General features: G+C 52.9%; 1 protein-coding gene and 2 long non-coding RNA genes across 3 annotated transcripts; 2 read left to right on the top strand and 1 right to left on the bottom strand.

Moving 5' to 3' along the window:
* Positions 1-5,533: 5,533 nt before the first annotated feature.
* NXT1 (nuclear transport factor 2 like export factor 1) lies at positions 5,534-8,467 on the bottom strand. Its single transcript, XM_002710938.5, has 2 exons — positions 8,334-8,467; positions 5,534-6,290 (listed from the first exon to the last, which is right to left on the bottom strand). The coding sequence occupies exon 2, from the start codon at positions 6,227-6,229 to the stop codon at positions 5,807-5,809; it is 423 nt and encodes a 140-aa protein (XP_002710984.1). The 5' UTR covers positions 6,230-6,290; positions 8,334-8,467; the 3' UTR covers positions 5,534-5,806.
* Positions 8,468-8,652: 185 nt separating this feature from the next.
* Positions 8,653-10,209, top strand: LOC138844339 (uncharacterized). Its single transcript, XR_011380024.1, has 2 exons — positions 8,653-8,785; positions 9,026-10,209. It is a non-coding gene; the product is annotated as an uncharacterized lncRNA (long non-coding RNA).
* A 25,860-nt stretch (positions 10,210-36,069) lies between these two features.
* Positions 36,070-36,557, top strand: LOC127490980 (uncharacterized). The gene is made up of 2 exons (XR_007919391.2): positions 36,070-36,193; positions 36,306-36,557. It is a non-coding gene; the product is annotated as an uncharacterized lncRNA (long non-coding RNA).
* Positions 36,558-63,410: the final 26,853 nt, after the last annotated feature.

The raw sequence follows: 63,410 nt of genomic DNA, 5'->3' as shown, positions 1-63,410 counted from the left end.
TGTTTTGGTTACTGTGAATCATGCTGCTTTGACTACTGGTGTACAAGTAACACAGTTCCTGCTCTGAATTCTTCTGGGTGGGTTCCTGGACGTGGAACTGCTGGATCGTGTGCTGATTTATGTTTAACTGTTTGAGGACCCACCAAATCGCCTTCCACAGCAGATGTACCATTGTACCTTCTCATCGGTGTTGCAGAACAGTTCCCATTGCTCTACATCCTCCAAGGGGACCGAAACACGGTAGAGCAAGAGATTCTCTCTCACACACACACACACACACACACACACACAGGGTGTTTAGCATGGTATTGTATTTATCAAAACTCTTGTGCTTTTTTCTTTTAGTTTTTAGAGATTTATTTATTTCATTTGAAAGGCAGAGTTACAGAGAGGCAGAGGGAAAGGAAAAGAGAGAGAGTCTTCCATCCGCTGGCTCACTCCCCAGATGGCTGCAACGGCCCGAGCTGTGCCAATCCGAAACCAGGAACCAGGAGCTTCTTCCAGGTCTCCCAAGCAGGGGGCAGGGGCACAAGGACTTGGGCCATCTTCTACTGCTTTCCCAGGCCATAACAGAGAGCTGGATTAGAAGTGGAGCAGCCGGGACTCGAACCGGTGCCCATATGGGATGCTGGCACTGCAGGCAGCAGCTTTACCTGCTATGTCACAGCGCTGGACCCCAGGATGTATTTAACCGGGCCACAAATGCTTTCACATCCATGCTTGCTGTCAGAATCAGTGAATCATTTTTTATAGAAGAGTTTCAAATAAAAAACGTGTTGCCCCAATGCTGTGGTCCCTGCTCGATCACTGTCAAGGATCACATCTGAGTATCTGAAAATGCACGTGGCATAGTTAGAAGCTGTTGGAAGCCTGAGGAGACATGAAGGCGAGACACCAGGACAGGGCAGGTTGGGGTCAGTGTTGCGCCTGTGTGCGCATGGGGACTTGCATCACTGGTGTCCTCACAGCTCTAATGCTTTGCCAACAGAAGATGTGGCATGTGATTCTCCCAAGTTCTATATTCTGTTTCATTTAGAAATGCTTCAGGGGGGCTGGCGCTGTGGCGTAGCGGGTAAAGCCACTGCCTGCAGTGCTGGCATCCCATATGGGCACCGGTTTGAGTCTCAGCTGCTCCACTTCCAGTCCAGCTCTCTGCTATGGCCTGGGAAAGCAGTAGAAGTTGGCCCAGGTCCTTGGGCTCCTGCACCTGCGTGGGAGACCTGAAGAAGCTCCTGGCTTTGGATTGGCGCAGCTCCGGCCATTGTGACCAACTGGGGAGTAAACCAGCGGATGGAAGACCCCGCTCTCTCTCTCTCTGTGTAACTCTGACTTTAAAATAAATAAATGTTTTAAAAAACATGCTTCAGGGATTGGCACACAAGGCCAGGTTCCAAGGTGGTAATTCCTTCAGGCTTGTTCAAAGAACCTCTGGGAAATCAGTGAGGACGAAAACATCGCATGCGCAATACAAAATCTGCAAAGGATGCCAACAGTCAGTTCACCGTGGGAGGCGACACCAGTGGTGGAATTCTGGCGTGACAATAAACCACATGTCCACGCCTCACTGACAAAAAGTTACACCTGAGGTTTGATGCTGCAGAACTTTGTGGGAGAAATGCAGGCTCAGGGGCGATTTCGTGAAAATACGTAAAATAATGTGACCATGTCTCCTGTAGACGCTACAAGAGGTTAAAGCCACCTCCTGCAATGCCAGCATCTCATAGGAGAGCCGGTTCCAGTCCTAATTGCTCCGCTGCTAATGCACCTGGGAAAGCAGTGGGAGATGCCCCGGATACTTGGGTCCCTGCGCCCACATGGGAGACCTGGATGGATTCCCAGGCTCCTGGCTTCTGCCTGGCCTAGCCCTGGACTTTGTGGCCATTTTGGGAATAACAATGGAAGATCTCTCTCTCCTCATCTCTTAACTCAGCCTTTCAAATAAGTCAACCTTTTAAAATAAAATAATAAATAAATAAATGAGAGCAGCCCCTACTACTCTTCCTCCTAGCCTGATAGAACAACTCATCTTCACATAATTACTGGGGAACTAGTAGGATTCTCCATTGCATTTCCCTGTTAAGGGTCCATTGTGCAGTCAGCTGCCACAAGGCAACCTTTCCCGTCTTGCCTCTGAGGAATGTTCTAGGCATCTGTAGGGGCTGCCCAAGTGCTTGGGCCCCTGCATGCCTATGGGAGACCCGAAGGAAACGCCTGGCTTCAGCCTGGCACGACCCTTGCTGCTGGGGTCACCTTGGGGGGTGAACCAGAAGATGGAAGACCTTTCTCTGTAACTCTGAATTTCAAATAAATAAATAGATCCTTTAAAAAAACAGAGAAATGAGCCAATCCCTCGAAAGATGGGGTGAGGGGCGGTTCCTCGGGATGGAGATCAACTGTGGGTGCTGGATTCCTCTACTCCACTCACAGCCCTGGCAGTCACGGGGTGGGGGTGGGGGGGCTGGCCGGGGCTAAGCATATCCTGTGGCCATGCCGATCCCCGTTTAACCCTCACCACCTTCGGCCCTATTTTGTAAGTTGGGCCAGAGAAGGCAGCAGCAGGGCCAATGCCTCGTGGCTTTGCGCTGGCTCGCGCGCTCGCTCTCTCCATCATCAGCTGCTTTCCCAGGCCTGCGTCGCAGGCGGCGGCTTTACGGCTATGGCAGGACTTCACCTCTGTCTGACCACGCTGCGATCTCAGGAGAACCCCCTCCCTCCCTGACTCCAGCTGGCCTCCCTGGACAGCGCAGGAGCGTCCCAGAACTGCAGGAGCGGGCCGAGCCGCCCCCCACCCGCCTCCCGCGACCCGGGATGCGTCCCCTGCTGGAGCGTCTTCCACACCGGTGGGGCTGTGCGCCCTTGTGCCGCCCTCTGCGCAGCGGGGCCTTATCGCCTACACCCGGTCCCAACCCGCACCAGGGACCACGCGGCCGCCGCCGCAGACCCCTACCCTCCGCCCTCGCCGCGAGAGGCTCGGGTTCTGCTGGGACCCACTGCCCAGCTTTGCGGGCCCACCTGGGCGCTCCCGCCCATATCTGAGTGCCTGGTTCCAGTGCCTGTTCTGCTTCGGATTCCGGCCTCTTGCTAACGTGCAGGCTGGGAGGCAGCAGGTGACCCAAGCACTGGGGTCCCTGCCACCCACGTGGAACACTCCACGGAGTCCTGGGCGCCTAGCTGTGCCCTGGTCCCAGCCCTGGCTGTTGCAGGTACTTGGGGGAATAAGCCAAGGAATGAAAAGCTCTCTCTCTGCCTCTTAAAGGGAGAGCATCCGCCTTCCTGTTTCCAATTTTCATGTTCCTCCCTGAGGTCTCTGAGCACCGTGCTCCACCCAGAGTACTGCTGGGTTTGGGTTTGGTGGAGTGTGTTGAGGGGGCGTCTGGGAGAGGCAGCAGCTGGGGCCCACGAGGGGAGGAGGTGGAGTGACGTGGAGGAGTCTCACAGCAGAGATGAACAGTGAGCAATGCAGAGGGCCCTTGTCAACGTCACCCTGACATTCCCGGAACGCCAGGCAGGCGGTCAGCTCCAAGCTCAGCCTGTGCACACCTGCTCTGGCAGATGTGCATGCCGGGGGTTGGGGGAGGTTCAGGAGGCCCCCTGCCCACAGCTTCTCTGGCTAATGTGGTTCTAAGACCCCCAGGAGTTCCTGTCACGCTCCAGGCGGCAGGTGAGGGAGGTGGCGTCCCTGGGCCGGGGTGTGGAGCCCGGCAGCAGCCTGTCCCCACCCTCTGCCCCTGCGTCTTCCTGTAGACAGACGATGTGTCCGAGGATCCTGACTGTGGAAACTCACATGTACGGCCATGCGCGATTTTTATGCTCAAAGCAGCTTTGAATTCTGTTTCCCAGTTTTGGAAGTGCTCTGCTTTGTGCTAGCGTCTCCGCCGAGCTGCCTGGCCTAGCTGGTCGGGCAGGAGTCGGACCTGCCTGGCCAGTGTTTTGCTGTGGCTCTGAAAGCACGTTGTCCGGACAGGATAATGACATTGTCCTGACAGGTGCCTCGGCAGGTGACTGTCACCGTGCGAGCATCCCACAGCATCCTCACACACATGAGATGGCTCCACTACCACTGGGGGAGACTTTTTAGGATTTATTTACTTATTTGAAAGGCAGAATTAGAGAGGAGGAGAGCGAGATCTTCCATCTGTTGGTTCCCTCCCCCAAGTGGTTGCAACAGCTGATCAGACCAGTCTGAAGCCAAGAGCCAGGAGCTTCTTCTGGGTCTCCTACATGAGTGCAGGGGCCCAAGGACTCGGGCCATCTTCCACTACTTTTCCAGGTGCATTAACAGGGAGCTGGCTCAGAAGTAGGGCAGCCTGGTGTCAAGCTGGCACTCATATGGGAACCTGCTGCATGTAGGGCCAGCCCAGGTGAGACCATCTTAGGGGGCCACTGTGTATGTTGTGATGTTGACCCATAGTCATGCAGGGCCTGACTGTACTCACCTCGCCATCTCAGCCTTGTCTCCTGGTAGGATTAGGAGACCCTGGAGTGCCAGGGACACACCTGAGCCTACTGTTTCCCAGTGTGCCGCGGTGGAGCCCCGGGTAATGTAAGCCCACTGTCTGCCCCCGCTGCACACCCTTGTCCTCGGGGTTCTTTACACCTGCCCCAGGCAGATGATGGCACAGATGGGGTTGACTCATAAACCTGCCTGCAAACCGATCTGGGGAGTCAACACGCCCCGGGGCGGGGGGCCACAGGAGGAGACCACCATCTGGGACACTGCTCCATCACCACGCAGTTCCTTCCCACACTCTCCCATTCCAACATCCCAACTCCCACCCCCATGCCAAACCTCACACTCTCTTCCCAAGGAAAATGGAACTGGGAGAGCTGCACAGTCACAAGCTCTCGTCTACTGTCAGAGAAAGCCGGGGCCTGCTACAAGGGGACTTCAGAACGTTAACAGGAAAATGGAATCAGAAGCTAAGTTTTTCTCAGTGTAAAAATACTGAAGCCCACGCACACCACACCGTGGTTTCTCATGACTCCCATTTTCCAGGAGCTTTCTGAAGTGCACTCGTTCAGGGCTTCTCTTCCTCTACACGGGAGAAACGATCAGGGCTGGCTTCAGGGCCAGTCACGCGGCCTCTGATCCTCAAGTCCCCCGTACTCAGGAGTCTTCCTCTTACACACACACTTGGTCATCTCCTCTGTGTGCCATCCAATTGCTGCTCCCCTGAAGTGAGCGGCTGAGCCTTTAGTCTTTCCCCTGCTGGCACCACTCACCCCGCAGTAAGGTGCTCTGCAAGCCCAGGCACCTGTCTGGGATCCCGGGGCCCTGCGCCCTGCACTAGCACAAGGAGGGCCTTTGACAAGCGCCGTTGCTCGGCTCTGCCCTCAAAGACCTGGCTGCTCGGCTCTGCCCTCAAAGACCTGGCTGCAGTGGGCCTGGCGTGTGGCAGGGCTGGGTGATGCTGCGTGAGCTGCAGCCTGGGGTCACTGTGTGCACCCCCCGTGCCAGGGCCAGGAACTCAGGCCTCTGCCCACATCTAACCCTCCTCTCCTCCCCCTCCCCTTGAAACTCAAACACATCAGGTAAAAGGAAAAGCAGCGATGTTTATATTATGCTGTCAGAACTTCCAGATCTGGTTTCTCTACTAAGCAGGTAGAAAAATAGAAAAGTCTGCTAGGTTGAAAAGGCGACAAGGACAAGTGAGTCCCTGTCAGGAGAGTGGCTCCTGGGACTCGCGCATGGTTCAGCCTCAGCGCAGGGCGCTCTGTGGAGTCTCTGCAGCCGCAGAGGAGAACCTGGGGTCCCCGCCTCCTGAGATCCGTGCCTGGCGTCTCTCCCCACACAGCAGGGGCGCCCCTAGTTGGCCCAGTCCTGGAAGCGGAAGCAGTCACTGGCGATCTTCCACACGGTGTTGCTGGGTGAGGCCTGCGCGGTGAGGATGAAGTTCTGGTTGAAGTCCCGCTGTTTGTTGCCCTCGAACTTCACCGTCCCACAGATGACCACGAGCACCGTGGTCTGGCTCGGCGTGGCTTCGTCGTGCACAGGCTGGCAGTCCACCACGCTGATCTGGAACTCACTGGAAGGCAGCATCTCAAAAAACTCGCTCAGGGACTCGTGTCCTGAGACGGCGTTTCCATTCCACACGAGGGTGGCGGTGCCCATGTACAGGCGCGAGAGCAGTCGCCGCCGCTTGTCCATGGTGGTGTAGTAGACGTTGACGAACTCCTCGGCCGCCCGGCACGCCTGGTCCACGTAGGTCTTGAAGTCCACAGACGCCATCCTCGCTGCTGTGGGTGTGGGGTCCCGCCGGGGCGTCGTCTCGGACCGGAGAAGCCCAGGGCTGCGGGGCAGGGAGGGTGAAGAGAACACGCGTTAGTGCCCAAGTGCGTCCTGCTGACATCCCAGGGGCAAACCCGAGACGCGGAGCAGAGGCAGCCACAGCCTCAGTGTGTCCACGGCGGGACGGGACCGTCACTGCTGTGGCATCAGATCAGCCGGGTACATCGGGGCTTAGTTGACAAATCCCATTTTACAGGGTGCAGCGTGTCTGATGAGGGAAGCGCCGGGGCACAGGTGTGGGTGCCCCTACAGAGAGTGGCAGCGCCCTTCCTGGGCGTGGTCAGCAGCTGCAGGTGCACACAGCATTCCTGGCTCAACCAAGGCCAAGCACACAGGCAGGGTGAACTTGCAGCCGCTGAGTTTGAAAGGCCTTTTAAAGTGCCCCGCACCCCACCCCCCAGGAAGCAGAAGCCAGATTCTCACACTTGATCTCAGCCAAAAGGCCGAGAAGGGATGCCCGATTCTCAATAGGTTAAGACAACAAATGTCCAGAGGACACGACCCAAATGGCAGCCACAATCCCCCCAGGGCGAGGGGAGCTTAAGGGGCGCAGAGCCGACTTCTGCAGGGCTGACACCCACCAGGGGATACCCATGGGGCCGCAGGGCCACGACAGATGGGCTCTGCAAAGCTACATCTCTTTAAAAGAAAAATCCAAAAGCATAAATAACATTTGCTATTTCCAGGGAACAATCACAATTGTTATATTTTTCATATGATTAAAAAAGTTTCACTTAAAACCCAACAGAGAACAATATTATTAAAATAGTGGATTTCTTTTCTTTTTTTATATTTATGTATTTGAAAGGCAGAGTTAGAGAGAGAGAGAGAGAGAGAGAGACTTTTCCAACCGCTGGTTCACTCCCCAGATGGCCGCAGCTGTTAGGGCTAGGCCAAAGCCAGGAGCCTGGAGCTTCACCCGGGTCTTCCACGTGGGTCCAAGGGCCCAGTGCTGTCTTCCGCTGCTTTCCCAGGCCATAGCAGAGAGCTGGACCGGAACCACAGCAGTTGGGTCTCAAGCAGGCTGTCCTAAGGGCTGCCAGGGTCCCAGGTGCTGGGCCCCTCGATCGCCCGCCCCTCCCCCCCATTTCAAAGACCTTGCCTTAGGAACAAAAACAAAAACAAAATTCGGCTTTTTAAAAAGTCTATGTATTTACTTGCTTGACAGGCAGAGTGACGCAAGAGGTGGAGGAAGAGATCTTCCCCCAAATGTCACCAACACAGCCAGGGCTGGGCCAGGCCAAAGCCAGGAGGAGCCAAGAGCTCCACCCGGCTCTCCCACGTGGGTGGCAGGGGCCCGTGGACTAACCCCAGGACTCCAACATGGGCTGCGGGCGTCCCAAGCTGCGGTTTAATTCGAGGTGCCACAGTGCCGGCCTCAGCCCCCTTGAAAAAACACTCGGCTTCTGACATGGATGGAAGATTCCATCCAGGGTTGGGGGCTGACAAACGCGGTGGTCTGGCCCCCGGGAGACCCCTGCCGGCTGCCCGATCCTGGAGCCAGCCACTGCCCTCCCTGGGTGTCTCCACTCCCCCCATGGACTTCAGGGTTGAGCCCCGCCAAGCCCGCACTCGGCCAACGCCGGCACCCTGGCGCGGGGGCTTCCTGGAGGCCGCCGGGCTGCACCTGCCGCCCCGCGCGCACCGCAACCCTCCCCGCCCGGCTCCCCCGGCTCAGCCTGTCTGTCACGCCCCCACTTCTGTTCCAAGCCATCTCAGGCGCAAGCTACCACCCTCCCCCGCGCAGCTACCAAATCCGAGGGCGAGGGAGCGCGAGCGCGCTGCCCACTCGGACCGGCCGGCCCCTGGCCTGGGACCTGCCGCTCCCCTCCCTGGACATCGGGTTCGCCGTCGCGCGTCCCGCACAGGCCACAGCCCGCAGCTCACCCGCATCGAAACCACGTGCGCAAATTTCCAACCCCGCGTCTTACTCTTGACCACGGGGGGGGGGGGAGTCGGCGAGGGCACGCACGTGGGCAGGGGTCTCGGGGTACCCCGCGCAGGCTGTGGGGCCCTCGGACTACCACGCAGGGCAGGCACCCACCTGTGAGGGCAGCGCCAGCCGCGGCGAGTCCGGTCCGGGAGTCCCCCGCGCGGTCGCGGCCTCGCGAAGGGAACCAGCCCCGGAAGGCCGAGCGGCGTACGCCGCTCACTTCGGGAAGAGCCGTTCCTTCTCCTTTCTTTTTTCTTCTGAGAAGCTCCGCCCGCGTCGCCGGAGCCCCAGAGCCCATGGACGTTAGGACGCCGTCCGCCGGTTCCCGCTCGAGGTCCGCGGTGTTCCGCGCAGGCGTGAGCGCCTCGGTCCCGCCCACTCCCGCCTCCCCTTGACAGGCTTCTAGATCCATCTGTAAGACGGCGAGCCTGAAGGCTGGCTCCGCCCAGGTGTGGCTCAAAGGAGCGGCGATTTCCGGGAAAGGCGCCTTCCCAGAAGACCACGGCAAGTTCGCGCTCGAATTTTCATTGGTCTAACCAAGTCCCAGACTCCGGCCCCCGCTGGTGAGATGCGACCTCTGATTGGGTTAAACCTCCAAGATCCCGCCTCTCCACTTGCTCTCCATTGGTTGCGGCGAGAGGCGGGTCGGGAAAGATAGGGGAAGGGCGGTGGGCGGTGGGGAGATGCGTTCCTTCCACGTTCACCTGTGTGGCGCGATCCCATGTAAAAGACCCGGGAAATGTCACGACTGGATGCGCTCTCGGGAAGCAGCAGCCGCTGACGTAGCCGATGCTGTCGATCAGACGCAGAGTGTCCGTGGGGACGCCGATGGAAGTCTACCTGGTGCAACCAACACCTGAGCGGATCTATCCCGCCAGAGCTGACACCCTAACGCACGCGCAGAGGGAGACCGGCTTCCGCCAAACGGAGACGATTCGAGGGTGGGGACGGAGGTGTGGCTGGGGAGGGAAGGTGGCAGTTGCGCCCAAGCGACGCCGTGGCACGGCGGCCTCCTGTGTCTGCGAACCGAGGGGCCCTGGGGAAGCCGCTGCCCCCAGCTCCGGCCGCCGCGAGCTTCGTGGGTGCGGCAGTTCAGTTCTGCGGCGTGGGAACCACGGCCCGGCTAACCCGGGGACCTGGGAAACTGGAACATGCAAATAAAAAAGCCCTCAGCTGCCTCCTCCCGTTCTGAGAGGCTCTTTCCTTGCAAAGCCGGGCAGAGCCCTTAGCCCGTGGCTTGGCTGCGGCGCGTGGAGTTTAATCTGCTCTTTGCTTGTGTTCCTGAGACAACCCTTGCTGTCACATTTCAGGACTTGTTCTCATTTTGAGAGATAGAGAGAGGAGAGCTTGTGCGCCCATCCTCTGGTTCACTCCCCAGATGCCCACAACATCTGGAGCAGGCTCTCCAGCAAGTGCATGGCTGCAGGAAATGGGGTGAGGTATGTCCCCAGAGGAGCCTGGGACTCCACCCGGGTCTCCCACGTCGGTGCCAGGGGCCCAGTAACTTCGGCCATCGTTTCTGCCTTGCAGGGTGTATGTTAGCAGGAAGCTGGAGGCTGGAGCCAGGGTGTGGATCCAGGCAGTTAACTGCTAGGCTAAAGGTCCATCGCTCCTGGGCTATTTCTTGCAGGCCACCTCTCGCTTCATACAGTGGGTGAAAATGTGGGTTATTGAAAATAATTTGGAGGCAGAGTAGAGAGGGTGAGTGAGCCTCCTCGGAGTAGTGGTCCTTTTAAATCGAGTTTTTAGGGGATGGCATTGTGGCTCACGGGTTAAGCTGTCGACTGCAGCGCTGGCTCACCCCCGCTCCCCCATAGGCGATAAAGCAGCATAAACGGTCCAACCCACGGTGGCAGGCCTGGAAGAAGCTCCTGGCTCCAGGACTCAGCCTGGCTGTTGCAGCCATCTGGGGAGTGAACCAGAGGATGGAAAATCTCTCTGTAACTTTGACTTTCAAATAAATCTTATAATAAAAAATAAAAGTTGGCACAAAGTTACTTGCACATTAACTAACGTGGCTTAGACGACTGTGGCAAGTGCGTTAGCCTCTCTAGAATGAGGCCATGCTAATATCCATGGGCTCAGGCTGATGTGAAGAGGGAGGGGAAATGGTGCCAAGAGCTTTGCACGAGGCCCAGCACAGAGCAGAATGGTGGGGTGACATTTGACATCAATAGCAGCTTCAGTGTTTGCCAGCAATCCCACCCCTCCTCGTGATGGGCTTACAACCTGCGACAGGCACATTGACAAATTGGTAGGATTTGTCACCAGCCCACATGGGCAACGTTCTGAAGATGAGCCTGGCTTACGTGACCAGGGAGCCTGTGGACCCCTGTGCCCCGTGGAACCCGTCCAGGGAGGAAAAGGCACATCTGTCGTGTGTACGGAGTCCCTGGCAGCGCTGCACACAGGCCTGACTTAAGAACCGTTAAGTCTGTAAACACACATTGCTCTTCCCCAGCCCCTGCCCCCAGCACTGTCAGTGTTGCTCTCTGGGGCAGGCTGATGGCAGCGTTTGGTTGCTGTATGAGGCTGTGTGCGTGACTTGGAGCCATTGATGTGCAGTAGCAGCTGAGCAGCCCTGCCTCTGATGTGCTGCCACCAAGAACCTGTCTTGTCCTGTCTCTGCCTTAGCAGGCTTATCTGTGCTCCTGCGGCTGCACTGGGGCGAGCTGAGGCTGCATTGGGGTGAGCTGAGGCTGTTTTGGGGAGGGGTGTCAGTCGGAGGCCTGCCTTTCGGAGACACCCTGGAAGCCATGGAGAAAGTCATTCTATTGGGTCCAAAGGGGGTTTTATGGGCACTTGCAGAGTTGCCAGCAGGTGCAGGAAAGGTGGCTCCTTGGGTCTAGGAATAAGAACTCGGCAGCAGGTGCTTCTGAGGCTGTGGTGGGTGAGGTTTGCAGCCGTGGGATTTTCTGCAGAAGGCAGAGTCCCAGGAGAGAGAGTGGGATTGGCCTGGTTCCAGTTGGAGCCATGCACCTGCTGGAGAGCCTGCCAGACAGTTCTACTAAGACCATGTTTCCCAAAGGAATGGGGTGAGGGCTGTCCCCAGAGGAAGGGGGGATGGATTCTGGGAAGGCGGGAGAAATCAAGGCCCACGAGCTTAGGAACTGAGATGTGGCCATGAGCACAGACAGAACAGCATGAAGCAGGGTAGGGCTGGGCCTACGTCACCACGGGCCACAGCTGGGAGGAGGACTGGAGTAAGACATATGTGCACACACACATACGTGCACACTCAGATGTATATCATACAGTCATGTGCACACTCATATGCATGTGCACATCAATATGTGTACACTCATGTATATACACTCATGCACACACATGCTTACATAAGCACACACACGCACATATATACACAAATGCACACACACATGCACTCATGCACACAATGCTCACAATGACTCATGCACATATGCATTCAAGCACACACATGCTTACACATATATGCACACATGCACATGCTTACGTGTGCTCATGCTTACACATACATGCACTCATGCACACACGTACACACTCATGCACAGCACACATATATACATATGCACACATACACTCATGCATATGCTCACACGTGCACACTCGTGCTCAGTCCTGCATCCTGGCACACGTACACTTACACTTCTGAGCTGTGGCGTGTGGCTGCCTTGAATTCCAGTGGTTTGCTGTTTCCTGCTATGACCGATTCTGTTTTCCAGAAAGGAACTCTGAATAGTTCTGCTGAGGGACTGGCACTGTGGCGTAGTGGGTTAACACCCTGGCCTGAAGCTCCAGCATCCCATATGGGTGCTGGTTTGAGACTCGGCTGCTCCACTTCCAATCCAGCTCTCTGCTGTGGCCTGGGAAAGCAGAAGATGGTCCAAGTCCTTGGGCCCTGGCACTATGTGGGAGACCCAGAAGAAGCTCCTGGCTTTGGATTGGCGCAGCTCTGGCCACTGGGGCCATCTGGGGAGTGAGCCATCGGATGGAAGACCCCCCCCCCACCTCTCTTCTGTGTAACTCTGACTTTCAAATAAATAAATACATCTTTAAAAAAAACTAGTTCTGCTGAAGCTTGCCTTTCTACCCCCCCCCCCATCAGGAGGGGGTGTTGAGGCCCCTCCCCTTGGAGCAGGCAGGCCTAGTTGACTGCAAACAGAGTTCAGAGGCCCAGGTGCTGGCGTCCCAGCTAGGGTCGGGCCCTGAAAGGGGAGGCAGCCTGTGCTGCCCTGTTGCTCTGTGTGTCCCTGAAACAGCACCATGCTGTGAGTAGACCCCTGGACAGGCCTGGATGTACGTGGGTGGAATGGAGGCCCCCAGCCCTTCCCCCCAGCTGAGCCATGCCCGGGTCGGCCTGTGCCCAGTGCCCACGTGGAGTGAGTGAGCCACTGTGAAAATGGACCCTCCAGCCCCAGCTGGCAGACTGGAGGCTACCCTGCCGGACCCAGCCCAGGCTGCGGATTTGTGAGCAAAACAACGAAGTTGCTATTCCAAGAGAACGCCACATGAGGGAGCGCTCGCCTTTGCAGAGAGAGCTGCTCTGTTGGCATCACAGACAGGATCTCAGCAGGCAGCCTCTCTGGCCAAGAGCCCGGGTGCTCCAGCCCTAGACCAAGTGTCTGAAGACTGGCAACCTACGGACACGCGCGTTAGTACCACTGTTATGGGCTGGGTTTGGGTCTAAGCTAATTTTCCAAGTTCTTGCCTTTTACTTAGAGAAGATTTCCAAATACAGGCCCAAACACGGCATGCAGTAGGACAACCTTTACTTACAAATTCTTTCTCCCTTTCCGTAGAGTCCTGCACCTGTCTCATTCTCTTTTCATTTTTGTGAGACACAAATATTTAAGACATGGAACTAACTACCCAGGAGCTGGGACAGTGTGGGCTGCTGTGAATTTTTATCACACTTGGTGTATCAGAGTCCCCAGGGAGGCAGAGCCAATAGTATGTTGGACACACACACCCCTATATATGACAGAATACTTCAAAAAGAAATTCCAAAAATTTCTTGGAGGGCCCGGTGCTGTGGCACAGCAGGTTAAAGCCCCAGCCTGCAGCACTGGCATCCCATATGGGTGCCAGTTAGAGTCCAGGCTGTTCCACTTTTTTTTTTTTAACTTTTATTTAATGAATATAAATTTCCAAAGTACAGCTTATGGATTACAATGGCTTCCCCCCCATAACGTCCCTCCCACCCGCAACCCTCCCCTCTCCCACTCCCTCTCCCTTTCCATTCACATCAAGATTCATTTTCGATTCTCTTTATCTACAGAAGATCAGTTTAGCATACATTAAGTAAAGATTTCAACAGTTTGCTCCCACACAGAAACATAAAGTGAAAAATAATAGATGATTTTTTAAATGATGATGAAATCAGATCAGACCTATTGTCATGTTTAATCCCAGTGAGAGTCAAGTTGGGAATTGACAATTTCTTCTTCTTCTTCTTCTTTTTTTTTTTTTTTTTACAGAAGATCAGTTTAGTATACATTAAGTAAAGCTTTCAACAGTTTGCACACCCATAGAAACACAAAGTGAAATATACTGTTTGAGTACTCGTTATAGCATTAAGTCTTAATGTACAGCACGCTAAGGACAGAGATCCTACATGAGGAGTAAGTGCACAGTGACTCCTGTTGTTCACTTTACAAATTGACACTCTTGTTTATGGCCTCAGTAATCTCCCCATGCTCCAGTCATGAGTTTCCAAGGCTATGGAAGCCCCTTGAGTTCTCCAACTCTTATCTTGTTTAGACAAGGTCATAGTCAAAGTGGAGGTTCTCTCCTCCCTTCAGAGAAAGGTACCTCCTTCTTTGAAGACCTGTTCTTTCCACTGGGATCTCACTCACAGAGATCTTTCATTTAGGTTTTTTTTTTTTTTCAGGCTGTTCCACTTCTGATCCAGCTCCCTGCTAATGCACCTGGGGAAGAATTGGAAGATGGCCCAAGTGCTTGGACTCCTGTGCCCATGTGGGAGACCCAGAAGAAGCTCCTGGCTCCTAGCTTCAGCCTGGCCCAGCCCTAGTCATTGCAGCCATTTAGGGAGTGAACGAGCTGATGGAAGACCTCTCTCTGTCTCTCCCTCTCTCTGTAACTCTCCCTTTCAAATAATAAAAAAATAAATCTTAAGTTCTTTGGAAGCTAGAAGATAAATTTGTTTTGCTGTGAAGATTTTGAAATGAATGCATTTTTTTATAACTTGCATTTTTCATGGATTTTAGAAAAACCTTTCATATGTGTGGCTTTCAATATTTTTTTCCCCACCTAAACAAAGTAATAAGATTGCAAGTACCCTTGTAGATTTAGGAAGAGATGTATCACCTGTATTATGTATTATCCAAGGAGAGGTCTATCACTTGAACCAGTGCTCATACGGGATGCTGGCGTTGGTGTTGTAGGCGTGGCTTAACCCTCTGCGCCACAGCGCCAGCCCCACAAGGGAGGTTGGCATTTGAACCAGACGTCTTTGCAAAGCAGCTGTCCTCCCCCATGTGGTGTGCATCGTCCAATCATGGAGGACCTGCGCAGAGCAAAGAGGTGGGCAAGGCAGAAGTGCCCTTGGCATTCCAGGTTCTCACACCTTCACACTGCACTGGAATCCACTGGAATGTGCTGGAACCCACTGGCACCCACTGGCCCTGCAGCTCTTAGTCTCTGAGCCACACCTCTGCCTTGCGGATTGCTTGTTGTGCGGATCCTCAGCCACTGCAGTTGTGGGAGACAGCACTTTGTGACCGACGCTCTACAGAGGGAGCCACCTGGTGCTGTATAGGAAGGTGGGGCTCGAACCTCAGGGGTGTGGGGCAGGGGCAATGGCTGGGAGCTGCAGGATCATGTGGGGCCAGGGTGGGGCAGCCCTGAGGGGCTCATGGATTTAGGGGATTGGGGATATGCGTGGCATTCTTGGAGGGTGCTCAGACTTTAAGCCAATGGTTGGCCAGGCCTGGGGCTCCCTTGGGTTTCCTGCCTCCCCTAAGAAGAAGAGAAGACGGTTACTTTCTTCCAGGGCCAAGGGGACAACGGAGACAGAGGGGCAGAAGATGGGTAACCTCTCCTCCTTACAGCACAATCGCCACTGAATACAAGCCGGGAGTCTCTGTTCCTGCCACTTTCTTAGAGCTGTGCTTGTTGCTTGGGAATGAAATCCATAATTTGGAACTCAGATCAGAGGATACTTTGTTTTAAAGAACTGGGGTGAGAATAGTGGCAAACTTGTCATGATGTGCTGACCTGCAGCTGCTCCCACGTGGCAATTTTTTGTTTTTGTTTTTTGATGCTCCAAACCCAATGCCCTTGTTCAAGATTCTGAGTAAAAGGCTGCTATTATGGTCTTTTTTTTTTTAATTGCTTTATTTTCTTGTAGTTGAATTTTTTTAAAGATTTATTTATTCATTTGAAAGAGTTATACAGAGAGAGGAAGAGAGGCAGAGAGAGAGATGAGAGAGAGAGAGAGAGACAGATCCTTTATCTGCTGATTCACTCCCCAGATGACCACAATGGCCAGAGCTGGGTCGATCCGAAGCCAGGAGCCAGGAGCTTCTTCCATGTCTCCCACATGGGTGCAGAGGCCCAAAGACCTGGGCCATCTTGTACTGCTTTCCCAGGCCATAGCAGAAAGATGGATAAGAAGTGGAGCAGCTGGGACCCAAACCAGCGCCATATGTGATGCTGTGGCTCCACCGGCTATGCCAAAGTGCTGGCCCTATTATGGTCTTTTTTTTTTTTTTTTTAAAGATTTATTTTATTTATTTGAAAGACAGGCGCTTAAGGCCAGGGATTAAGGGCAGGGGCTTAAGGGCAGGGGCTTAAAGCCAGGGGCTTTGCCACAGCACTGGCCCCTATTATGGTCTTAAAAAGTGCCAACAGGGGCCAGCGCTGTGGTGTATTGGGCTAAACCTCTACCTGCAGCATCCCATATGGTTCTAGTCCCAGCTGCTCCTCTTCCTATCCAGCTCTCTGCTGTGGCCTGGGAAGGCAGTGGAGGATGGACCAAGTCCTTGGGCCCCTGCACCTGCATGGGAGACTCAGAAGCAGCTCCTGGCTTCGGATTGGCACAGCTCTGGCCAGTGTGGCCATTTGGGGAGTGGACCAGCGGATGGAAGACCTCTCTCTTTGTCTCTGTCCCTTCTGTCTGTAACTCTACCTCTCAAATGAAAAAATTAAAAAAAAAAAAAACAACTGATGACTATTATTTCTGTCTGTGTACAGCTGACTCTATCCTTTCCAGAAATTTCTGCATGGTCCCAGGGGTGGGTTTGGTGACTTTCTCCAGTGAGCTGAGGACACAGAGGTCGGGTGCTGTGGGAGGGACCGTGGCACTCCCCTCGTGGCAATGTGACTCGGAAGGGCTGCTGTGCTGGACTGTGCGTGCGCCCCAGGCCCCCTTTCCTACACAGCTGCAGGTTAGAGTCGGCCCAGGAGCCCTGCAGCACCCCCGAGGTGCCTGTGGCCTCCTCTGTGCACACAGCCTGTCCTCCTGCCCACCCACCCTGCTGGCCACCCTGATGTGACAGTGAGGCACGCGCTGCTCTGAATTCTCCACGTGTCCCTCTGCCCGTTGCTGGCTGGTCCTCTCCCTGGGGGTGTGGCCCAGAGAGGACTCTGGGCAGCAGGAGGTCCAGCAGGGAGCAGGGAGAGAGGCAGGGCTCTGGGCTGCTGGAGAGGAAGACCCCTGGCCATCAGATCACAGCCCTGGGAAAGAGCAGCATCTACACTGCGCCTTCTTTCCCTTTGGAGCCTGACCTGGCGGCATCACTACCTGCTGCCTTGGCACCTGCCTCCTCCTGCACAGGCAGGGATGGAGTACAATGTGGTGGGCACGGCTGGCAAATCGGTGTCCTGACCGCAGACTGGCAGCCACAGGAAAGCAGGCATGGGTGCACGGGTGTGAGGAGGAGGGGGAGACGCAGCCTCCCTCAGTTCGCCCCAGAGAGCCAAACCTGAGCCCAGACTGGGAGATGCTCGGGCAGGGAATGGAACCCCTACCGTCGTCAGTCTCCTCATCTGTAAAATGGGAATAATAACGATAACCAGTAGCTGCCTCCTGGTGGCAGAGCGCATTCAGGTAGAGAGAGAAATCAGTCCCAGACCTGGCCGAGCCCAGGTGAGGCCTCAGAGCTGGACCCCTCTCAGCTATCATATCAAGGCAAGATGGACGTAGAAACACCCCGAATGTTTCTGGACTATACGCGTCCAGCTCAAGGCACTTTTCACACAGTGAGACCTGCACCCACATGGAGGAGATTGTGACCAGCCCCATGATGGCCCCCTTAAGCCTCCACCCAGACACCCCCACAAGTGTGACCCCTATCTGGGTTCTAGCAGCAAAGATGGTGTTTTTGGTTGTTGAACCTGATATAAAATGACTCACCCTCAAGGCTGGTGTTGTGGCCTAGTGAGTAAAGCCGCTATCTGCAATGCAGGCATCCTGTATGGGCGCTGGTTCATATCCTGGCTGCTCCACTTCTGATCCAGCTCCCTGCTAATGCACCTGGGAAAAGCAGTGGAAAGTGACCCATGTGCCACCCACATGGGAGACCCGGAGGAAGCTCCTGGCTTCAGTCTGACCTAGAACTGGCCTTTGGGGCCACCTGGGGGAGTGAACCAGTGGATGGAAGATCTCTCTCTCTGCTCCCTGTCCCCCCAACTCTGTTTTTCAAAATAAAAACAGTGGCTAGTGCTGTGGCGTAGTAGGCTAAGCCTCCACCTGTGGTGCTGGCATCCCATATGGATGCTCCTTTTCTGATCCAGCTCCCTGCTAATGGCCTGGGAAAGCAGTGGAAGAGGGCCCAAGGGCCCCTGCACCTGCATGGGAGAAACAGTTCCTGGCTCCTGGCTTCGGATCGACCCAGCTCTGGCTGTTGTGACCATTTAGGGAGTGAACCAGTGGATGGAAACTCTCTCTGTCTTTCCCTCTCTAATTTTACCCCTCCGATAAATAAATAAAATCGTTAAGAAAAAAATACATACATAAATCCTCCCCCCCCAAAAAAAAAAGTACACCAGGGTGCACCCTGCGTCTGCTGCCTTTCCCTCAGCATCACGGTTTCACGCTGGGTCTGCGTGTGGTTGTAGACGCCTGCTCTCCCGGGGATGGGGCCTTGCACAGTGAGTAGGCCACCATCTATATTAATCTGTTCTACTTGTGATGGGCATTCGTGCTGCTGCAGACAGCCTGGTAACAGGGTGTGCCTGGCCCAGCAGTGCCCACATCATGGGATCTTGCAGGAAGTACAGATCCTGCCCCACACCAGCATGAGGAATGACTGTGGTCCTGGCCTAGCCCGGCCAGTATGGGAGCTGGGCAGGAGACCAGAGCCTCCCCAGATTCCAGATCTCACATGGACGAATGCCCCTGATCAGCCCAACGGTGCCAGCTGACATGTGGGATACCAGCACTGCCCACGTTGGGCGCGGCACAGCACTTTTGTAGGGTAGGCGCTAGGCCCACACCAGAGGTGGCTTCTGCCCTGCTGGTGGGAGACACGTGGGCTTAGGAGGCTGAGCAGGCTGGAGCGGGGAGAGGCGAGGCGATGACTGGGAGGTGCACTGGGTAGGGGGTAGAGAAGCGAGGAGTGGTGAGGAGCAGCTGTGGACAGTGCAGCCCGGATTAACACTTGACCTTGACCTCAACCCCCATTTAGGAAGAGAATTTGTTTCACCCCTGAAAGTTCTCAGGTCCCTTCCATCCCCGACCCTCAAGCAATGCTGATCTGCGGCAGGTTTTCCTTTTGGATAACTTCCCCTAAGTAGAAGGAATCGCACTAGGCAAGTGGTCCTTGGAATCTGGCTGCTTCTGCTCAACCTGATGACTCCGAGCTCTGGCCACGTGGCTGGGGACACTCACAGGGAGTCGTGTCCCACTGGGTGGCTGGCCCGCCCTCTCTGGACTGTGACACCTCAAGTTTCCGGAGCACGTTTGTCTGGTCTTTTCTGTGCAGTTGGCTTTTCATATGGGAGCAGAATTGCCATTCTGGGGGTGAAGGGTACATGGCACTTGTACATGGCACTTGATAAGCAACATCCAAGCTGCTTGTCCAAGTGGCAGCCTCATGTTCTGCCCTCCAAGCAGGTGTGAGAATTCTTCCATGTCTTCACTGGCACATGGTCAGAATGGCGAAAAGCCCAGAGCAGTCTAGCTGGCAAAGTGGCCTCGTGCTGCGTCTGTGATGAGAGAGTTGGCTGCAGCTGGAGGGCAGGACGTACAGCCCGGTCTGGGCTTGCCCTGGGTCTCTTAAACTCAGAATCTCCTAGTTGGCGTCCCAGCATGAGCACACGTTTTAAAGCCGTCCAGCTGTGGTTGCTGAGGAGGTCAAATATCACCTGGCTGAGAGGGAGGCACCTGGTGCATGGAGGCTCTGCTGGCTGACATTAGCAGGGAGCTGAGTTGGGAGCGGAGCAGCCAGGACTCACCCCAGTGCTTTCATGTGGGATGCCTGCATCACAGGTGCACCACAGTTCTTCAGGTCCCCACTAGTATCTGATTGGGCATAATTTCACCTTCATACATCCCTGGAGGAAGTCAGCTATTGGATTTTTAGACATTTGATTTTTAGACATTGGATTTTTAGGATTTGTCAGACAGTTGTATCCCTCCTGCCTTCTTCCAGTGCCTTGTAGATGTGTGATGCACCCCCTGGCATTGTAAAAAAAAAAATCGGAATGTCTGCAATTCGCAGAAGAGAGTATGCCCCTGTGGTGGAGTCTGTTGAAATCTGCTAAAGACCAGACTCTGTCCACGCCGGCTCTGCCCGTCCTCTGAATGCCTCCCTGGCCGGTCCTTCCAGGAGAACCAAGCAGTGATTGGCCCCTGGGCCCGTTCATGGTGCCCCCTTCTGCCCCCAGGGGAGCACGTGTGCAGTTGGCAAGGGTGCAGATAAATAAACCCAGCAGCCGCACAGGCGCCATGCCTGCAAGATCCAACTGCAGGAGAACGTGGGGAAGCTGCTGTTGGTTCTGTCCTCCCTCAGTCATTAGCTTAACTGTTGTTTATTTAGAGGAACAGAGCAGATTGAAACAAAAAGACTGGGATAGAATTAACGCACATCAAAACGATTTGCTAAACAAGGCTCCCAGTAAATGCTTCTTGGCTTCCGCTTGGGCTGAGGCTGCAGTCCTGTGCATACACAGCGGGAATGCAGCAGGGAAGTCACCCCAGCCCTGCCCCAAATGCCTTTTGTGGATGCAGCAGGGAGCAAAGGAGGACCTCGGCTTTCAGGTCCTCTGCACAGGTGCTCGGGGGCTCAGTTTCGAGCGGGGAATCTCCGAGCTGAGAGAACGGAGCGCTGTTTGCAGATGTTCTAAGGGATTTGCACATCTGGAGGTGAGCACACATGGCGTGCACCCCTGAGAGGACGTTTGTGCCATACTCAGAGGAGCGCCGTAGAGAGGGTGGGCCGTGAGCTTCCTGGCTATCAACTCCAGATGATGCCTCTTCCTCAAGCCAACGACTCCTGTGGCAGGGCCTTGGCAGTGGGAAGAGTCAAGACAGCCTTCATGATTTGTGGGGCAACATTCCAAAGTCCTCTCTTCTGGGTATTTTGAAATACACAATGCATTTTTTTTTTTAACTTCAGTCACCCTGCCATGCAGAGCACCGGACCTCAAGTCTCCTGTCTGTGTAGAACTTGGTGCCTGGTGGCCAATCTCTTGCTCCCCAGCCTCTGATAACTACTACTCATTTTTTTTTTTTTTGGACAGGTAGAGTTATAGAGAGAGAGAGAGAGAGAGAGAGAGAGAGAGAGAAAGGTCTTCCCTCCATTGGTTTACTTACCAAATGGCCACTATGGCTGGTGCTGCGCCGATCCGAAGCCAGGAGCCAGGGACTTCCTCCTGGTCCCCCATGTGGGTGCAGGGGCCCAAGCACTTGGGCCATCCTCCACTGCACTCCCGGGCCACCGCAGAGAGCTGGACTGGAAGAGGAGCAACCGGGACAGAATCCGGCGCCCATATGGGATGCCGGCACCACAGGCAGAGGATTAACCTAGTGTGTCACAGCGCCAGTCCCAACTACTACTCTTAAATCGCCAACTTTTTCAGATTCTACATGGAAGTGAGGCTATGTGGCATTTGTCTTTCTGTGTCTGGCTCGAGTCACTTCATTGTCTTCCAGGTTCATGCATGTGGTCACAAATGGCAGGATTCTATTCAGTATAGACAGCTGAATAGTATAGACCAAGTATAGACAGCACAGTCTTTTGTTCACTTGAGAGGGAGGGGGCAAGCAGAAGCAAGCCGTGGGCAAGCTGCATAAATACCATGTTTTGGCCACCCCACCTGGGTTTCCACCTGTGGGTTCCCAGACAGATGCCTGGGGCCAGCACCAGCCTCCTGGGGGTGTGACCTGTGCAGTCTCAGAGGGCACAGAAAGGCCCCATGGTCAGCTTAATGCTCTGTTGCAATCATCTTGAAGTTTTTCATGCCTTTTTTTTTTCTACAGCCAAAGTGAATTTATTCAAGGGAAAATAAATTCACAGAGCTGGTTAACTGCCAATGAGCACATGACAGACAGCTGGGCTAATTCTTCGTAATTTTTCATTTTGCCCTGGGCCCACTCTGCAGATGAAGCAACTGGCTTGGCCTAAGCCAGTGGTTTCTCAACCAGCAGAGAGAAAGGAGGAATCTGACTATGGGTTTTGTGGCCCTGAGAGAAAAGCACACGACATCTGGACTCAGCCCTATGGACTGGATCTTAGAAATCCAGACACCTGGGGGCTGGCGCAGGGTGTAGTGGGTAAAACTGCTGCCTGCGATGTCAGCATCCCATATGGGTGCTGGTTCGTGTCCCAGCTGCTCCACTTCTCATCCAGCTCTCTGCTATGGCCTAGAAAACCAGTAGAAGATGGCTCAAGTCCTTGGGCACCTGTACCCTCATGGGAGACCTGGAAGAAGCTCCTGGCTCCTAGCTTTGGATCGACACAGCTCCGGCTGTTGCAGCCAGTTGGGGAATGAACTAGCAGATGGAAGACCTCTCTCTCTGCCTCTCCTCTCTTTGTGTAACTCTGACCTTAAAATAAACAAATCAATCTTAAAAAAAAAAAAAAAAAGACCAGACATCAGCCGACAGGGCATGAGAACCATGTGTGTGGGTTCACCAGGTGAAGGCTGGGCAGCCCCAGGACCAAATGAGCAGGTGTGTGATGGAGGTGGAGAGAGGGCCCTCACCTCACACACAGCCACCAGCCCTGCTGCCCGCTGAACCCAGCCACCAAGCGAGCCCAGTGGAGACGGGGATGTTGCCCTGGAAACCCCGAGATTTGCAAGGAAGAGTCGAATGCTGTTATTTTCAGTCCCAACATGTTGGGCTTGCCAGGCAGCTGCAGAGGCCTGAGGCAGGCCCACTCGGGACTAGGAACATATCTATGGAGAATGAGAGGTGTGAGGGGCCCAGGTTTTTCACTTGGAAAGCAGCAAGAGTAAGTGAATAGATGACCGTCTAAATTTAGGCGAGATGACCTAAGCCGTGAAATTCACTCTCCTCTCCAAAACTCCATGGGAGAGTTTCTCCCTTGCTTTCTTTCTCCTCTCTTTTCTCTCCACTCCCTCCATCTCTTTCCATATGCTCTTTCTGCATCAAGTTTATTGTTATTACCTATACAGCCATGACCAAACTCCATCAGAATCCATTTTTAAATTTTTTTTGTGCCAAGGATTGAGGGATGACCTATTGTGCTGTGTAGGGTATGCTTTAGATACTTAGCGACTATAACGTCACACCGTATTCCAAAGCTGTCCCAATCAGGAAATCCGGTTTTAAGCATTGATGACATTTTCTGGGCATGATGCAGTTTTGTAAAAAAATTTTTAGGGGCCAGTGCTGTGGTTCACTTGGTTAATCCTCCGCCTGTGGTGCCCGCATCCCATATGGGTGCCGGTTCTAGTCCCGGCTGCTCCTCTTCCAGTCCAGTTCTCTGCTGTGGCCCAGGAGGGCAGTGGAGGATGGTCCAAGAGCTTGGGCCCCTGCACCCACATGGGAGACCAGGAGGAGGCACCTGGCTCCTAGCTTTGGATTGGCGCAGCGCCAGCCGTAGCGGCCATTTGGGGAGTGAACCAACAGAAGGAAGACCTTTCTCTTTGTCTCTCTCTCTCACTGTCTATAACTCTGTTAAATAAATAAAAAAATTTAAAAATATTTATTTATTTATTTGAAAGTCCGAGTTACACAGAGAGAAGGAGAGGCAGAGAGAGAGAGGTCTTCCATCTGCTGGTTCACTCCCCAGTTGGCCACAACGGCCGGAGCTTCGCCAATCTGAAGCCAGGAGCCAGGAGCTTCTTTTGGGTCTCCCACATGGATACAGGGGCCCAAGGACTTGGGACATCTTTTACTGCTTTCCCAGGCCATAGCAGAGATCTGGAGTAGGGCAGCTGGGACTTGAACCAGTACCCATATGGGATGCTGGCACTGCAGGCAGCGGCTTTACCTGTTATGCCACAGTGCCGGCCCCCATGACATGAAGTTTAAATGCTGGAATCTTTGCACATACTCACCACATGTGTTCTCCATTTCCTGGAAGACTATCCCTGTGACCATGCCATAGGCTGGAGTTCAGCAGGAAAGGCAAGGCAGAGCTGGGGAAGGAACCCAACCGACAACCTTTTGCTTTTCCACATACAGAGGGTTTTAAGCGGGTAAAGGAAGCCCTGGCTTTTGAGGACTACTGGGCTCCTGCACTTGGGGAAAATGATGGCAGCTGACCTTGGGTCCAGGCTGGGCTTCTCTCCCGCAGATGTTTGGTGAGGGCGGGGATGAAGGAAGAGCTTCCCATGTCTTTGGGAAGATGCGACATAGCAACAAATAAAAATGTATCTTTACTGAGTGCCCTCCAAAGAGATAGTGAGATGCAGTCTTGCCACCAAGTTCCTGTGAACAGTGAGTGTTCCCATCACCAGCTAGTCCCTGGAGCAGCTAGCAGGGGCTGGGATGCTTACTTGTGTAGTTACTGCACTCCTGGAATCCTGGGAAAGGCTCTTTGTTAGCCTATAGCAGGAGCCAAGCCTAGAGCAAAGAAGGTAGGGCAGTCCACTGAATCCCACCACTCGGCAGCCCTGACAGGCTCAACCTGCACCCAGATGAAGCCCTCCACCACCCACCCTGTCTGCAGCCCCGTTCTTCTCCTTGACCCTTGCAACCTCCTCATCCTGAACCTCCTGCACTCACTCACCTGGCCAAGCCCAGGACACCTCTGTCTCTGTTTTCTCCTGCCATCTGGGGATTGTTTGCTGATTTCTCTGACTCTTCCACTGCTATGTTTTGAATATGATAGGGCTCTCAAATCCATGCAGTTAAATCCCAGAGTCATAAACTGAGGATGCTAAGGTGGCAGAAATGTAATCCAAGTATGACACTGAGGAGGTGAGCTTAGCGGGAGGCCACTGGGCTATTGGGTTAGGTCGATAGCTCTTGCACAAGGGTTGATTTTAAAAACTAGATCGGGCCCAGCCACGCTCTCTGCTCCCTGACTGGCCACGTGATTCTCTCTCTGCACCTGCTCTGACACTGCCATCCTCCAGCCTCACCAGATGGACAAACCAAAGGGGTCTACTTGATAATGGACTGTGAGTTCCCAAAATCGTGAGACGAAATCAGCCTCCTTCCCTCGTAATAGCTTCTCTTAGGTATTTTGTTAGGGTGACAGGAAGCTGGCTAATTCCTCTACGTGCCAGAAAATTCTCCGAGAGTAGCTGTCTTGATGGTTCCTGTCCTTGGGCTCTGAGCTTAGTGCTTGATCCCAGATGGGCATCCACTCTGTGCTTTTGGAATAAACAAAACAGGGAATATTTGTTGGAGATAGTCCATGTTTATCATGACTTCTGTTTTGAAAGATTGAAGATGGTGGAGTGGTGGTGGTGCTGTGGCGTAGCAGGTAAAGCAGTCGCCTGCAGTGCCGGCATCCTGTATGGGCGCTGGTTCAAGTCCAGGCTGGTCCACTTCCAACCTATCTCTTTGCTATGCCCCGGGAAAGCAGTGGAAGATGGCCCAAGTCCTTGGGCCCCTGCACCTGCGTGTGAAGCTTCTGGCTCCTGGCTTCGGATTGGCCCCACTCCAGCCATTACAGCTACCTGGGGAGTGAACCAGTGGATGGAAGACCTTTCTCTCTGCCTCTAACTCTGCCTTTCAAATAAATAAATAAATAAATAAATAAATCTTTTTTTAAAAAGATTGAATATGGATAAGCCTGTATCCTCCCCCCCCCCCCCCCCCCCCGCCGCCAGGATCATTTTGGGAACGTGACAGTGCTCCAGGCAGAATTTTATGAGTTGTCTTTCTGACTTGTTTTCTAATTCCAGAGACAAATATCAAAGAAAACACTTCACTTCCCCAAGCTCCATCAGCCAAAGCAATGAAGCTGTACATCATTAGCTCAGAGTGCTGAGGTGACAAAGGCCACTGGCAGCTTGCAGTGAGTTCTAGGACACCGAGGGCAGGCATAGCAACCAGCTGACCTGTTGCATCCTCTCTTTGTTGGAATATTTAAGACAGAGTGCACGAGTCCAAGCGATGCCCCCTTCCCAGAGTCTTGGGAACAAGGGTTGCTGTCTTCCTGTTATTAACAAGTGTCCAAATATTTGGCCTCTCAGTGTCCCTGAGAGGTCACACAGTATTGGATGACAGCTCTTTGCATCCTTTCTCATCTTCCAGCTTAAGGCTTACAGACGCCAACCCTGCAGTGTCCTGGTGCTGCCCCATGGTGCCTACTCAAGTACCCAACTCATTCACCCATCTATCTATCCAGCAGATACTGAATGAGCATTGACTTAGTGCCACGAGTATACTGCTGCATTTAAGATGCCGCATCAAATAGGGATCATGGCTCTGTCCTTGGTCTGATGTGGCAGGGACTACCCCCTCCCCAAACTAAAGAAAACAAGTAGTTATACTGTGAAGGGGAACTGGCTGGGGACAGATATGGTAGGGGCTTTCCAGCAGGGGCCTTTGGGGAACAAGGAGGCAAAGTGGACTTTCTGAGAAAAGCTACTTTGCAACCTAAGCACTTTTGATATATACATATGCAGTCTTGTAATAATTACATAAGCTGTGTTATAGCTATAAAATAGCCAATCAAAATATGTCTAACCAAATAGGTAAAGGGAAAGTTGCAGGTGTTTGTGCCAAGGTATATAAAATGTTGCCCTGTTTTGTTCAGGGCCCAGACTCTGGATACCAATCCTCTGGGACTGTCAGCATAAAATAAGGTAAAATCTTTTGGGCCAGCACTGTGGTGTAGCAGGTAAAATCACTGCCTGTTGTGCCACCATCCATATGGACGCTGTTTCAAGTCCCTGCTGCTCCACTTCCCATCCAGCTCCCTGCTAATGTGCCTGGGAAAGCAGAAGATGGCCCAAGCATTTGGGCCCCTGCACCCACATGGGAGACCTGGAAGAAGCTCCTGGCTCCTGGCTTTGGACTGGCCCATCTCCAGCCTTTGTAACCATGTAGGGAGCGAATCAGCAGATGGAAGACCTCTCTTTCTTTCTTTGTCTCCCCCCTCACTCTGTCACTCTGCCTCTGAAATAAATAGTTGAAAACTAACTATTCATGGATTTCACTTTTTTTGTACCAAAACAAAGCTAACTTTAATTATATTTTCCCACAAACTCTCTAAAGTCCTCCCATATATACTTACATACAGTTGGCACTACCTAGTTGCACGTTCTGCAGCTGTGGATTCAATCAAACCCTTGATCCCTCTAAATATTCAAAAAATTTCCAAAACTTGCAGCCATTCTGAACATGGACCGACTGTTTTTCTGTACCATGATTCCCTCAACAATTTGGTGTAGCAGCTGTTTACACAGTATTTTAAAAATATTAGGCATTATAATGAATCCAAAGGTGATTTACAGGACACAGGGACATGTGTCTAGGTTATATGCAATCATTTTATCTAAGTGACTTGAGCATCCACAGAGCTGGCACTGGTGGGGGTCCCGGAACCACACTCCCAGACTCTGTATATGCTTGTGTGTGTACATGCATGAGGGGGGGGTCTCCTAAAACATCATCAAAATATGCATTATGAACAATCTGCATGGATGCCAAAATTTTTGTGACAAAATAAACTTATATCTGAATCCATTTCCATAAAGTTTTTGAAGCCCCTCTCAAATACTGATACATCCTGTTTGTAATTATGTGTTTCTGTCTGTGTGTGGAGAAAGAGACAGACAAAAAAGCCCAGGAAATACTATAACAGGTGCGTGTGTGCCCATCCAAGTGAGTGGTATTAAAAGTGGTGCCTCCTTTCTCCTCTATTCTATTATTTTAAGGTGGTGATGACAGAGCCTCAGCTGAGTCAGGGCCTTCTGAACACCAAGGGAATGGTGTTCTTGCTTTCTTCTTCTCGTTCCTGAAACAGGAATTACAAGCACCTTCACACGGGCTCCTGTCCAGGGGGGTCTAAAGTTCTCCCATCAGATTATTTCCAGAACTATCTCCTTGATGGTGGCATCCCAGGCCCAGCCAGGAAGGTGGCTGGGGGAAGTGCCTGCAACTGAGGCTGCTGTGTGCATCTCGTGGCTGCAGGTTCTGCCTAACACGGGCGGCTGCAACTCAGTAGGCTGTGTACTTAACTACAACCTCAGCATCACATGGAATTCAGGTATACTTTATATACTTCATGACAGCTAAAGGAGTGGCGGTGGGTACCCGAGAGGGCTGTTGCTATGGATACCTGTCTGCAAGTGACAGGCGTCAGGAGCAGTCATCAGGCCTATGCTTTGGACTTAGAGAAATAGAGTTGACACAGCGTGCACCACCATGAAAACACCACACAACAGGTCCTGCCCCTTCCGCACCCTGCAGCGTGTCCCCAGCACGGTTGGCACAGGCAGCGTCTTTTCACAAAAGTCCAGTCAGACGATCTCTCTGCAAAGCTCTCGTGGCACGCCCACCTGCTCACAGAGCACCTGACTGTAGTGCTGTAGTTTCTGGGGCCTGGGATGTGTTGTCTGCGGAGGTGCTGCTGCTGGCCTGCCTCGTGCCCTTCCCATATCTCTGGTATTCTTGCTTTCAATTTGAGAGAGAGAGAGAGAGTGAGAGCGCGAGGGAATGAAGGGAGAGGGAGAGCTTCATCCATTGATTCACTCCCAAATTGCCCCAATGGTCAAGACCAGGAGCTTGGAACCCAACGCAGGTCTTCCAGGCCAATGGCAGGGGAACCAACACTTGAACCATCTGTACGGACTCCTAGGGTGTGCATTAGCAGGAGGCCAGGGTCAGGAGCTGAATCCAGGTGCTCTGATGTGGGACACAAGCGGGTTTTTTGTTCGTTTGCTTTTTTAAAGATTTATTTGTTTGAAAGGCAGAGTTACACAGAGAGAGGTCTTCCATCCACTGGTTTACTCCCCAAATGGCCGCAATGGCCGGAGCTGTGCCAATAGGAAGCCAGGAGCCAGGAGCTTCTTCCAGGTCTCCCACGCAGGTGCAGGGGCCCAAGAAGTTGGGCCATCGTCTACTGCTTTCCTGGGCCACAGCAGAGAGCTGGATCAGAAGTGGAGCAGCTGAGACTCGAATCAGTGCCCACATGGGATGCCAGCATTGCAGGCAGTGGCTTTCCCCGCTACACCACAGCGCCGGCCCTGACACAGGTGTTTTAACCACTAGGCTAAACGCCCACTGCTTGGAGTCCTCCTGTACCGCACTTAAACACATCCCATTTCTCAGGGGCTCGCCAAGTGGGCCTCATGGCAGACTAACACTATTTCTCCCTGCAGCGTGTGCCTCCGGGAGCTGCTTGCTAACGAAGGAAGAAATTCCCCGCCCGGCGCCCCCGTCCCAGCCCGGCCTCTGGCTGCTGTCACCGCGGTGACATCTGGCTCCCTCCCTGATCCCTGCACAGAGCGGGGTCCAGCCCTTCCTCCGCGGATTCAGGAAGTCAGCCCGCCCCGCCCCGCCCCCAGTCCCGGTGCAGCTGGGGCTTAAGGTCTGGGTGTGGCCCGCCTGCCCTGGCTGAGCTCTCACATCCCCAGAGGCCCGGCGCCCTTCCCGTCGGTGCCACCACTCCCAGCACCCGCCACCCTCGAACGCTGAGACTTTATGTAGGGACCAGCGCCGTGGGCTCCAGGCCACACGGTGCGGGGACAGTCAGGCCAAGGTGGGGGTGTGTGAACCGTGCCAGGCACACCCAGGTGTGTCTCGGCGGACACAGGTGCAGGGCTGTCAGCCTCAGAGGCGGGGCCCGGGAGAGGAGGCGCCTGGTTTTTATCCTGGGCATGGGTCTCCTGGCTCCGCGGCCCATGCCCTGGGGAGGGAGCGCTCTGCATGCCTCTCTGCGCCTGGGGCTGAGCCTGCTTCCTGCGCGTGCCTGGGTTTCTGACAAAACGCCTCCAGTGGTGCGGCGGGGGCTTGGAGGGGACAGGCCCTGCGATGCCTTGCACTGAAGGGGACAATCCCCGAGGTCTCACCAGGGACCCAGCTTGGCTCTGGTCTGTCCAGGGACAGCGGACCGGCCCCAACCCCTCGGAATCTGCCCACCTGCGTCTCCCTCCGGGTGGCGTCCAAGCGGGAGTCGGCAGGGGTGCGGGAGCAAACGTTGTGGGCATGCCGGCAGTGTGCGAGGAGATGAGTACCACACGTACAGGCTGCGCGACGGAAGCTGGGGGCCGAAGTGCAGCACACACCGCATACCCGCTGCCTGCCAGGAGCAAACGTACAGCACGTACCCACCACATGCATGCTGGGAGCTTACGTACAGCACGCACTCACCACGTGCATGCTGGGAGCTGACGTACAGGAAGTACCCACCATGTGCATGTTGGGAGCTGACATACAGCAGGCTCCCATCACGTGCATGCTGGGAGCTGACGTAAATACCTGCAGCGTGCGGTGAGCTGACGTACATCGAGTACCCACCACGTCTGCATCGGGGTTTCCCATAGGACACATGCCGGCAGCACGCTGGGAGCTGACCTCTAACAGGGGCCAAAGCCATTGGCTCACGGCGGAAACCAGAGCCCCTCGGGGAGAGCCCTCCATTTGCGGGAGGGGGAGGAGGTGCCAAGCAGGTGCTGGAGGACCGCCGTGGTCTCCACGCGCCGCTGGGGGGACCCCCAACTTCTCAGGGGCCTTTGAAACTGCTCCGAGCACCCTTGGGCACCAGGAAGGACCACATTAAAGCAACCCTGAACTCTGTCCGTGCCCGTACGTGGCTAACGCCAAGAGGACCCGGCCCAGCAGGTGTAGGGGGACAGGGCCCCTGGCGGGAAAGCAAGGCAGCGCTGTCCCTAGCAGTTTGTTAAGATGTTGAGCCTGTGGCTAAGCTGCTTAACGTCCACCGTGGGTCCCCGAGTACTCAGAGTGAGGCCTGACCTGGAAACGGCCCAGCTGCCCGTCAGTGGGGGGATGGACAAAGGGTGGGTGGTACACCAGTCCCCTCCTGCCCCGGGGTTTCATTTCTTCAGTTTCAGCCACCTGCAGTTAACCACCAGAGTGTATAGAGAATTCCAGAAAGAAGCACTTGCTAAGTTTTAAGTTGCGTGCTGATCTGGGGAGTGAGAGAGATAGAGGCTCGTGCTGTCTGCTCGGTCCGGCGTATCCCTGGGGTACTCGCCACTCATCTGTCGGTCACTTCGTGGCCTTCCCGGTGGCTGTCAGATCAAGGGTCACTGGGCACGTGTTCAAGGGACCCTCTTCTATTTAATAACAGCCACAAGCTGCAAGGGTTGTGCTGACAAGGAGGCACTAGGACATAAAAGGGGGAAGATGCATTAAGACTGTGTATCTATCTAATAGGCAGAGTTACAGACAGAGAGGGAGAGACAGAGAGAGAGAGAGGTCTTCTATCGGCTAGTTCACTCCCCAGATGGCTGCAATGGCGAGCTGCGTCAATCTGAAGCCAGGAGCCAGGAGCTTCTTCTGGGTCTCCCACGTGGGTGCAGGGGCCCAAGGACTTGGGCCATCTTCTACTGCTTTCCCAGGCCATAGCAGAGAGCTGGATCAGAAGTGGGGCAGCTGGGACTTGAACCAGTGCTCATATGGGATCCTGGCACCACAGGCAGAGGCTTAGCCCACAGTGCAGGCCCCTAAGGCTGTCTCTATGTGGCAATGCTGCAGGGCCTAGAGGAGAAATCACAGGACACATGGGGTTCAGTACCAATGATTTCATCATCCACTGGGGGTCTTAGACTGTGTCCCTGTGGATAAGGGGGAGGGGGACTGCTATTCAACAATCAGCTGGGGCTAACGTCTGGATGTGGCTCACCTGCCTGGATGGTGGGTAGCAGGTGCACCTCAGGATTTTCTGTGATGACGATCTCGGGACACTTCACACCCTGTGTCCTCCCCCTCCAAGGGTGCCTCTTCCCCTGGCCTGCTTCCTTTTCCTTTTCTTTCTAGCCAATCCCTTCTTGCTTCCTGGCTCCTGGCAGCCCCATGTGTTTCCCGCCCCTATGGATTTCCTCTCCCAGAATTCCATGTATGGGAACTCAGCGTGCAGCCGTGTTCACCTCACATCTTTCAAATGCACAGAGCATTTGAGATTTATTGCTGTTGCACAAGCAGATAAAGTTCATTGGTTTCACTGGTGCATAATCCCCAGTGGGATACTGAAGTGTGGGGTAGCACAGCTCGCTTCTGTGTTCACCGACAGACATTGGATTTTTTCCAGTTTCTGGCAGACATGGATAAAACCGGGATAAAGCTTCACTACAGGTTTGCAGTGGACGTATGTTTTCATTTCTCAAGGACAAAGATCAGACACCTGTGCCGCAGGTGTGGTTGACTTGATACGAAACTGCCAAGCTGTTTTCCGAAGGAGCTGTATCATTTTGCATTTTCAACGTTGATGTGTGAGAATTCCAGTTGCATGTAGCAGTGCTTTAATCTTTGAGCCATTGGAATAGGCATGTAGAGATACGTGGTTTTAACTTCCATTTCCCTAACAACTAGTGACATCGAGCATCTATGTTTACTTCTTTGGGAAGTGCCCATTCAGACCTTCGGCCGATTTCAAATAGGATTGTGCATTACTCTTGAGTCCCAGAACGGGTTCCTTAGCCTGGCCAGCTGTCCTCCATCAGATATGTGTTTGGCAAATGTTTTCTCCCCATTGTGGTTTGTCTTTGAAATTTTTAACTGTGTCTTTATAAAAGCTTTATTTATTTTTATTTGAAAGGCAGAGTGAGAGAAAGAGATGAGCGAGAGAGAGCGAGAGTGAGAGTGAGAGCGCACGTGCTAGAGAGCTTTTACCTGCTGCTTCTTTCCCCAAATGCCCACAACAGCTGGGGTTGGCCAGGCAGAAGGCAGGAGCTGGGAACTCCACCTGGGTCTCCCTGTGCCAGGGACTCAGGTGCTTCAGCTGTTGTCTGCTGCCCTTCCCCCACCATGCACATCAACAGGAAGCCAGATCAGAAGCAGAGTGGGGGCTGCAGTGCACGCGCTCTGTTGTGCTGTGTAGTGTCCCAAGCAGCACCTCAACCACTGCAGCAAATGCCCATCCCCTATCAGCATCCTCTAAAGAGCAGGCCTTTTACATTATGGCACCTTTAAAAAAAATGATAATTGCTTTTTGTGTTCTGAGAAATCCTCAATTTTCTCCTGTTTTCTTCTAGTGTGTAATACTTTTCATTCTAGCATGTGTGTGCATGTGGCGACAGCCCCACTTCTTCTTAGGCCGTCAGTGCATGGTCACCTGAGTATTTACAAGGATGTCAGCTCATGATCTCCCCGTTAAACCTTCAGCCATCAATATTTGTCCACAGCAGGCGAAGACATTCGCTAAGCAGCCAGGATGACTCCACAGGGTCTGCTCCCCTTGTATATGTCTGTTTCTCTTAGAATCCCATTTATCTTCCCTTTGAAAAAGTTTTCCTCCGAGGTTCTCTGTTGCTAGATTAGCAGACAGTTCATTAACTCCCAGCCAAAGTCAAACAGAATTGAAAACGCAAATGGCGGCTGAGATGAAAGCCAGCGTGCGGGGCTGGGAGGCGCCTTCCCCCTGGAACCAACACTGCGGTGGCCTGGTGGGCTTGGCTCCTGCTCCAAGTGCATGGGGCGGGGTGCATTTTATCTCCCCTGACCCTGGTCTTCCACAGATCATTCCTGCCCCAGCCATTTTTGTTTGATGCTGGCTGAAGGAGTTATTTCTACCTGGGTAGATTTTTTTTTCCCACTCTGTTTTGCACTGTCCTGGGAAAGACAAGTTACCCCAGGCTCATGGTCCAGATAAAGGCATTCAACAAAGATGGATTCGACCTCCTCATCCCGGGGGGTATTAGCATAGCATAGCACAGGCTGCCCACTGCTGTAACGATGGTGGTGCTGGGATGCTGGTTTCATTGCAGCTGGGGGCTTTCCTTGACCTTGGGAGGTCAAGGGGTGGCGCCTTTGTCCACTATTCCCAGCCCTCAGTGGTTACCTGTGTCTCAGTCCACTTTCTGCTCCCATCACAGGATTCCTGAGACTGGACAATCTGTAACGAATAGAAGTCTATTTTGGTCCTTGGTGTTCGGGTCTGCTTCAGCTCATGATGGAAGAGGCAAAATGCAGGAGGCAGATTTGGTTCCCAAGCACCTGCTCTTATAGTCACCGCTCCAGGCTGGGAGATTGAAAACTCACTCACTCCTGCCAGGAGGTCTTGAATCCATTCATTAGGGCAGAGCCCACCGTGCACAAACACCTCCCATGAGGCTGCGCCTGCCCACACTGCCACAAGGGGCTGACTCGTGAATTCATGGGGACACACGCAAATCCCAGCACCTGCCCAAAAGTCTTACTTAAGTCCATCTCTGTGCGTGCAGTGGAAGGGGGACCTGCTGGCAACCACACTTCCAGGAAATCGCCACATTGCTGGGGCTTTGCTTAAAGACACATAGGGGCAGTTGGTCTGCACCCAACTTAGCATTCTTTCCTGAATGTATACTTATTGATTGTCTACATGAAAGGCAGAGTAAATATTTACTTAATATACGCTAAATTGATCTTCTGTATATAAAGATAATTGAAAATTAATCTTGATGTGAAGGGAAGGGGAGAGGGAGTGGGAGAGGGGAGCGTTGTGGGTGGGAGGGAAGTTACAGGGGGGAGGAAGCTATTGTAATCCATAAGCTGTACTTTGGAAATTTATGCTCATTAAATAAAAAAAAAAAAAGGCAGAGTGATGGGAGTGAAGGGGAAACAGAGAGAGATCTTCTATCCACTGATTCATTTTACCAAATACTGGGAAAATAGTTGGGGCTTGGCTGGTTGCAAAACTTGAGTCAATCCAGGTCTCCCATGTGGGTGGCAGGGATTCGGTCATTTGAGCCATCACCACTGCCGCTCAGGGTCTCCACTAGCAGGAAGCTGGATTCGGGAGCTGGAGCTGATCCTCCATTGTGGGACATGAGCATCTTAAGTACTAGGTTAGATGTCAGCCCTGTGACTCAGGTTTAAGAGAATCACCCAGGCTGCTGGGAAGGGAGTGGACTCGCAGGCAAGGGATCAGACAGGAGTTACAGTGTGGACCTAGGTGGGTGAGGATGAGGAAGAGGCAAGGATCACAGTGGATGTGGTGGGAATTGCTTGAAGCTGTCAGATGTGGGACATCAGAGAAAGAGATTCCAGATGGCTCCAAGCTTTGGTGATGATGGAGTTGCCAGGGACTGTAGGTGAACCATGACTAACGACCGGCTAGACACGTAGGGAGAGCAGGCTGGTGGGATGGGGAGGAGCCAGGAGTCCCTTTCGCTGTGGTGAGCTAGTACTGCTCACTGACACCCAGGTGAGGTCTGCGAGCTGCAGGTGCACACGCAGGTGCAGAGTCCAGGGGAGACAAAACGGGGAGTCTGAATAGTCGGCATGGGGGTGGTCCCTGAGGCCAGGAGGCTGGAGGACCTCTCTGGAAGCGGGCAGTGGATGGCAGAAAGGCCCATGGACTGAGCCTGGGGCTCCTGGGTGAGAGGGAGCAGTGGCAGGGCAGGGGTGAGGCTGGCGGGCACTACGGAGGTTAGAGCCTGAGTCAGCGCACACTATGTGTTCTGGCCCTGATTTGCGACTGCCCTATGTGGTCCTCTTGAAGAGGGGGTTTGCTAGGGGATGGTGAACGTTCCAGCCAGGACACAGAACAGTGTCCCTGACCCTGGTTTCCCACAGCGACCATGTCCTGGGGCAAGGAGTGGCATTTTCATGGCACAGGGGCTGCTTCTCACAGTGTTTGGGTTCCTCCGCTGCAAAATTCAGGTGGTTGCTTTGAGGTTCAGGAAACGACCCCTGCTTTGCACTGAGCTCAGCACAGAGGCCCCCAGCTGTAGCTCTCGTCCTGGCACTGAAGCAGATGTGAACTAAGGAGGGAGGAACGCTGGTGCCTCCTTGGGGCATGAGGTGCCCTGCACTGTCCTCAGTGGAGGTCAGGTGCAGGACAGGAGGAGGAGGAGGAAGAGCCAGAGGCTGGCAAGCCGAGCAGGAGGGAGCTTGAAGGATTGTTCTCAATTGCAGCATCAGGCGTCCGAGACGGCTTTGGTGCACCGCCCCAGGCGGCCTCTCTCCTGGGACACTCGTCCACTGCTCCCCACCCACACAGCCTGGACGCTGGCCAAACGACAGTCCAGCTTTATTGGTTGATGACAGCGAACTGGGAACACGGTGCGTGAAGGAGAAATGTGCTGCAGAAGCAATCAAAGCTCTCATCGAGCATTTCCCAGCCACAATTCAGAACACAGCAGGTGGAGAGTTGGGTCAGACCCGGAGGGTGTTTGTAGTGAGGGCTGGGCTGTGGGATGGGTTAGCGACAGATGTTTTCCTCCGCTAGACAATGGCCCCTCAGCAGCGCTCAGTGAGCTGCTCTGACTCTTGCCAAAGACTTTCTGGAACTGGGAGACCTCTGGTTCACTCAAGGTCATGTGTCACTGGCCCTCCCTTCCCAGCCCAAATCCTATCCTCTTTAGACCGGGCCAGAGACACAGAGCAGGTCCTCCTCCCTTCTTGCTGTCTGTCCTCAAAGGGAACCAGGGGGGTCAGCAGCAGCCTACATGTCCTTAGCCCGTGAAGCCAGAGATGAAGAACCTTCTGGAAGGTGAGGCTCCCCTGTCTTCTGGCACAAGCTCCATGGCAGCTACTCCCAGGGGCCCTTGACTGAGCAGATGCCTGGGAGAATCTCCCAGATGTTTTCCTCTGTGTCTACACAGCTTGTTCTAGATTTTTCACTGAAGCCCTAATGGACTCCCAACAGAGACAGGCTCCTTTCTTGTCAACCCAGGATGGACCCACAGCCTGCAAGGATGAGAGTTCGATGGAGTAAAAGAGTGCACGTCCATTCCAATGCCACTCCCCTCCTGACCCTTGGCCTGGGGTCAGGGCCCAGCCACTGAATGTCAGTTTTCCTTTTTGTGACCAAGATGTGGAAAACAAAATAAAAGCCTCCCGTGGTTAGAACTGGAGCCCACCCAAGATCCTATTCTTGCAAATGACAGTCTGGTAACCAGTGCATTTGGTAACCGAGTGATTGAGGACATATACCTCTGAGTGACAAGAGACGATTTTCTGTTTGACTAGGATTGAATTGGTCACTGCCTGCCAGGTTGTGAGTGGGTGAGGGTATACCACATGCCACAGGAGCGCACCCCTGGCTCACCCGCACGGGGTCCCTTAGGTGGTGGGGACTGAAGTAATTGAGCCATCCTCTGCCGCCTTCCCAGGCACCTTAGCAGGGAGCTGGATCAGAAGCAGGGCAGCCAGGCAGACAGGTGCCCTGTCTTTGTGGGATGCTGGCGTCACAGGCAGCAGCTTAACTTGTGGTGCCCCAACGCCAGCTTTCTCACATGTATAATTTTATGTTTGGAGCAAAGCAAGAAAAGAGGTGAAATTAATTTTGGTAATACATTCTCGTAAACACAAGACATCTAAAATATCACCTCAATAGGTTGGCAGTAAAAATGAAGTGTTTTACATTCTTCTTCATGACTCTCACAAATGGGATGCATATTTCACACAGCCAGCGCGTTGCATTTCAGAGACGCTCTGCGGAACACAGGACGGCACAAAAGCACATTTCACAAATAACGGTAGGGACATCTTTTCTGAATGAGCCACTTTCCAGTTAGCGTTGTGTTTTCCCTCTTTGAAAATTCCATGGATTTTTTCACGTGAAGGACTTGGAAGGTGTGGTGTGCTGGTGTTGTGTGTGCTCATGTGCATTTGTGTGTATATATGTGTGCATTTGTGTATATATATGCATGTGTGCACATATGTTTGTGCATGGATATGCATGTGTGTATGTGCATGCATGCATGTGTGTATATGTGGGTGCATGCATGCACATGTGTGCACATATGCATTTGTATATGCACACATGTGTGCACACATTTTTTATGTATTTGTATACGCACAGATATGCACGTGTGTATGTGTACATATACACGTGTGTACACATGCATGGCTGCATGTGTCTGCATGTGTGTATGTACATATATGCATGTATGTATTTGTGCATACATGTATTTGTATATGTATGCATCTGTGCATGTATGCTTGTGTGTATTTGTATGTGCACAGATATGCATGTGTGTATGTGTATGTATGTATATGTGTGCATGTATATATGCATGGCTGCATGTGTCTGCATGTGTGTAGTGCATTTGTGTGTGTATGCACATTTGTATATGCACGTGTGCACATGTATTTGTATGTATTTGTATGTGCATGGATATGCATGTGTGTATGCATACACATGTGTGTACATGTATATATGCATGGTGCATGTGTCTGCCTGTATGTATATGTGTATATATGCATGTGTGTGCATTTTGTGTGTGTGTGTGTGTGTAGCAGCCTCATCTTCTGTGAGAGGTAGGTTTGTGAGGCCTGGTCCCTGCCTACCTGGACAGGGGGATCAAAGTTAGCCACACAGTGCAACAAGAGGCTGGTGCCAGCAGGGTCAGGTGGCCAGAGGTGCTGCAGGACCTGCAGGAGAGGTCAGGTCCATGTGGAGGCCAGCGTGGCAGGCTGTCTTGGCACAGTGGGGAAAGGTTGGTGGCCTTTCTCAGGCCCCAGGCCAGGCAAGGAGGCCTCTGAGCTGGCAGCCAGGCTGTGGATGCACCTGGTGCTGTCTAGGGGCCTCTTGTGGGAAAGGCAGTGGTGCTGTCTGGGGTGTGGCTCTGATGCCTGTAGAACTAAGTGGGAAGGGCCTGCAGAAGGACAGGAGGTGGTAGCGGGAGGAAGCCACAGAGGGACTTTCAGGCTGACGGGAAGACAATTCAGGAAGCTCCAGTGGGCTCCTTGTCAACTTCTCTCCAAATCTGAGAAGAGGTCACGGGCAGGCAGAGGCTCGAGGCAGGAGCAGGAGGGTGTATCTCATGGAAGCCACGAGATCCAAGGCTTTCCCAGCAAGAGCCAGGGCTGGGAGTGGGTGGGTCGGGGGAGCACTTATTACTGCATGGTCCAAGCTGCACAGATGGTCAGCCTTCTCTGGACGTGACCCTGTCCTTGGCTAGAGGGGATGGAGAGGGTCAGGAGCCTGTTTGCAGGCCAGAATTGGCCAGGGGGCTGGCAGGCATGCTGTGGGTGGGAGGCTCCCTCCACAAACGCCTTCTCTTTGATGTGGTCTAAATGTCACTGCGGCATCCTCTTAATGAGGGCCGATTAATTCCTTTCTCTTTATGTAGCATCCTGATCCTTGTTGGCCAGCGTTCTCCTGTGGCGTTTTCTGAGATCAGATGAATGTCTAGCCTTTCTCGGTACTCGTGAAGCCTCCAAGGCTTCCCCGGCTACAGAGGGATGGCAGCGCTCTCTGCCCTCACCCTTTGTGAGGTGATCCATTTGTGTAGCTTGCTGTTTAAAGTCCACTGTGGCGGGCAGGTTCATCAGCTGTGTCGTCCTCGCATAAAGGCCACAGGTCTGTTCTGGAGCACTGAGTCACTGTTGGGTGCTGCCTGCAAGGAGCTGCGTGCACAGCTGGGCTGTTCTGAATGGGGTGGGAGTTGGACCATGTCACAGGGTCGTGCTGTCTGCTCAGCAGAACTGAGGGGTTCAGGTTGGTTCTTTGGGGATGGTGGGAAGGCAGGAGCCTCTTTTGCTCTTTCAACCGATGAGCACCCAGATTGGGTTTTCTGTGGCCCTCTGTGTGGGGACGCGCATGGTGCTGTGTTTGGATGTGGTGTGAGTGTGTGCACTCTCTGAAGGGCTCCATTTAGGTTGGACTGAGGCACCTGGTGACCCCTCAGCCCACCTTGTGGACTTGCCATTGGAAAAGCCAATACATTTGCCCCTGACGTCTGCACCAAGTATGTGTCATTTGTATCCAATAAAGTCCCAATTTCCACTTAATTATACCTTGTATAAAAGGATAAAATTTGTCACATAGTTATAAAGCATAACAGATTCCTAAGGGCTCTTTCCTACAGACCAAGGAAAGTTCTGTTTCAGAGAAAAATCCAGAGACAACAAAGACAGTTGTGGAGAAAGGTTAAAGGTTAAAGGTTAATGTGGTCAAAGGTTAGCTGTTATTTAACAGCTAGTGAATTAAGTTCATTTCTTTTTTTGGGGTAAAATTTATTTATTTGAAAGGCAGAGTTTCAGAAAGGCAGAGGCAGAAGCAGAGAGGGGGGCGGTGAGGTCTTCCATCGCTGGTTCACTACCTAAATGGCTGCAACTGCTGGAGCTGGGCTGATCCGAAGCCAGGAGCCAGGAGCTTCTTCTGGGTTTCCCACACGGGTGCACAGTCCCAAGGACTTAGGCCATCCTCTGCTGCTTTCCCAGGCACATTAGCAAAGCTGTATCGAAAGTGCAGCAGCTGGGCCTTGAACCTGTGCCCATGTGGGATGCCAGCACTGTGGGTGACAGCTTTACCTGCTACACCACAGCACCAGTCCCAAGTTAATTTCCTTACTCCTGGGGCAGGTGGCCTGGTGTGGTGGGTTGAACCATTGCTTGTGATGCTGGCATCCCATATTGGAGTCTTAGTTTTAAGTTCCGGCTGCTCCACTGCTGATCCAGCTCCCTGCTGATGTGCCTGGGAAAGCAGTGGAAGATGGCCCAAGTGCTTGGGCCCCTGCACCCACGTGGGAGACCCAGGTGGAGTTCCAGGCTCCTAGATTCGGCCTGGACCCACCCTGGCTCTTACAGCCATTTGGGGAGTGAACCAGCAGATGCAAGATCTCTCTCTTTCTTTCTGCCTTTGAAGTAAATAAATGTTAAAAATTTTTTTTGAAAATAAAAGACTGAGGCTGGCGCCGCGGCTCACTAGGCTAATCCTCCACCTAGTGGCACCGGCACACCGGGTTCTAGTCCCTGTCGGGGTGCTGGATTCTGTCCCGGTTGCCCCTCTTCCAGGCCAGCTCTCTGCTGTGGCCCGGGAAGGCAGTGGAGGATGGCCCAAGTGCTTGGGTCCTGCACCCCATGGGAGACCAGGAGAAGCACCTGGCTCCTGCCTTCGGATCAGCGCAGTGCGCAGGCCACAGCGGCCATTGGAGGGTGAACCAATGGCAAAAGGAAGACCTTTCTCTCTGTCTCTCTGCCTGTCCAAAAAAAAAAAAAAAGAAAAGAAAAGAAAAGAAAAGAAAAGAAAAGAAAAGAAAAGAAAAGACTGAGCCTTAGTGATGAGGAAGATGGGGAGTAGAGGGAACTCTGGATCCTCTCCCATGATAGGTCTGGCCTGTCTTTTTCTTTCTGTTTTTGATTTCAATCAGAAACGTGCAAATACATTGGAATGGAATGAGAGATTAAAAAAATAATTTTTTAAAGATTTATTTTATTTATTTGAAAGGTGGAGTTACAGAGAGAGAGGCAGAAGCAGAGAGAGAGAGATCCTCCCTTTGTGGATTCACTCCCCAAATGGCCGCAAGCTGAGCCGATCCAGAGCCAGGAGCCAGGAGCCAGGAGCCAGGAGCTTCTTCTGGGTCTCCCACGCTGGTGCAGGGGCCCAAGCACTTGGGCCATTCTCCACTGCTTTTCCAGGCCATAGCAGAGAGCTGGATTGGAAGTGGAGCAGCCAGTGTGCAAACCAGTGCCCATATAGGATGCTGGCACTACAGGCCTGGGCTTTAACCCTCTGTGCCACAGCGCTGGCCCGTAAAAAAATAAATTTAAAATTTATTTGAGAAGCATAAAGACAGAGACAGAGACAGAGGGATCATCTCTGCCAGTTCATTCCTTAATACCCACAATGGCCAGAAGGCTGAGGCCCTGAGCCAGGAACTCAGCCATCACCGGGAACTCAGCCATCACCGGCATCTCCCAGGGGAACTCAGCAGTCACTGGCGTCTCCCAGGGTCAGTCTGCATTAGCAGGAGGCTGGTGTCAGGAGTCCCCATGGGGGATGTGAGCTTCCCAATCAGAATCTTAGCCAGGAGGCCGAATGCCTGGCCCTCCCCTTTTTATAAGGAGAGTAGCATGTTGAGTGAGGCCCACCTGCTGTGTAATCCCATCTCAATGAGCCACAGCTGCACATTGAATAAGGCCCCGCCCCCCCACCCACCCATTCTATGGGTTAGGACTTCAAGATAAGAAGTGGGAGAGACGCAATGCAATCCAACCTACGACAGTGGGGTTATTCAAATTGGCCTGTTCCTCTAGTTTCAGCTGAAGCCCCCACTGTCTATTCTAGACTCCTGGGAAGTGAGCCCAGGACACACCTGGACCTCTCACCCTGGCCCGACAAGGCCCTGCACCATCCCTGGTGAGTCCTACCTCTGGCAGAGTGCATGCTGCGGGGGCAGGGAGCCTGGTGTCCCCCGCTGGGGAGCTGGCGTCCTTGCTAAGCCGCTGGGACACAAATCAGTCACTTCATGCCTGGCAGACGGAGCCCCAACCCTGAGGATGTTGGGATGGAATTTTATGGGCTAAGAGTCTGCCGGCTCTGGCTCTTAACATTCGCTTGCCCTGGACATACGCACCTGACAACAATGCTCTATGCTTGTAAATCAGGGGGTCTTCTGCCCGTTTGAGCCCACCTTGTTGTAGTGGACATGGGTCTCTTCCTGCCTGCCTGGCCCCCGTCCCAACAAACAGCATGAAGAGGCTGCTGCCCACTGCCTGGGGGGCTGGATCTCTTCTCGGACCACCCCTGCCCTGCTCCCTGTCTGGATGGGCTGTGGCTTTCCCCCTCCTGTGCTCCCTCTTCCACACTGTCCTGCCTTCAATAAAAGTCTTTTCTGCTTTTAAACAGCCGCCTCCTTAGAACCCTAAACAAATCCTCAACCTAATGGACGGACAGACACGGATAATCCCTCCCCTAGGCCAAGTACAGGCCTCTCCCCAAGAGCTCCGCATATCCTCCTGGAGTTTGGAGAAGGCAAGGAGCTGGCCATCATGACTTTGTGATAGGTGTGCAGGTGACAGGTGGCCTGTGGAACCAGTGGGGGGGGGGCAGTAGAGACGAAGGGTGTGGGACACCCACAAAGCAATCACCAGAGAGCAAGGATGGCCTTGGAGTTGTGGGGAGAAGGATGCATTAGCTAGCCACATGGACAAGAGTGGGCCTAGGCTCTGGGCAGGGCAAGGAACTTTCCAGAAGCCACCTCCCACCCTGCCCCCCTCCAGGCTTGGGTCTCAGGCCAGCATGGGTACTATGGGTTGGTCACCTCCCACTCTCAGGTCAGCCACCCAAGCCCAGCCTGTTCACCTGCTCCTGGCCAAAGAAAGAGCTGGCTCCCCTTCCCCACTGCTGCCTGTGGAGCCTGGACCACCAGCTGGGGGTGGGAGGAGGCTGGAGCCACCCTCAGGCCTGGGCGAGGGCTGGTGGTGAGGAAGGGGGCATGGAGGGTGAGGCCGGCGTCTTCCTCCTCGTGCAGGTGGGCTCCACGCCACCTTGAAAGCAGCCACCCGTGGGTGCTGCACAGGCCAATTCTACCCCCTGTGGCTGGCAGAGGGAGCGTCAGGGCCAGGGGTGGGGGCTGGAGTGGGGAGCAGGGGGCAGTGGGCAAAGGCTCGTCTCTTCCCAGAAGACCCTGGACTATCCTCCCACAGAGGGCCTGGGCACGAGGTTGGGGGAAGGAGGAGGGGGCTAGCAGCCCATTAGAGACCCATGCCCTGGCCAGAACATCAGTTCAGCTGCAGGGCATGATCAAGGTTTCTAAGAAGCTGTGCCAGGAAAACAGAATTCCAGGAGTGGGGGTTGGGGGTGGGATGGGGAATAGGGCTGGGAATAGGGAGCTTAGGAGTCAGAGGCAAACACCAAGTTATTTTTTGATGCAGGCGCTGCCAGTGTTCCTATCTCCTGGCCCACCCTGGAAGTGCCCAGCAGACACCAGCTAACCCTGGCTGGCCTGCATGGCAGCCGGAGGTAACACACCCACCTCAGAGCTCGCTCCCCACAGTGCTAACACCACCCTGAAGCAGCTTTCCCTGGGGTTCTTGCTACCCTGCCCCCCCCCCCCCCCCCCCCCGCTTCCTGGGATCCTTTCCTAAATATCCTACTTGCCCTAAATCCTGGTCTCAGCATCTGTCCTGGGCAAATCCTTCCTAACGAAAGTTTTCTTATTCTCAATTTCTTTTCCCGGGACAAAGCTGCCTCCTTAATCAGGGCCAAAACCTCAGCTCAGTTTTGTGCATCTCGAATACGTCTTCAGGAGATCCAAATCTTTCTGGCTCTCGTCTTCCCTCTGCGGCTGCACAGCCAATTCCTAATGCCTTTTTCAGATCACGCCCAGCTCATACCTGTGAGGACACACCTGTGTGTGTCTGCATCTCTTTCACAAGCCAAAGCCCCTGATTTTTCTAAAAATGAGAAATTTCATGCATCATTCTTTTAAACGTTTTCTTGCACAGTGCAAGAAACCCCATGACTGACCTGACTTCCTTGGGAAAGAACCCAGTGACCGCTGGTGAACTTGCTGGCCGCTGGTGCTGGCAAGGAGGTTCTCGGGTGCAGCCTCATTTTCTGGCTAACCCACGGTTCTCACGGCCAGTTCAAGCGAAAGGGGCTATTTTTCTTTAGCAGAAAACTGAAGAACATCATGTGGGAAGCAACATTGTATTTCCATAGCTTGCTGGAACATTCTCACCACCAACAGAAGAATTATTGGTGCTGGCCTAGGAGTCAGACCTAACTTGGCACTGGGAGTAATTGTTGGGGGTTTTGTCAAAATTTTGAAAGATTCCCTTTGAACTTGCTAATTAATGTAAGAGACACCGAATTAGAATGAAGCACTGAATTGTCACTGTTCAATTTGCTTAAAATTGAATTTCATCTTTCCATTTTTGTTTGTGGAGTTTTGCCACTTATTCCTGAGATTTGGCCCCACTATTGACAACAACCAATTAAAATAAAGCTCAGTGAGACAAAATGATGCCTTCCTGAAATCTAGGGTAACACTGAGATTGTTCTTCTGATTTTTTAAAAAAGATTTATTTGTTTATTTTAAAGGCAGAGTGACACAGACAGAGAGAGAGGGAGGGAGGGTTGTATGTGTGTGTGTGTGTAAGAGAGAGAGAGAGAGAGAGAGAGAATCTTCCCTCTATTGGTTCACTCTCCCAAATGGCTACAACAGCTGGTGATGGGCCAGATGGAAGCCAGGAGCCTGGGACTCCATCCAGGTCTCCTACTTGGGCTGCAAGGGCCTAAGCACTCGGGCCATCTTCCATTACTTTCCCGGGTGTGTTAGTTAGCAGGGGGCTGGATCTATCGGGAGTGGAGCAGCTGGGACTCGAACCAGTGCTTGCATATGAGATCCAGCATTTTCAGTCCTGCAGTGGGCAGGTTTCACAGAAGGGACGCTGCTCCTGCAAACACAGCAGGTCGGGCTGCCACTGCTCTGAGAGTTAATGTGAGCCCCTCCACGGCTGCTTCGTGGCCCATGATGAGGCCACACCTCCCACACCCAGGGGACTCTGGGTAGAAAACCGTTCACAGTTTTCAGACCAAGGCCTGGGACCCTAGGGGTCACAAGGAGAGAGCAAGCCCTCATCTTCCAAGCAGGAATCAATGAAATGAAATCACATTACAGCCCTAGCACCAGTCTTCATCCCACCTTGCCCATGAATGAGGAGTGCCCCAGTTCTGGCCATTGCGACCATTTCGGGAGTGGACCAGTGGATGGAAAACCCTTCTCTGTCTCTCCCTCTTTCTCTGTAACTCTCACTTTCAAATAAATAAATAAATCTCAAATAAAACCAAACAAATAAACCCCAGGGAGCAGAAGTGAGGGAGCTGGGACTCGAACCAGCACTCTGATACGGGATGCTGGTCTTGTGGGAGGCATCTTCCCGCATTGCACCACAACTCTGGGCCCCAGAGGCTCTTTCAGTTTCTGAAGAAGTCTGTGCTGGATGCCCCTTCCCCGGCCCCTCCCATCCAGACTGAGGTCAGGGCCCCGTGGTGCATCACCAGTGCCATCCTGGCCCTTCCACCTGGGGTTCCCTCTCCTCGCAAATGTCCAGTTCTCTGGCTCTTGGGTTCCAGAGCACCCATGGCCTTTGATTCCTTCTCTTGATTTGGTGGAACACAAACTCTGGGAGGCTCTTGTCAAAGAGAAAAGGGAGAAGGAATTTCTGAGAACTTGCACGTGTGAATGTGTTGGTCCGCTCTCCTGCTTCATTCATTGACGTTGAGGCTTGAATGTTTGTCCCCCTCCCCCCACCCCCAAGTTCATTGTTGGAACCTGACCCTCAATGCAATGTTATTAACAGGCGGGGCCTCTGGGAAGTTATCAGGTCTCAGGGAATAAAATTAGTGCCCTTGTGAAAGGGAGCTGACTCATCCCTCTGCCTCCGGAGGACTCAGCGAGGGGATGGCTGTGTGGAGAGTGAGCTCATCCCAGACACCACATCTATGCATGCCTTGATCCTGGAATTCTCAGCCTCTTGAACCATGAACCATAAATGTCTGGCTTGCAAGTTACCCAGTCTTAAGATTTTTTCTTTTAAAAGTTACACAGAGAGGGGCTGGTGCTGTGGTATAGCAGGTAAAGATGCAGCCTGTGGTGTCGGCATCCCATATGGGCACTGGTTTAAGTCCCGGCTGCTCCACTACGATCCAGCTCTGCTGTAGCCTGGGAAAGCAGTGGAAGATGGCCCAAGACTTTGGGTTCCTGCACCTGCGTGGGAGACTTGGAAGAAGCTCCTGGCTCCTGGCTTCGGATCGGTGCAGCTCTGGCCACTGTGGGCATCTGGGGAATAAACTAGTGAATGGAAAACCTCTCTCTCTCTCTTTTTCTCTCTGCCTCTCTGTAACTCTGCCTTTCAAATAAATAAATAAAAATCTTTAAGCAAATAATAAAGTTAAACACACACACATCCAGAGAGAGAGAGAGAGAGAGAGAGAGAGAGATCTTACATCTGCAGGTTCACTCACCAGCAGGCCACAATGGCCAGGGCTGAGTCAAACACAAACCAGGAGCCAGGAGCTTCTTCCGGGTCTCCCACATGGATGCAGGGGCCCAAGCAAATGAGCCATCTTCTGCTGCTTTCCCAGGAACATTAAAAGGGAGCTGGATCAGAAGAGGAGCAGCCAGGATGTGATCCAACACCTTTATGGAATACTGGTGTCGCAGGTGGCACCTTTACCTGCTACACCACAACACTGCCCCAACATTGCTTTTTTTAAAAGCAGGCCAAGTAGAGTAAGACAGCTGGGTATAGAATTCTAGGATGGAAATTACCCACTTTTGAAATCGAGAAGGAACTGATTTATGTCTTGTAGCTTCCAGTGTGGCTATGAAGAGGTCTGGAGAGGCTTCAGCCTTGGTCTGTGGTGTAGGCCCTTACAATTTTGCTGTAGGATGCATAGGGATTTCGTCCTAGGTCTGCTTTTACCCAGTGTGCTGGGCTCCTGAGAGGCTCAGTCGCCTGGAAGTCCCTGCCTACTCTGCAGCCAACTCTGGGCCAGCTAGGCTGTGTGTACCCACAAGGGGAGGACATGGTGTGAGGGTGCTCCCAGGCCAGCTTGGCCATATTCACCCATGAGGGGAGGCCACTGTGTGAAGGTGCACTTGGCTGGCTCCCCAGACCCTGGCAAATAGTCTTTTCGCCTTCCCAGCTGTGACAGCCTGGGGCTGGAAGGAAGCTGAGTCATTTCCTGGCTCAAATCACCAGTGGCCCAAAATGTTGTGCCTGGCAAGTGAATTTTCCACCTACCTCAAGTCGCAATGGCTTCACAGGTGCCTTAAGAACCCTCAGTCGTGGGCCGTAAAGAGCTGTGTCCCTCCCCTTGGCAGCAGCTGGCAGTTAAAAGGATTGATTGGATTGTTCAGTGTCCCTTTCTGGACTTGCCCAGGTCTCAGCCCTCCTGCCTGACCTGTGTGACTCAGGAGTGAGCAGGCAGCTATTGTGAATGGGAGACTGGCTCTCCGTCCACACGGGGTTTGGGATTTGTCAGTCATCAGGCATGGAGTCTTCTCACCAACATTTGAGTTTGCTCAAATGTTGGCTGTGCTCAGTCATGATCATGGTTGATGGTCCTTTCTCCCTTCAAGAAAGACCTAGGGGCATTGTTAGTGAAATGGTGCTGTCTTATCTGAGGTGCCATCTTAAGCCCCAGGCACCGTGTTAAGCTCTGGCCCAGCCTACATCTTGTACAATAAGCTTTGGCCCTAAGCCCAGCCTGGCTTCTTAGAAGTCAGGTGACCAAATGGTCCAACCATAAGCATCCATTCCACCCCCACCCTAATGAGATTTGCTGCTCCCACTTCCCTACCCATGCAAGGCTATAACAAGACCTGTTTCTCACACACTTCTCTTTCTCTGTTGCCCTCTCTCCAGCCTGTCGGGGTCGGGTCTTCCATCCCACCTCCCACCACTGACAATAAACCTTTTCCCTTACTACGGTGCTTGGTGTGTTTTGTGGTGGCCTTTCAGGCTTTTAATGGGAAAAGAATGGCTGCGGATTGAAGGCTCATTCTGGAAGTTGAGGTAATGGACTTTCTCCATGGGGCATGTATGTCTCTGCACCAGGGTGGCAGGCAGGTGTCACGGTCCCCACTTGACAGTGAATGAACTGAGACTCTGAACATTTCAGGGAGCTTGCAGGGATCAGATTGACTGTCTTGGTCTTTTTGCTTCAAGTTCCCTGTCTCTCCCCACCCTTGGGTCTTCAGACATAACTACTAACATATATATTGACATATATATGCTCATGGATGAGGAAGGCTTTGGCAACCTGTGAGCTGATCCTGTGAGATGAACATGAAGGCTGGGCCTCTCTCCTGGGGATGGGTGGCTGTGTCCCTGTCAGGGCAAGTCATGCAGGATAAGAATAGGTCTTCAGGGCTGGCGCTGTGGCTCAGAGGGTTAAGTTGCTTTGCTGGCATCCCATAATGAGTGCTGGTTCAAGTCCTGGCTGCTCCACTTCCAATCCAGCTCTCTGCTAATGCACCTGGGAAAGCAGCAGAAGATGGCTCAGGTGTTTGGGACTCTGCCACCCATGTTGGAGACCCAGATGGAGTTCTGGGCTCCTGGCTTTGGTCTGGCCTTGCCCTGCTGTTGTGGCCATTTGGAGAATGAAGCAGAGAATAGAAGATCCCCCGCCCCTTCAAATGAATAGAATTTTTTTTAAAAAAGATTTATTTATTTATTTGAAAGGCAGAGTTACAGAGAGGCAGAGGGAGAGAGAGGTCTTCTATCTGCTTGCTCACTCCCCATATGGCCTCAATGGCCGGAGCTGCATCAATCCGAAGCCAGGAGCCAGGAGCTTCCTTCCGGTCTCTCATGCAGATGCAGGGGTCCAAGGACTGGGGCCATCTTCTGCCGCCTTTGTAGGCACATTAGCAGATAGCTGGATCAGAAGTGGAGCAACTGGGACTTGAACCAGCACCCACATGGGATGCCAACACTGCAGATGGTGGCTTTACCCACAATGCCACAGTGCTGTCCCCCAAATGAATAGAAATTTAAAAATGTTTTTTAAAGAAATCCCTGCTCCTCCACTGAGCCTGGACTGAGCCTGGGCTCTGGCATTAGCCAGGCCACTGCTGTGCACCTGTGGTCTCCCACCTGTAGGATGGGTACAGAGATGCTGGACTATTTACAGATCATGGGGCTCTGCAAAGACCTTTCATGAGTCAGCTGCGTGTTAAGCAGCTTTAGAAACTGCAAAGCCCATGTCCATGTAATTTTCTTTCTCCCATCCCTTCAACATCTTTGGTATGGATAGAAACACAGCTGTCCACCCAGGGGTTGCTGGACATCGAAGGAGCTGCAGGGTTTTGTGTCCATGTGACATTGTTACTCTCAGAACACAGAGTGGTCTGCGTTTCCCTGCCCTGGCCCTGGCCACTCGCCTTGGCATGGGGTGACAAAAGGCGTCTCCTGGAGCCCGCGCCGTGGAAACAGCGCTGCTTCCTCCCGGCTGGGAGTGGCGCTCACAGAGCTCAGCCAGGATGGAGGGCAGGGCTGGAGGAAGCGGGGGAGGCTGGGCTCATCTCCTCTTGACCTCTGTCCAGCTTTGTGGGTGATGAGGCATCTGTTTCTGTGGCCACTGTATCCAAGCTTCCAGGCTTAGCCACGCTGGCTGGGTCTTATCAACCACAGGTGACATCATGGGATCAGCCGTGACTGGGAAAGGTGCACAGTTGGGAAGAGGGGGCAAGGTTTGGAGTGAGCCTCCCTGGGTGGAACAGTCAAGTTCATCTTCCCGAGTGGGTCTTGATATCCTGGCTGACGCAGACCCGTGGATGCAGCCCAGCACAACTCCCATGTGTTAAAGCATGAGGGTCCTAGGGCCCTGAGCACTTAACACACTTGCCACTGGCTGGGGGCAGTGCCAGTGGGGATGGAGGATAGAGAGGCTTAGGGGAGGAAGCGACTGGGACGCAGCTCAATGGCCACTAAGTGTCAGGGCTGGATTGGGGCCTGGGCATCTGACCCTGGAGTCTCTGTGGTTGCATCACTGGCTGCTGAGTCTGTTTTTTTTTTTTTTTTTTAAAGATTTATTTATTTATTTGAAAGTCAGAGTTACACAGAGAGAGGAGAGGCACAGAGAGAGAGAGAGAGAGAGAGAGAGAGAGGTCTTCCATCTGCTGGTTCACTCCCCAATTGTCCACAACGGCCGGAGCTGGGCCGATCTGAAGCCAGGAGCCAGGAGCTTCCTCTGGGTCTCCCATGTGGGTGCAGGGGCCCAAGGACTTGAGCCATCTTCTACTGGTTTCCTAGGCCATAGCAGAGAGCTGGATTGGAAGTGGAGCAGCCGGGACCCTAACTAGCACCCATATGGGATGCTGGCACTGCAGGTGGTGGCTTTACCTGCTACACCATGGCAGCGTCTCTGCTACTGAGTCTTTTTGGTCCCCTGTTGCTAAGAGCAACCCGTGTAGACATCAGAGGTGTCTGGGTCGAGGAGTATCCGCTCAAAGTCCACAGCTGCGAGGAACTGCAGCATCGTAGGATGGGCCTCAATTCCATATGACGGGGGGATGCTTTGAACATGGGGGAAGAGACACAGAGGCAGAGAACAGAGTGGGGTCACCATGAGCCCAGGGAGGGGGCTTGCAGCTGCCTGGAGTTGGAAGAGGTGGGAGGATTCTCCCACAGACATGCTGGAGGGCATGTGGCTCTGCCCACACCTTGCTCTTGGACTTGTGCAAGAATACATGCAAGTGACCTGGATTTGTTGTCATTGTGGGAGCAGCCCTAGGACCCTAGGACACACACACACACACACACACACACACACACACACGGTGTTTGGAGATGACTTTGTAAAAATGCAAGTCCTATTGGATTATTTCGGATTTCCCTTCTTAAAACCCAGAGTCTCCATGGCACCTGCTTTGGGCCCCGCCCGCGTTCCTGGGGGTGAGCTGCTGCTTCCTGCTACTCCTCCCTGTCTCTCCAATCTGGCCGATGGGTCCTAACAGGGTTCTCTTGAGTGCCCGGTCCCCTCTTGCGCAGAAGAGAGGGAGCCTCCTGAACCTGGAGCTTTCTCAGAGGCTGAGGGTAGGCAGACTGAGGCCAGCAAGCCGTGGAGAGGTAGCACCATGCAGAGCCCAGGCCCGGCAAGTCTCCTAGCCAAGCATGGACGCTGGAGGAGACCTGAACAGGCAGGTGCATGGTCTCTGGGGAGAGAGGCCGCAGAGAACACTAGGCCAGTGAAGTCTCATGCAGGTCAGGCAGGAGCCGGGTTGCCAGCATCTGTGATTTAAAATCTGAAAGCATCCCATGGCCAGGAAGCGATGGCTTTGTCTGTATTTCACCTATGAGCGTGCATGGCCCAGGACAACCCCACCTGGCTCCCCCCAGGATTAGGTGCTGGGGGGAACAGCACAGAGCTCAGGGTCTTCTTACCCACTGGCTCCCTTTCTTACGTCACAGCCAGGGCCACGTGACGACTGCTGACCACCCTGGGCTCAGCCCTGGGCATTGCTGGTGTGGGTGGGATGGGCAGCTGTGTCCACTGTACAGCCTACACTCTCTCTTCGTCCTCTGTTCCTTGGTGGCTACTCATGGGCTTCAGCCCACCCTCAAGAAGGAGAAGGGAATTCAGGCCACTGCTTGGGGTGAATGTCTATGTGTATCGCTGTGGACCCTATTTTAAATGCACTCCTGCACATTCCCATCTCTGTTCTGCTGTACTTGGCATTTGTGGTCTTGCTGTGGGTGTCTGTGCGTGTGTGTGTTCAAGTGTGTGCTTGTGCTTTGTGTTTGTGTAGGTTCAAGTGTTAGCATGTGTTCATGTGTGTGTGTTATGGTGTTTTTGTGTTAGCGTGCATGTTCATGTGTGTTCGTGTGTGCTACATGTGTTCATGTGTTTGTATGTTCACGTGCTTGTTCATGCATGTTTGTGTGTATGTTTTGTGTGTTCTTGTTTGTGTTCCTGTGTGCCATATGTGTGTGTTTGTGTGTTCCTGTGTCTATGTTCCTGTGTGTGGTATGCATGTTTGCATGTTCATGTGTTTGTATGTTCAGGTATGTCTCTGTTCATATATGTGTTTAATGTATTTGTATGTTCATGTATGTACTTGTGTGATGCCATGGGTTTGCATGTTCATGTATGTTCATATGTGTTTGTGTATTTGCGTGTTTGTGTCTTGCTCCTGCATGTGGTATGTATGTATTTGTGTGCCTGTGTTCTTGTGTGTGTTTGTTCATGTGTTTGTATGTTCATATGTGTTCATGCATGTTTGTGTTCCTGCATGTGGCATGTGTGTGTGTGTTCCTGTGTGTGGTATATCTGTTTGTGTGTTTCCTGTTTTTCTCCCTATTAGTAGTAGGACGTCAGCTCCAGCAGAGCAAGGGGTAGGAGTGAGGTGGAGAGGGGGCTTGGGAGGGAGGGAGAGACCCTTGCCTCATCCCTGTCCTTGCCAGCTGCCAGCTGTGACCTTGGGCCACCTGCGGGTGTATCTGAGCTCCAGCAGCTGAGGAAACCTGACTTTTAGGGCCGCTATGTGAGGGTAATGGGGACGCCAGAGCCCAGGAGGCACCTGGTCATTTTTTCCAAAAGTTCCTTGCAATGGTTGAGGACAAAACTGATCTTGTTTTATTTCTCAGCATACTTGGCATCTCCTCAAAAGACTTCCCTCCCTCCCTCCCTCCTGGTTTCCCAATTGGGTGCTCTCTCGGTCTCTGCTTCTTCTGTTCTGAGTTCCCTGTGCACCGACCACAGGTTGACACCTGCAGGGCAGGGTGTGACTCGAGGCCTCTGCCTTTGTGCCACCTCTGGCCCAGCTTTCCCTTGGCTCTCCCATGTGATTTTCTGCTCCTTTCCCAATGTGGGATTGCTTCCAGGCCTTGGCTTCTGCGAGGCTTCTCGGTACCCTAAACACCAAAGCTACCCAAGACCTTGCAAAGAAAGGACGGCACCCCGAGGCAGCTGTGGTTGCAGGCTGGCTGCCGTGTGGAGGCCCGGAATTCCTTAACAGCCATGGGGGGAAGTGAGTCCCAGCTGCAGCCCAAGGCAACCCTTCTCTTCCTCTGTGCTGGAACACGGAAGCCGGGGAGCCTCAACGCTGGGAGGGCCTGTGAAGTTCTCCAGACTTGCTTCAGAAGTTGGGGGGCATTGCTTAAGGCCTGATTTCAGGGGACATAGGAGTCCAGAGATCCAGTGGTTAACATTTCAAGGCTCAAGGTCAAGTACTAGCCAGCACAAGAAGTGAGTTATATGAACCTCCAATGGAGTAAATCACAGGGAACCAAATGAAGCAGCTGCAGAGCCCAACACAACCTGACGACTCTGTGGTTTTCCATGACCTCTGCCAATGTCATCTGTTGCATGTAGGGAACGCTGGCTTCTGTGTGTTTCTTCCCCACTCTGCCTTCAGTGACATCACCCTGGCAGCGTGGAGTTGGCCCTGTGGACACATTCACACCACGGAAATGAGTCAACACCATATCACACACCAGGGTTTCTGTTTACCGGAGAGCCGGCTGTTCAGCTGCCACCAGCACCACTCCATCTGCCGCATCACACTGCACCAGGATTTCTGTAACTGGGCTCAGACTTGGGGTACGGAGACAGCCCAGCCAGGTAGAATCTACAGAATGGGTTTGGAAGATGCTGCCCAGCCCAGCCCCCGTGCAGAGCAGGGATTTCTGCTCCCTGGTACCCAGCCAGGGCTTGACAACCTCCAGCGGCAGAGGACTCAGCATTACTCAGCAATCACCGGGAGAACCTGGCCAGCCCATCCGCTCACAAAGTGCTGAGGTCTTCCTCATGGTGTCCTTGTTTCATTGCAGCAAACCTGGAAGCTCATTGCCCCTCACATGAGTCCTTCTGTCTTTGGGACTCCTCCATCTCTCTCTCGCTTTTTTCTAAGATTTTATTTATTTGAGAGACAGAGTTACAGACAGCGAGAGGGAGAGACAGAGAGAAAAGTCTTCCTTCCGTTGGTTCACTCCCCAGATGGTTGCAACGGCTGGAACTGCGCAGATCCAAAGCCAGGAGCCAGGAGCTTCTTCCGGGTCTCCCAGGCAGGGGGCAGGGGCCCAAGGACTTGGGCCATCTTCACTGCTTTCCCAGGCCCTAGCAGAGAGCTGGATGGGAAGAGGAACAGCTGGGACTAGAACCGGTGCCCATATGGGATGCCGGCACCGCAGACGGAGAACTAACCTACTGCGCCATAGCGCCGGCCCCTCCTCTGTCTCTTGCTATTCTTCATTATGAGGCACTGGGCACTTCTGTGTTGGAGAGTCTGCCTGACTCTCATCTGTCCTCCAGAGAAGAGCCCACTGGGTAGCAGTCCAGAGAGGTCTAGTCTACACAGTTCCTAATGCTTCGATCACCTGTGGGTGGCCAAATCCTTGCTAAACACCATCAGAGTTGTTTGGCCAATACGGCACTGGTTCCATCAAATGACTTATTTTCTTTTTTTCCTAGTTATGAGTAAACCACCTCACCTAAATGTCCATCAATCGTTTTAGGGGATGAGATCCTCAAACAATGACCGTTCTTGTGACACTCAGAATAGAATCTTCAGACACATTGATTCTAGAAACCCACACTCTTCTGCCAATGGCAGTTTCTGTTTTTTGCAGATATCAGGATTTTGCAAGAAACAAATTGACGAGCTAAATTCTTTCCCAACTGACCTGCGACTTGGAATGGAACCTTCACCAAGTAATTTCTTAATAAGGATTTTTTTTTTTTACCATCCTGGATCATGTGCTACCTCCTGCTTGGTTTTTTTTTTTTTTTTTGACAGGCAGAGAGGACAGTGAGAGAGAGAGACAGAGAGAAAGGTCTTCCCTTACCGTTGGTTCACCCTCCAATGGCCGCCGCGGCCGGCGCGCTGCGGCCGGCGCACCGTGCTGATCCGATGGCAGGAGCCAGGAGCCAGGTGCCTTTCCTGGTCTCCCATGGGGTGCAGGGCCCAAGCACCTGGGCCATCCTCCACTGCACTCCCTGGCCACAGCAGAGAGCTGGCCTGGAAGAGGGGCAACCAGGACAGAATCTGGTGCCCCGACCGGGACTAGAACCCGGTGTGCCGGTGCCGCTAGGCGGAGGATTAGCCTAGTGAGCCGCGGCGCCGGCCCCTCCTGCTTGTTTTAATTCTGCAGGATACCTCTGATTTGTGTTCCACGTCATGCTTTGCCCTATGTCTTGGCACAGCTGGAATTTCGACATCATAATTCTTTCTCGGTAAACATATGTCCCTTCCCTTTGAGCTCTTCTGCGTGTCATGTCCAACTACTAGCGTGGTCATTGTCGAAGTTCAAGTGCAGCACTGGGAGAGTGAAGCTGATGGTTCTGCGGCATCCTGGAACCCCTTGCAGGCTGGTGAAGATGAGCTCAAGGGACACCTTGTGGATCCTCATTCAGCAGCCAAGTGACTGAGATGTGGCCAGGACAATGGCAACCGTCATTATCTGTCTCTCCTTGTCCTCGTGAATGTCCTTAGTGGGCTGAAAGATGCCATTGGTTACAACGAGAAGCCTTACAAGCACACAGTTTCCGGAGCCACAAAACACCCACTGGGATTAAGTCTTTATGTATCTGGCTTACTACAAGCTTCAAGCCCTTTCAAGGTCACGCTCATCTCCAGGGCCAGCCGCTACCCGCTGCACTGGGAAGGGAACCATTAGCTGCTCATCTCTGTTCTTCTGTTTTGGGGGACAGAGTTCAGTTCAGACGTCCCAGGCCTGAGGAAGGAGGATGAGGTTGGTGGCAGGCAAGCAGCGTCGGGGACAGGGGCATTTTTCCTTGATTCCAGCTGCTGTGGGCAGTTGACTCTCAATGGTTCTTCATGATTTTACCCTCAATGGGGTGAAATCCCATATGAGTGCCGGCTGGAGTCCTAGGTGCTCCACTTCCAATACAGCTCTCTGCTAGGGCCTGGGAAAGCAGTGGAAGATGACCCAAGTCCTTGGGCTCCTACACCCATGTGGGAGACCCGGAAGAAGCTCCCGGCTTCAGATTGGCCCAGCTCCAGCTATTGTGGCCATTTGGGGAGTAAACCAGCAGATGGAAGACCTTTCTCTCTGTCTCTCATTCTCTCTGTCTGCAACTCTACCTCTCAAATAAATAAATCTTTAAATTTAAAAATTAAAAAACCCATCAGAGCCCCTACTACATGCCAGGCGGTGTCATGGTATCTCACTCACTGAGGTCTCACTGGAGAACTTGGGGCAGTGTCAATGGTTTTCTTTCGTGCTAACATTTGATGGGAGGTGGCACTCGGCTGTCTCCAGCGTCTGAGCCAGCATTTGTTCTATTTGTTAATACGTTACGTCTGTGGTGGGGTTGCTGGTGTCTAAAGACCGAGACCAATGGTGGCCGCTCCTGTGGTGGTCCATGCTTTGCAGGTGGCTGGGTTCAGATTTTGCTCTGGGAGAGTCACTTAATTTCTTAAAGATGTGATTTCTTCACTCTCAAAGTGGTGATCCTTCATAGAGTACTAGGGATTTTCATAAGAACATGAAGGGGCTGCTCTGTGGCACAGTAGGTTAGGCATCTGCAACCATAGTAGGTTAGGCAACCTCTTCCCACCACTGCAGTGCCAGCATCCAATATGGGAGCCAGTTTGAGTCCTGGCTTTTCCACTTCGGATCCAGCTTCCTGGTATTGCACCTGGGAAAGCAATAGAAAATGGCCCAAATGCTTGGGCCCCTGCACGCATGTGGGAAGACCCAAAGGAGGCTTCTGGCTCCTGGCTTCAGATTGGCCTGGCTCCAGCCATTGCAGCCATTTGCAGAGTGAACCAGTGGATGGAAGACCCCCTCCTCCCTCTCCCTTTCTCTCTCAGTCTGGAGAATATATATATATATATATATATATATGTATATATATATATATTCCTAGCTGGGAATGCCTGGGTTCGAGCCCTGACTGATTCCAGCTTCCTGCTAATGTGCCTGGGAGGCAGCCAGTGATGGCTGCAGTAAGTGGGTCTCTGCCACTCCAGTGGGAGACCCGGGTTGGGTTTTGGGCTCCTGGCTTCAGCCTGGCCCAGTCTTGGCTGTTTCGGTCATTTGGGGAGTGAACAGCAAATGGGAGTTCTCTTCCTGTCTCTGCCTTTCCAATGAATACATTTAAAAAGTTTTAAGATTTAGTTTTCAAAAAGAGATGGCACTGCAGGGAGAAAATTAGCGGTGTCCATGACAACAATCATGGAAATAATCACTCTCAGAATAGGAATACTGGGGCATCGCTGTGGCATAGTGGGTTAAGACGACTCCTGCAATGTCGGCATCCCATGTGGGCACCGATTCGAGTCCCAGCTGCTTCACTTCCAATTCAGCTCCCTGCTAATGCAACTGTGAAAGCAGTTGAAGATGGCTCAGGTGCTTGGGTCCCTGCACCTGCGTGGGAGAACTGGAAGAAGCTCCTGGTTTTGGCCTGGTTCCACTCTGGCTGTTGTGGTCGTTTAGGGAGTGAACCAGCAGATGGAAAACCTCTCCCTCTCCCTCTCTGTAACACTGCCTGTCAAATAAATAAACCTACAAAAGAGAGAATTATCTAAAAAAAGAATGAAAGTAATGGCAACAGGGAGCTCACAATTTACTTTTTCTGAGTTTGTGGGTGAGAATTTTTTTTTTTTTGACAGATAGAGTTAGACAGTGAGAGAGAGAGAGACAGAGAGAAAGGTCTTCCTTCTGTTGGTTCACCCCCCAAATGGCTGCCATGGCTGGTGCTGTGCCGATCCGAAGCCAGGAGCTGGATGCTTCTTCCTGGTCTCCCATGTGGGTGCAGGGGCCCAAGCACTTGGGCCATCTCCACTGCCTTCCCGGGCCACAGCAGAGAGCTGGACTGGAAGAGGAGCAGCTGGGACTAGAACCCAGCTCCCATGTGGGATGCCGGTGTCGCAGGCAGAGGATTAACCAAGTGAGCCATGGCGCTGGCCCCAATGTGGGTGAGAATTTTAAGTCCTTGTCCTCACGTGTTCCTTTTTGGGCCAGACACAGGCAAACAGCACCCACAGTGTCTGTTCATTCTCTTGGAGGCCAAGTGAGTGTGAGTTACTTCCTAGGTGTTTCTATGAGGGTGTTTTGCACGAGAGATTGAATCGGCGGACAGAGTAAAGCAGAGTGCCCGCCTCTGTGTTGTGGGCCATGTCCAATCAGTGGAAGGAACGAACAGAACAATGCCTGATCCCGCCCTAGATAAGGGAGAATTCTACCTGTCTGATGGTCCTTCCTCTTCAAACTGGGCCCTTGGCTTTTTCTGACCCTGGACCAGAATGGAAACATGAGCCCCCCACCCCCCCCCACCCCCCCAATCTCCAGTTTGCAGTGGCCTCTGCAGATCTGGGGACTTGCCAGTCTCCATAATCATCTGAGCCAGTTCCTTCTTTCCTTCTAATAGCTGCTCTCCCTATCAATGTCCACATCCCATCAGCTCTGCTTTTCTGGAGAACTCTGGCTAATATCTGCTGAAACTCACCAGAAGGACATCGCCTAGGCTAACCTGGATCGTAAATCACAATACCCTAGTTTTTTCTTCCCAGAAGGAATTCTTAGACTTCTCCCTTTGCTCAGTAGCTGATCAAAATGTTTCTCATCAAATGAATATTGTTCTAGCCTAACAGAGCGATTCTAGGAGTAACAGGAACTCCTCAGGCAAATTGGTAATTTTTGGTTGGAGAGTTCAGATGTACATGATTTTGTGTGTGTGTGTGTGTGTGTGTGTGTGTGTTTCTTTTCTGCAGTTAGCAAAAAGATACTCATTGAGCACCTGCTATGTGCTGGCTTGAGCACCTGCTATGTGCTGGATGCCAGAGGTGCCTGTGTCTCAGAAGTGATTCTGGCCGGCGCCGTGGCTCACTAGGCTAATCCTCCGCCTTGCGGCGCCGGCACACCGGGTTCTAGTCCCGGTCGGGGCGCCGGATTCTGTCCTGGTTGCCCCTCTTCCAGGCCAGCTCTCTGCTGTGGCCAGGGAGTGCAGTGGAGGATGGCCCAAGTCCTTGGGCCCTGCACCCCATGGGAGACCAGGATAAGTACCTGGCTCCTGCCATCAAATCAGTGCAGTGCGCCGGCCGCAGCGCGCTGGCCGCAGCGGCCATTGGAAGGTGAACCAACGGCAAAGGAAGACCTTTCTCTCTCTCTCTCTCTCTCTCTCACTGTCCACTCTGCCTGTCAAAAAAAAAAGTGATTCTGACCCAGTGTGGTCTGAAGCTCCCTGAGGAACTGGGCTCCTCCATGATGCTACTTTGTCCCAAGTCTGCTTAAAGTTTGGTCTCAGGGTCCCCTGCTTAGTTCACTGTTTGTCACAGTTGTGTTGTGGCTCCTACATAAAGGAGCTCATCACGTGGGGATTTTAATGCCAACGTTCCAGCTGGGAACCCATAGGAAGATGAATCTGAGATTGTCTGGGATGATGGAGACCGCTGGGCCTCCAGGTTTCCCCCAAGTCAGTGTCGCCTCAGTCCATATTGTCTCTACACACCCCATTGCTACACTGCATGTGTGGGTTTCCTCTCTGTACTTACAGGATGCCATGGAGGGGTTAGGTGGCCATGTACCAGCACCATTTCTAGCCAAAGACAGCCGTCCCTGGAATAATCATCATTATTCCTGGAATAATGACTTTGTATCCACAAAGCAAATGCTAAGACCTGCTGCTACAGCCATGTTGTTTGCTGACCCCACCTTGTCCCACCCCTGAGGCCTCCTGATCACAGCCAGCACCTGCTTCACCTCCACCTCCACCTCCACCTTCCTCCTGACAGCAGCAGAGAAACGCTGGAATGTGTGTGTGCATGTGTGCATGTGCACATGTGTGCACGTGGATATGTATCTATGTATGTGTACATGTATATATATATGTGTGCATGTATGTATATATGTGTGTGTGCATGTGTGTATCTAAGAGCTTGCCCTTGTTCTTAGGAACTACACATCGATATCATCAGCAGTCCATTAGGGGATAGTTTTTCCAACTGACTCTCTAACGGTCCAGGAAAAATAGATTTTATTTATATATTATAAATTATAACATAATAATTACATGCAATATGATATATAATATTGTCTCTACATTAAAAATATACAGAGAGAATGATAAAACAGCAAAATGCAATTAACTGGTGAATCTGGGTAAAAGGCAGAGGAGTTCTTTGTTCTTTTTTTTTTTTTAGATTATTTATTTAAAGGCAGAGTGACAGAGTTACAGAGAGAGACACACACACACAGAGCTCTTTCATCTGCTGGTTTACCCTCCAAATGGGCACAGTGGCCAAGTCTGGGCCAAGCAGAAGCCAGGAGCCAGGAACTCCATCTAGGTGGTCTTGTTTCAAAAACAGTACCTGGGCCATCATCTGCTGCTTTCCCAGGCACATTAGCAGGGAGCTGAATTGGAGGCGGAGCAGCAGGGACTCGAACCAGTATTTCAATACGGGATGCTGGTGTCACATGTGGTGGCCAGACCTTGTATTATTTTTGCTACTTTACATTTGAAATTATAAAGTGAAAGGTTGCCAAAAAATGGAGAAAGCAAGCCTCAGTTGTGTATATCACCAGGAAGTTTGCTCTAACTAGAGGAGAGGAAATAAAATCGTGCTGGTTATTTTTCAGCCATTGCTTATTTATTGTCCTTATTTTTCTTAACACTACCAGGCTTTCCCTCATCCATGGTGGGACTTGTGCTGAAAAGACAGGAAAGACAAGCCTGCTCAGATCATGACTGCCATTCCTCTTGCTAACACACGGTGTCGCTGCTGAGGACAGCCTGCGCAGGTGCATCCCCGGCTGGCCTGGGTCTGGATGAAAGCTCTCGGCAGAGCAGCGTGCTGTAGAGAGGACAGGGAGATGGGCAGCCTCTGAGTGGCCGTGACGAGGCTTCGTGGTGTGGCAATGGTTTGGACCCTGATGGACAGATAGCTGTCGTTAGAGGAGAGGACAGGAGCGGCATGCTGGAGAAGTCCCTGCCACTTGCAGAATTGTGCACGTGGGGTGAATCCAGCACTAATGATGGCCAGGGGCACAGAACAAGGAACTGATTTTCAGGGCGGGGGAGATGATAGTTTGGGTTCCTGGGACTATTGGCTTGTTTGTAAGCTGAGCCTGCGGCAGGCACTGCACACTACACGGTGAACTAAAGAAGAGCAGCCGCTACACATTGAGTGTGAGTTCTTGCAATCCTTCCTCCCACCTCGTATCATGATCTCTGCAGTATGATCCGGCAGCTCCATCTTGCTCTGATCCCTCTTGAACCTGAGCAGAACTTGTGATGGGAGAAAGTGGTATTGACCCTGTGCCAATTCCAAGACTGGGCCCCATGGTGCTGCAGAAGCTAACAGGTGAACCTGTAATTAAGGTAGACTCTAGGCAAAAGAGAGATAAAACTATTGTTAACTCAGCCTTGGTTATGGTCTGGTTTCCAGTTGGACAAGACAGTCGCAAACGAACAAACAAGCAAGAAACCTCCTGCCTCTGAACTTCTTGGGGGGCCCATTGTTTCCTTAATTGCTTTGTAGTCCCAGCCTGCTCCAGCTGCCAAGATACTCCACCTCCCAAAACTCCCATTCTGCCCACCCGGCCAACAGGACTGCAGCCTGCAGTATACTCATCTAAGTGGAAAAGTCATGAGGAACCAATAAGAGCTGCACACCCACCAGCCCTCCACTTGCAACTGCAGCCCTGAGTGGGAAAGCTGGTGGAGACCTCTCTCACGTCCTTTCTTTAGAATACACTTTTGGCTGGCGCCGTGGCTCACTAGGCTAATCCTCCACCTTGCGGCACCGGCACACCAGGTTCTAGTCCCGGTCGGGGCGCCGGATTCTGTCCTGGTTGCCCCTCTTCCAGGCCAGCTCTCTGCTGTGGCCAGGGAGTGCAGTGGAGGATGGCCCAAGTCCTTGGGCCCTTGCACCCCATGGGAGACCAGGATAAGTACCTTGCTCCTGCCATCAGATCAGTGCAGTGCGCCGGCTGCAGCGCGCCGGCTGCGGTGGCCATTGGAGGGTGAACCAACAGCCAAAGGAAGACCTTTCTCTCTGTCTCTCTCTCTCACTGTCCACTCTGCCTGTCCAAAAAAAAAAAAAAAAAAAAAAAAAAAGAATACACTTTTGCTTGGTGCCTCAGGCTACTCTCCCCAGTCTGTAGATTGCCTTCCTGCAAATAAAGATCTCCTTTGGCAATGTTCAGCGAGATTAGGATGATTTGGGTCAACAGTGCCACGTGTGGCTTACTCTGTCCTTGGAAGCCCGGCTAGTTACCCTGAATAGAAGCTTGTCCCAGCCTGCTGGTGGGTGAGAGACGCTGGCAGCTGAGGCAAGCCGTCCATGCCAACTGTAGTGAGGCTGAAAGATGCATCAACCCTTCCTAGAAAGTGCACGATGTTCACCCCCTGGTCCCACAGCCTGCAGATAACTTGCTTTCCACAATAGAATGGGTTTTATGTGTGTGATTAAATAAAGGATTTGGGATGGAGAGAGTATCCTAGCTTATCCTATGGGGTTCAGAGGATCTCACCGCCATCTTTTGCCATCTCTGTTTTGAGTAATTGTTTTCCAATGGGGGCACGTGCGGTGGACTCTTGGTGGTATGATTGGGCTGGGAGAGGAGACACGTGGCTGGAAGGATGGGTGGAGTCATATTGAACTGTGTCCCGCACCTGCCGCAGGCTCCATGAGCAGGGTGCTAGCCTACAGCTGCCTGTTCGCTGCATGTTTTAGGCTCCCTAGAGGATTGGGCTGATTAGGAGTTGGTACAAAGAAGCTGGGAAGCCAGGTGGAGACCTTGGCTGTGGAACCCAGGGAAGGCTGTGGTGAAAGCCCTTAAGAGGAGTGGGGCCTCTGGAATTAGGACTGGCTGGACAAAAACGCTGACTCAGCTCCATTGCAGGTCAAGAGGTGGCAGAGTCGGGAGAAGATGGCAGAGGGCAGAGGCACTGCAGGGAGCAGGCGGAATGACTGCCCATGCTGCACCTTCATGTCTGCACAAATGCGAGCAGGAGGGGTGTCCACGTGGTTGACTGAACAAGCTGCAGGCAGTCTAGCCTATATAGGAATCCTCAAACCCACTCAGATCCAGCCTTCCTTGGGCTGAGGGAGGGCAGGGACAGGAAGGGCAGAGGCTTTTCCAGGGTGGAAGTGTCACAGAGAAGTCAGATTTGCGGAGCAGTGTTGACCGGAGCAGCTGGTAACCAGCAACACACGATGCACTTGTACAAAGCCCAAAAGGCATGGAGTCGGAAACATGCTGGGTGCATCAGACTATGGGGCCCAGGACAGGAAGTTCTGCCTCCTTGATACGGTGGAAATGCTTCCAGCAGGGGCCAGACAAGTGCCTCTTGCCTGGAGCATTCTGGGACTGGCTGCTGTGCGCTGTGGGGACACAGGTGGGTACACGCAGTAAGGGCACCTTGTCTGCAGCCGACAGAAATCCTATGTCCCAGCTCTGGGGTACCCTCTTCCAGAAAAGAGGGTGTGAGTAACAGGAATGACACTGTACTCACAGACCGTGCCTTGACATACCCTGGACCAGGTGGCATGTGT

This window comes from Oryctolagus cuniculus, chromosome 11 (assembly GCF_964237555.1).
Source record: "Oryctolagus cuniculus chromosome 11, mOryCun1.1, whole genome shotgun sequence".
NCBI lineage: Eukaryota > Metazoa > Chordata > Mammalia > Lagomorpha > Leporidae > Oryctolagus > Oryctolagus cuniculus.
The sequence above is the reverse complement of the archived record's forward strand: the minus strand, read 5'-3'. Positions and strand labels throughout refer to the sequence as shown.

Coding starts and splice junctions, on each gene's coding strand:
- NXT1 (XM_002710938.5), bottom strand. CDS start 6,229: ATGGCGTCTGTGGACTTCAAGACCTACGTGGACCAGGCGTGCCGGGCG.